At 41.8% G+C, this 72,089-nt stretch overlaps 3 protein-coding genes across 6 annotated transcripts in view; 1 reads left to right on the top strand and 2 right to left on the bottom strand.

Moving 5' to 3' along the window:
• The window catches only part of LOC118397341 (zinc finger and BTB domain-containing protein 44-like), a 19,375-nt gene extending 8,059 nt beyond the window's left edge, over nucleotides 1–11,316 (bottom strand). Inside the window, exons 1-4 of one of the 4 annotated variants that reach the window (XM_035791995.2) lie at nucleotides 10,406–11,316; nucleotides 4,404–5,475; nucleotides 3,526–3,610; nucleotides 3,079–3,230 (exon numbers count right to left, since the gene is read on the bottom strand). In XM_035791995.2, coding sequence (XP_035647888.2) covers nucleotides 3,079–3,230; nucleotides 3,526–3,610; nucleotides 4,404–5,475; nucleotides 10,406–10,408 — 1,312 coding nt within the window. In that variant the 5' untranslated portion in view covers nucleotides 10,409–11,316. The remainder of the gene's footprint in view (nucleotides 1–3,078; nucleotides 3,231–3,525; nucleotides 3,611–4,403; nucleotides 5,476–10,405) is intronic. The other 3 variants (XM_035791992.2, XM_035791993.2, XM_035791994.2) reach the window with 3 other exon arrangements.
• Nucleotides 11,317–17,849: 6,533 nt separating this feature from the next.
• Nucleotides 17,850–30,698, bottom strand: LOC118397340 (A disintegrin and metalloproteinase with thrombospondin motifs 8-like). The gene is made up of 9 exons (XM_035791991.2): nucleotides 29,583–30,698; nucleotides 28,242–28,481; nucleotides 25,786–25,918; nucleotides 25,219–25,386; nucleotides 21,691–21,983; nucleotides 20,983–21,169; nucleotides 20,651–20,823; nucleotides 20,344–20,519; nucleotides 17,850–20,168 (listed from the first exon to the last, which is right to left on the bottom strand). The coding sequence occupies exons 1-9, from the start codon at nucleotides 30,333–30,335 to the stop codon at nucleotides 19,436–19,438; spliced, it is 2,856 nt and encodes a 951-aa protein (XP_035647884.1). The 5' UTR covers nucleotides 30,336–30,698; the 3' UTR covers nucleotides 17,850–19,435.
• Nucleotides 30,699–31,687: 989 nt separating this feature from the next.
• LOC118397339 (A disintegrin and metalloproteinase with thrombospondin motifs 15-like) lies at nucleotides 31,688–57,203 on the top strand. Its single transcript, XM_035791990.2, has 8 exons — nucleotides 31,688–33,045; nucleotides 37,745–37,877; nucleotides 46,539–46,706; nucleotides 47,298–47,581; nucleotides 47,820–47,997; nucleotides 48,507–48,682; nucleotides 53,512–53,687; nucleotides 54,282–57,203. The coding sequence occupies exons 1-8, from the start codon at nucleotides 32,068–32,070 to the stop codon at nucleotides 55,057–55,059; spliced, it is 2,871 nt and encodes a 956-aa protein (XP_035647883.1). The 5' UTR covers nucleotides 31,688–32,067; the 3' UTR covers nucleotides 55,060–57,203.
• The last annotated feature ends 14,886 nt before the right edge of the window (nucleotides 57,204–72,089 follow it).

The raw sequence follows: 72,089 nt of genomic DNA, 5'->3' as shown, positions 1-72,089 counted from the left end.
CAAACCCACTGGCTCCAGGTCATCTACAAGACCCTGCTAGGTAAAGTCCCCCCTTACCTCAGCTCGCTGGTCACCATAGCAGCACCCACCTGTAGCACACGCTCCAGCAGGTATATCTCTCTGGTCACCCCCAAAGCCTATTCCTCGTTTGGCCGCCTCTCCTTCCAGTTCTTTGCTGCCAATGACTGGAACGGACTACAAAAATCTCTGGAACTGGAAACACTTATCTCCCTCACTAGCTTTAAGCACCAGCTGTCAGAGCAGCTCACAGATTACTGCACCTGTACATCGCCCATCTATAATTTAGCCCAAACAACTACCTCTTCCTCTACTGTATTTATTACATTTTTTTTCCTTTGCACCCCATTATTTCTATTTCTACTTTGCACATTCTTCCACTGCAAATCTACCATTTCAGTGTTTTACTTGCTATATTGTATTTACTTCACCACCATGGCCTTTTTTTGCCCTTACCTCCCTTACCTCGCCTCATTTGCTCACATTGTATGTAGACTTATTTTTCTACAGTATTATTGACTGTATGCTTGTTTTACTCCATGTGTAACTCTGTGTTGTTGTATGTGTTGAACTGCTTTGCTTTATCTTGGCTAGGTCGCAATTGTAAATGAGAACTTATTCTCAACTTGCCTACCTGGTTAAATAAAGGTGAAATAAAATAAATCAAATATTTTGCTGATTTTATATAACAACATTCCAACCTCGTTTAGCATGATCTATTCAATTATGGCATAATTCTACTATTTATATTAATTTGCATCACTGTCAATGACATACTTTTATTTTGAAGGCTAACCGCAAAGTCCACTATTGTGGCTAATCCTTATTGTGTGCTTCACATAGATGGATGGGTCTGACCACCACTAATCAAATAAGAACGGTCTAATAAATTAGGGTTATTTTTAGATGACACCTAGGTATATAGTTACCTAGCTAACTATAGCTACTGAAACAGATTGTCGTTTTGCTATGTTTTTGGGGAAGAACATAGCTAGCTAGCTCATGGATGCAAACTTTTTTATGACCAGCACTGTAGGTACGCAAGACAACTTTACCAACATCATAGCATATGTATCGATGAATCGTTGTGACATATGAAATACGAGTGATAGTGTAATCAATGAGTTATAACTACGTAAAATATGTATGAGCACTTTAAATTATTATGTGACGTGCAGTCATATTCAGGTCCTGATTGGTCAACAAGCTTACAAATGGGGTTACTTGTATTTTTTTTGACACACAAAGAACCAAACGGCGTTCCATAGAAATCCTGGTTGAGAATGAAACGACTGAACAAATGAACAACGAAACAGCACAGCAAGTAAGTGAAAGAAATAGGTTTTGATTATGTTTAACTGGTAATGGGGACATACGTAAATGCCAACAAAATAACTTTTTGGTCAGTGTGGTGTGTTTGTGTGTGTGTGTAACCTTTATTTACCTAGGCAAGTCAGTTAAGAACAAATTCTTATTTACAATGACGGCCTACCCCGGCCAAACCCGGACGACGCTGGGCCAACAGATGCGATACAGCTAGGATTCGAGCCAGGGACTGTAGTGACGCCTCTTGCACTGAGATGCAGTGCCTTAGACCGCTGCGTCCATGTGTGTATTTAACTGTACTAGAATGCTTAAAAGGCCGCTAAAGTTTTTTATATCGGTATCGGGTTTTTTGGTAAGGAAAATATCGGTATTGGCAAAAAATGTCATATAGGTGCATTACTAGTTGCAACAAGCATTTCTGAGCCGATCGGACCAGGGGAACAATACGAAGGGCAAAAAGGGCTTCTGTTGATTCAGTTATTTATGGCCCTCATAAACATGCCCCGACTTTAAGATTAAGACAGACTTTTTTCAATGAGAAATATAAAAATACATTGACAGCTCTATGAGGCATAAGTTGACGTGAACTTCCAATGAAGCTCCTTTCGCAGAGCAAGTATATTTAAGCAGACGTAAACTGCATTACTTTTAACTGCATACAATACAACACTATGGGTCGAGCTTAAATGACCCTGAAGAAAAAGACTTGAGCCCCATGAAGTATTTTCAACCAGAGAGTCAGCCCTACTCTATGGTATACTTAACTGACCAGTTCAGAATAATAATAATACCACACAGGAGCCCCCCCTCTTGCTTTGATGGATTACTCCATTATACCAATTTCATAATTGGGTCTTGTGGATGTGTGCATTGGCAGGGGGATAGAACCCCAATGAATACAATGGTGGTTTTCTTGATGAATGTGAGCAGTGTGTCTGAAGTTTGGAGTAGCAAAGACCATTATCCCATTATATGTTGGGACACAATGTGGAGTCATTGCCTGCAGCCTATAGTTAGCTACCTTCCACATGCTGTAACCGTACATGGCTACACAAATGGGACTGTCCACATGCAAGCCTGATTACTGTTGGACAACTACTAACTGGCTTTATAGACAACTTAAAAGTAGGCATTCTCTATCACTGAGAACATCATGCTTCAAGCTTATAGCAGATATTAATGGGACATTACACTCCAAAATAAAACGTGTTGTATCAAGGGCTGGAAAAGGTGAAACAGCACCACACGATCTCCTTGAACTTAGCACTGCTTGTTTGTCATGGTTAAGACTCAAGTTGAGATTTGTGTCGATATTTGGCTGACATCATTTCCTGTTATAATGTTCCACTGTCATTGGAGTTTGGGTATGTGTGCACTTGATGAGTGTGTTTTTCCGATGTCAGCCGAGGCGGGAGACACTAAGCCCCAAGTGTTTCCAAAATCAATGTTCCCTGGAATGCCCTTCATTCTTCTCCACAGTGTGCCATGAGTCAAACCATTAACGAGCCATTCATACCATTAATCTCCGGCTCCTATCATCGGGTGAATAGAGGACGCATGGAACTACTGTAGAGGGCAACGTAAATACAGTACAAATCACATGAGCTACTTTCCAGATGGGTACCTATGACATAAACAGATACGACATAACAGATAGCTGCTAGAGGTCGCAGAGCAGTAGTTAGTCTACACAGCCCTGTTCAACTGCATAGTGGATGTGTGGAAATTACCTACCAGAGTGGATGAGCATATGTTGCTTCAAGTTCTGTATGCGGGTGAATCGGACGCCACACGTGGGGCACTGGAAAGGTCTGTCAGGCCCGTTAGTGCCAGGGCGGGTTGAAGGGCTTATGTATAAGTGGTAAGGGTACTGGAGGCTTTCTAATCTGAAACAAGAAAGAGGATGTGGTGCTCCAGTGAGGGTAGACACAAATGTGGTAGACCTTGGGGTGTCAGATGAAAACCTTCCTTTAGCTTCATCATAATAACCAAGACCTCAAGGGTTCCATACCAGTTGGAAGGCAAAATGGAACATCTTACATAAATGCAAGATTAGCTTGAACAAAAGAAAATCAAGGTTATCAAACCTTCTAAATGAATGGAGTTGAAAACCAGGGAAGGTGATCATGATATTTCCACTTACATTTAAAGAATATAAGTATTTTCCAATCATATTGTTACCTTTCATCATCCTCAGCATGACCTCCAGCATTGGATGTACTTTGCATTGAGGGCAACCCTTCTGTGACTCCCTCATCTATCGAACCTATGCCAAAACAAAAAACAAATATAATTTCCACCAGTTACTAGTTCTTTCTCAGTCTGATTTCCATAAGACATGGTTCGGGATAGAACCCATACACAGATCCAATGCAAAGACTGAATAGCTTTAAAGTGGCAATCCGCAGTTGAAACAATAAAGCGTCCTCCCCGCCACTGTTTGGGAAAACAGCTGAGGAATGGGGCCGGAGAAACATAGCCACTCAAATTCATAGACAGAACTATCGATGCAAGGACTGACCATCCATGATATCAAAATTATAGTTTTAAACATGTTTGTTTATATTTAGGCCTACTTTGTTACTTTGAGTAAAACAACATTATATGTCAGGTTCTGATGGGGTACGACAGTTGAACAAAGTTCATAAGGCAATATTAGGTTTTATTTTTCAAGAATCAATGGGTAGGCCTAAATATCATTAATTTATAAGCAAAAAAAGAATGTAGCAACTGCAGATTAGCCCTTTAAATCTAGAGGGAAATTGCACTCCCAAAAAGTGTAGAGAAAAAAAGTTGGTGGTCTTGTATTGAGATAAGTCCACATCCTAGGTCATCTGTATTGTAGACCCAGCTACATGACGCAATCCAAAACTAACGGAAAAGATATGCACACCCAAGTATGTACTTAGGCCTGGCTCTTCCATTATTTTGGGGTCAGGCATATAGCTATATCTACACAACCGTTGGCATGTGTAGCAGACTCAGCTTGACACAAGACATCTGACAACATCTGGCAGACTGACTTTGGAGTGTTTTGTCCACTCACGTGACACCCATACCTATGGAGGAGGACTGTGGGCTGATGAGGAGGTCCTCCTGGACCTGTTCACTGCAGGGCACTGTCTGCTGGTCGCTCAAAGAACTCTGGGAAGCGCTGACGGGCTGCGACAACGTCTCCTGGACCTCCTCGTCACTCAGCCTCTCCACCTTCACGTGTATGTCCTCCTCGGGGCCCGCCAGCGACAGTGGCGCCTTAATGGAGCTTTCACAGGCCAGGAAGTCACTCAGCCGGCGGCTCACCTCCGAGGGCCCTGCCTGGTCCAGACGACGTGGGCTCTCGGGAAGCTTGGGCTGCTTATCCGGGTGGAACCTCCGGTCGATACCGAAAGGGAAGGTCCACGGGAAGGCCAGGGAAGAGTCCACTGGCTGGGTGGTGGTCTCCGAGAAGGAGGAGGGCGATGGGTTGGGCATCTGCGGCGAGGTGATCTGCGAGGTGCATTTGAGTGGGCTCTCTGGGGACATCATGATAAAGCTCTTACGTTTGCGGCGCGACTCGCGACACACAGGGATGTTCCTCTCCATCACGCTGCAGTCAGAGGATACAGGCGACAGGCTGCTGTCCAACGGCGTCAAAGCGCAGTGGGAGGAAGCGCTCTCGCCAAGAGCCGACTCCTGCGGTTTCTCCTGCCCCATATTCCCGGCGCTCCAGAGGATGCTGGACTTCATGAATTCTGAGCATGTGCTCGCCACGGCGAACATCTGCATGTAACTGGCGGCGGCTAAAACGTCGATGATGTTCTCCGTGCTGATGGAGAGGGTGGAGGTGTAGGCGTACTCCAGCAGAGGGGTGAAGCCGCTCACCGTGACGTGGTGCAAGTCCAACACAAACTTGTCCTCCTCCTCAGGCCTGCCCACTAGTTTGGAGCGGAAGAACTCGCTGCAGCAGGCCAGCACCACCTTGTGCGCCAGAAACAACTTGTCCTGCACCCGGATAGTGACATCGCAGAGGTGGCCCTCGTTGCGCAGGGCATTTAGCTTTTCCAGCATCTCTTGACTGTGCGTGGGGGAACTGTGGGTAAAGGTTTTGACCCCCATCTTTGTCTTAGCGTACTTGCTCTGGAGGGCGTTCACCTACAGGAAGAATGGAAAATTAGTCTACAAATGTTGGCCTACATTGGGCCTTTGCTATAAAGTCAATGTAATGTTTGTAATTCATTATCCTTATGGATGTTAAACAGCGGCTATACTAAAATAAAAACCTGAATATAAATCCAGTGATGGTATTGAAAAAAACTGCCACCGTGTAGTAAACCTACACTGTCAGATGATAGGATTAGAGGAGTTCAGTTTAGCCTAAGTAACCACACAGACAGACAACTTAACAAACAAAGTGTTAACAGACAACAGTCAGTATTGTCTGGGGGGACTTTCATTTGGCCTCACATGGACTTAACAGAGTGGCAAAAGAAATGCACAAACAAAAACAGCGATGAAGGAGTGCAGAGCCAAGAGAAACATCCCTCTTGACATTTGGAAACCCACTGAACCTCAGATTGATTTCAGGTCTGTCAACCTCAAGATGCATCCAAAAAAATGGAATATACAAATGTGCTACTAGCATAAACTAATGTGGATATTCAAAGCCAGAGACCATGTATTTACAGCTCTTGCAATGTTTTAGAGAGAAGATCTCTAAACAAACTTAACCTAACAAATCTCGAAATAAAAATTAACCTAACACCAAACAATCTGCATTTTCCATTGATGGTTGAGGACAACTGAAGTGCTGCTTACATTATTCTACACTCTAACGAAAACCTAAAGCCAAAATGGTTCAAACAAATAATGTCATTGTGTAAAAGCATATCATTTTAACCTAAAGGGTCCAGTTTGGTTTCATCCAAAAAATTACTAGGAAAGAGAGCAGGCGGCGAGGGAGGTGGTGAGAGGGTGAGGGAAGTAGACAGCGTGAAGGATAAAATGACTAGGAAAGAGAGCAGGCGGCGAGGGAGGTGGTGAGAGGGTGAGGGAAGTAGACAGCGTGAAGGATAAAATGACTAGGAAAGAGAGCAGGCGGCAAGGGAGGTGGTGAGAGGGTGAGGGAAGTAGACAGCGTGAAGGATAAAATGACTAGGAAAGAGAGCAGGCGGCGAGGGAGGTGGTGAGAGGGTGAGGGAAGTAGACAGCGTGAAGGATAAAATGACTAGGAAAGAGAGCAGGCGGCGAGGGAGGTGGTGAGAGGGTGAGGGAAGTAGACAGCGTGAAGGATAAAATGGCACGTTATGTAACAATAACGAAAGCAAATGCATCATGATGAAAGACAAGTTCGTGTGGAGTCCACTACAGCAGGTATTCCCAACCTGGGCAATGTCGTCGGGGGTACGCCAAAGAAAAATGTGATTCACATTTTATTCATTTTTTAAAAAGAAAAATAGAAAAATGTCAAAAATGGGGGGAAATAAATCACATTTTCAAACCGTACATTTATATTTTCCAACCGAGCTATAAATTTGGGTAAAGTCTTTTTCTCGCCCGAGTAGCCTCGTTTCACTGCCAAAAATCAAATTCAACCATGTAGTGTTCAGCGAAATAACAACACAATGTCAAATACAGGTAGCCTTGTCAAATAATTAACATCCAATCACATTAACCGTTACTCTAGCGGGAAACCTTCACTCTTGCGCAGACATTTAGAAACTAAACATGACAATTTGAAAAATAAGCCACGGGAGTTTTTTGAGCGAGAATAAAAATGACATTTGAGTAGTAAGACATGTATAAAAGCAACAGATACCATTAATAAGAAGGGGCTAGAAGCATCTTATATGATAAGCTACTGAGTGGATAGGACAGGGAAGCCCTACACTATCGTGGAGGACTTAATTCTTCCTGCTGCTGCAGATGTACCAGGGACAATGCTGGGGGGAAAGGACAAAACAACTATACAGACAATGTCTTCATCAAACAACACTGTTTCACGACACATCCGTGACATGGCAGGAGATGTTTTGAAACAATTACTGCTTTGCATACAAGCCAGTGAATTCTATGGGTTACAGCTGGATGAGTCAACAGACGTGGCGGGCCTGGCACAGCTCCTGGTATATGTCTGTTACGTTTATGGGGGGTCAATTAAGGAAAACATCCTCTTCTGCAAACAACTGGAAACCAGGACAACCTGAGAGGACATTTTTAAAGTAATGAACAGCTTTGTGACATCAAATGGACTTTGGTGGTCAAGATGTGTTGGTATCTGTACTGATGGCGCAAAAGCCATGACAGGGAGACATAGTGGAGTGGCAACGCGCTTGCATGCAGTTGCTCCCGACATCACTTGGGCAAACTGCAGCATCCACCAAGAGGCTCTTGCTGCCAAGGGAATGCCTGACAGTTTGAAAGACGTTTAGGACACTACAGTAAAAATGGTTAACTTTATTAAAGCAAGGCCCCTGAACTCTTGTGTATTTTCTGCATTATGCAATGATATGGGCAGCGACCGTGTAACGCTTTTACAACATACAGAAGTGCGCTGGTTATCAAGGGGCAAAGTATTGATACTTTTTTCAAATTGAGAGTTGAGCTTAAAGTTTTCCTGACTGACCATAATCTCCACATCTGACCACTTGCATGGTGACGAGTTTCTAACACAACTGGCCTATATGGTTGATGTTTTTTTTTGCCTGAATGATCTGAATCTAGGATTACAGGGACTCTCCGCAACTATATTCAATGTGTGGGACAAAATTGAGGCTATGATTAAGAAGTGGGAGCTCTTTTCTGTCTGCATTAACAAGGACAACACACAGGTATTTCCACCATTGTATGATTTTTTTGTGTGCAAATGAACTCAAGTTTACGGACGATGTCAAATGTGATATAACGAAGCACCTGAATGAGCTGGGTGCACAATTACGCATGTACCTTCTTGACACGGATGACACAGACAACTAGACAACTGGATTCATTTTCCTTTTCATGCCCTGCCTCCAGTTCACTTACCGATGTTTGAACAAGAGAGCCTCGTCAAAATTGCAACAAGTGGTTCTGTGAAAATGTAATTTAATCAGAAGCCACTGCCAGATTTCTAGATAGGGAGGCGCTCAAGAGTTTCTTGCCTTGGCAAATCGCGCTGTTTAGACACTGATACCCTTTGCTACCACGTCCCTATGTGTCATCACATTGGCCTGAGGTGGGGAGGTTTATGACCCCCATAAATACCTTTCCCCTTTTTCCTCTCTCTACTCTACCAAAGTGACTATTGAAAATGCCTTTGTTAACATAGAGTGACATCAAAAGATGGGAAACGGAACCATATTTTGGTAATCCAACCAGTTGAAAATATGCGTTGGTTAATGAGGGTTCGTTAGCCAGGGTTCGTGAGGATAACCAATAATTTCCAACTTTCAGATGAGTCTAAATAAAGTGACGATTAGATATTGACTCCTATTGAGGTAAACGTTTACCAGGTCTTTAAGAGTTTATTCAGAAGATAACAGCTCTATAAACATTATTTTGTGGTGCCCTGACATGGTTAATTACATTAACCTGATTAGCTTAATCAGGTAATATTAATTACAGATAAATTATTTTATAGAATAGCACGTCATATCACTTAATCCGGCATAGCCAAATACACGACATATGTGAGAGTGGATGCTCGGCCCTCACTAGCATGAAAACTAAATAGAAGCACAGACGGTGTGTGGAAAATGATTTAAGACGCTCCAATACAACCCAACATTGCAGAGTTATGTGCATCCTTTCAAGCACACCCTTCTCATTAACCTGTGGTGAGTTATTCACAATTTTTTATTAAGAAATAAGGTTTCATATGTAAAATGGCTAAATAAAGAGCAAAAGTATTGATTATTATTTGTGCCCTGGTCCTATAAGAGCTCTTTGTCACTTCCCAGGAGCCAGGTTATGACAAAAACTCAATCAATCTTATGTTTAATAAATGCATTGTACAGTGTGTGGCAGACTTACAATGATGCCAAAAAACAACATTTGAGAGTGCGCTGACCCTGGTGCTAGAGGGGGTATGCAGCTGGAGGTTGAATGTTTGAAGGGGTAGGAGACTATAACACGTTTGGGAACCACTGCACTCCCTTTCTCAGACATGTGGCTGCTCTGAGGCATGAGATTTTCCATCAAACAAAACTCTCTCCTGAAGGGGCTCTCTTTGGGAGAGCTTGCTGCCCTCACTAAGAAAAAAAGAGGAAATACTCCCCGGCTGTTGGCCCAATAAAGGCAACGCAAATTTGGCTTGAACCACTGATTTTAGCTGCAGTGGAGGAGAGGAGTGGGGGTTGTTGTCTACCTTTCAAAATCATATTATCTTGATTCTAAGTTTGGGCTAACCTAATTCAAAACCCGACTCGAACATTGACAGGTTTGAACTTTCAACAACTAGCCTAACGTTTTTCCAGGTGAAGGGTCCATAAATAGCCCAACATAATGCACTGTTGAAACAGAACAAAATCGAAGTCTCAAGCGAAACAAACACAATAGCTAGGCCTAGTAGCCTGCATGAAGAAATACATTTTTAGAACGTTATTCCTACTTGAACTGTCTCCACTAACTTTGAGATTTCATCATCATACCGATGAAAGTAGCTAACTACGTTGTTAGCTGCTGCAATTAACTTCTTAGTTCTTACAAATCAAATCAGGTGTAAATGCAACATCAAACAGCTAGCTAACAGAGGTCGTCCAAAATTGGGACAGGCATTATGTTTACAGGCAAAGTGGGCGGGGACTAAACTGAACCCAGTATTTTCGCTTGTAAACATTAACATGCTGCAAGTAACAACACGTTGCGAGCTAGCTAGTTGGCTAACAAAGAAAGCTATGTAAAGTCAAAACAAAGAGCAACTACAGTTAGCTGTCTATAAACATTAACAAAGGCTTCGACAGGCAACCAGGTAGTTAAGTGAACTAGCTTGCTAGATAATGTAACGTTAATGAAAACGTTTCACTTGACCGGCTAGCAAACTACACATACACCAATCTTCAACACTTCAACACGCTAACTACCAGTATTCAGAGGTCGAGTTACTGACCATGCAACGAAATATACCTTCAGTAGATAGAACAGTGTACGATTCGGTCTGTTGTTCGACTTGATCGGCCTCGGGTTGTGGAGTCAAATGAGGCCGATGTAAACACACCACAGCTGTGCGTGCAACAGCACAAAGCAGCCTAGCTTGCAAGCAGTTTGTTATCGGTGTCGATTTAGCCCGTTCTTTGGAATTTCTTGTGTTTGGGAAACATTCGTTGGCCAAACACAGATAAATTTGAGATTTTCATTAATACTTGGAGCGGTCGATAGCTCAAATTGTTGTTAAAAGGTTTACAAAACGTACATTTGTGTACCGTTTCGTTGAGGTTCTTTAGCTAGCCTCCCTGTGCTAATCCTTTTTGCACTTTGTGTCCCATAATGCAACGCGCAGTAGGCAAATGTCTGATTTGGTATAGATAATGTCTGACGGAGCTCAATTTTTTTATTTGACTAGTCAAGTCAGTTAAGAACAAATTGTTATTTACAATGGCAGCCTATGAGGGTTACCTGCCTTGTTCAGGGGCAGAACGACAGATTTGTACCTTGTCAGCTCAGGGATTCCTCAGGTTACTGGCCCAACGCTCTAACCACTAGGCTACCTGCCGCACCTCTAAAGCAATTAATGCAGCTAAATTTGCTTGCTGTAATCACGGGGTAGAATAGAGTCAGGTTCTTTTCGAGCAGGTTTGAGTAGACAGTAGAGACCAAACCCGCAACTTTACAACATAAGGCTAGGTTCAATTTTAGTTCTCATTTCAGTTACAGTGGTCTTTCTATGGCTTAGGAGCACGTTTGAAACCAATACAAGTAAAACATTTAAACGAGAAACAAAAAGGGGACTCAGGAGGTGATGCAGCTTGGAAGGCAGGTGTACATTTTCTGTAAAAAAAATAATAATAATAATTAAAAGTTCATTTCACAAGCCTCAGTAGCCATGCATCCGGACTGCATCCTTTCCTGTATGCTGCCTCCTAGAAGCCCCAAATAAAAGGGGTTTAAATACACAATTTAGATCACATGATTAGTTAACTATCCTATGGGAGCTCTTGTTGGTTTGTTTTAACCACGTTCACCCAATGCCTGTGCTTTTGTGCGGCTGGCTCAGGATTAGTGCTCTCACTTCTGCACCACATGGATCGTTCCCATATTAGGCCTACACCTCTCTATCTGACTAGTGACGTTGCTGGGCTGCGGTGGGATGGTATAATGTTGGAGCTTGGCTATTAGCATTTGGAGTTTGGTGTGAATGCGAGAACACTCAGAGTGAGGGCAATGGTGTAAGTACTACTTAATTCATTTTCATCATTACTACACAATTTCTACACAAAACCTAATGGTTTTACTACTTGCTATTGAGATGTGTAGTAAACCAGTAGTGATTTGTGTAGTAATGAGTGATAAATTGGGATGTTCATTTCGTACTCATCACAAAATAATTATTACTACTGTGGAACCACTGAGGGGGATCTACTACTTAAAACCCACACATTCCTATACATGTTCTATTGAATCACTACGCAATGCTTACAGATGACTGCTGAATGCCTACTCAATCCTGATTTAATTACTACTGCTATCAATGTGTGTAGTGACATGTAACTGCTGATCACTACTGAGTTGCTTCTGCTCCTTTTAAAAATTTCTACATGAACCCTTTTGAAAACTGCCATTGAAAACTGACACATTTACTGTTTTCCTATTCAAAATTCACATCTTATTTCACTACAAGACTAGTGCACATGTTATTTCCTCAAGTTTCTAACTGTAGTTATATAATCAAACAAATAATAATACGCTTTTATAAACTTAATTGCATTTTTTTTTAAATCAAATTAATTACATATAAAATTAGGTATTTTTGATCAGGAATCAAGGTGAGACCCAAGTGCAGACCGTGTGAAGTAACAATGTTTATTGTAACACCAGAGTCAGGCAAATGACAGGTCAAGGTAGGCAGGCTAGGGGTCAGGCAGAGTTCAGTAATCCAGAGGGGGAGCAAAGGTACAGGACAGCAAGCAGGGTCTGGGACGGGCAGAGTGGTCAGGTGGGCGGGTACAAGTGCAGGACAGGCAAGGGTCAAAAACCAGGAGGAAGAGAAAAGAGAGGCAGGGAAAAAGACAGGAGCTGACAGGACGAACGCTGGTAAGCTTGACAAGCAAGACGACGTGGCAAAAGACAAACAAAACACAGGTATAAGTACACAGGATAATGGGGAAGATCAGGGCGTGACAATTTCTACTTTTTTATTAATCCCTTTGATGCCTTGTCTTCATTCAGCTTTGACTTAATGACTTAACTACAGTGCATCAGTAAAGTATTCAGACCCCTTGACTTTTTCCACATTGTTATGTTGCAGCCTTAAATTGTTTTTTCCCCATCAATCTACACACTGTACCCCATAATGACAAAGTGAAAATAGCTTTTTAGATTTAAAAAAAATAAACAAATACCTGATTTACATAAGTATTCAGACACTTTGCTATGAGACTCTAAATTGAGCTCAGGTGCATCCTGTTTCCATTTATTTTCCTTGATGTTTCTACAACTTTATTGGAGTCCACCTGTGGTAAATTCAATTGATTGGAAATTATTTGGAAAGGCACACCTGTCTATATAAGGTCCCACAGTTGACAGTGCATGTCAGAGCAAAAACCAAGCCATGAGGTCGAAGGAATTGTCCGTAGAGCTTTGAGACAGGATTGTGTCGAAGCACAGATCTGGGGAAGGGTACCAAAACATTTCTGCAGCATTGAAGTTCCCCAAGAATACAGTGGCCTCCATCATTCTTAAATGGAAGAAGTTTGGAACCACCAAGACTCTTCCTAGAGCTGGCCGCCCAGCCAAACTGAGCAAACGGGGGAGAAGGGCCTTGGTCAGAGAGGTGACCAAGAACCCGATGATCACTCTGACAGAGCTCCAGAGTTCCTCTGTAGAGACGGGAGAACCTTTCAGAAGGACAACCACCTCTGCAGCACTCAACCAATCAGGTATTTATGGTAGAGTGGCCAGACGGAAGGCACACAACAGCTCGCTCTGAGTTTGCCAAAGGCACCTGAAGGACTCTAACCATAAGAAACAAGATTCTCTGGTCTGACGAAACCAAGATTGAACTCTTTGGCCTGAATGCCAAGCATTACGTCTGGAGGAAACCTGGAACCCTCCCTACGGTGAAGCATGGTGGTGGCAGAATCATGCTGTGGGAATGGTTTTCAGTGGCAGGGACTGGGAGACTAGTCAGGATTAAGGGAAAAAATGAACAGAGCAATGTACAGAGAGATCCTTGATGAAAACCTGCTCCAGAGTGCTCAGGACCTCAAACTGGGGCGAAGGTTCACCTTTCAGCAGGACAACGACCCTAAGCAAACAGCCAATACAATGCAGGAGTGGCTTCAGGACAAATCTCTGAATGTCCTTGAGTGGCCCAGCCAGAGCCCAGACTTGAACCTGATCAAACATCTCTGGAAAGACCTGAAAATAGCTGTGCAGCGATGCTCCCCATCCGACCTGATAGAGCTTGATAGGATCTGCAGAGAAGAATGGGAGAAACTCTCCAAATACCAGTTTGCCAAGCTTGTAGTGTCATACCCAAGAAGACTTGAGGCTGTAATCGCTGGCAAAAGTGCTTCAACAAAGTACTGAGTAAAGGGTCTGAATGCTTATGTAAATGTGATCAGTTTTTAATTTTTAATACATTTGTAAAAAGTTCTATAAACCTGTTTTTGCTTTGTCATTATGGGGTATTGTGTGTAGATTGATGAAGGAAAACAAACAATTTAATTAATTTTAGAATAAAGCTGTAAAGTAACAAAATGTGGAAAAAGTCAAAGGGTCTGAATATTTTCCGAATGCACTGTATCTTCAGATACTCTTTTTTGTTTCTGTACCCCATAACCTTTTAGAAAATAAAGACAAGCACAAGAGACAGCCAATTCTAAGCCATTATTAATCATCTGCTAACGGGTCACATAAGACAAAACACAAAAACATTTGATAAACAATGTTAATCTTACCAACAATGGCGAGGGCCTCCTTGGCAAGAGGTCAAAATAAGTAGAAAAGGTAAGTATACTAATATGAATATACTGTACATTTGCTTACAAACACTCATATTTATTTGCTAGCATAACAATAACAGGCTACATAGCTAAATTTCAATGGGGCTAGCAAACCGCTAGACTAAACACAATACATCTCTATGACAATGGCTAACGGCTAAGATAGTTTTGGCTAGCAATCTATTTGATGTAGTAAAACTTGGATTGTGATAACATACAGAAACTCAAGTCCTTTTGTTCACCTGACTTAATACCTCACAATCAAATGTCAACCGTATTACCCCTCTAGAGTACTCTCTTTGGTTATAGTCGCAGTATTCTAGGTAAGGTGAACAAAAGGACTTGAGTTTCTGTATGTTATCACAATCACACCATGAGTAGTTCATCATGAAACATATACCCCTGCCTTATTCCCAGAGAGTTCTTTATTTCTGTCTGCGCAATGCTGTATGGACTGGGACAGTATATCCAGAGAGAGTCAAGATTTCGTGAAACAGAGTATATTACAGTCCCTGATGTCTCCCTGGAAGGAGATCCTCACCCTGAGCTTGTCTGCTTTATTGTCCAGAGACTGAACATTAGCAAGTAATATACTCTGAAGTGGTAGCTGGTGTGCCCACCTCCTGAGTCGGACTAGAAGTCCACTCCGGTTACCTGTTCTCCGCCGCCGGTGACATGGAGCAGCCTCTGGGATAAGTTCAATTGCCCTGGCTCTCGTTCTCCGTGGCCAACGTGGGTAAGACATTTAAGCAAGTTAACCATCGCAAGGCTGCCGGTCCAGACGGCCTCAGAGCATGCGCAGACCAGCTGGCTGGAGTGTTTACAGACATATTCAATCTCTCCTTATCCTAGTCTGCTGTCCCCACTTGCTTCAAGATGTCAACCATTGCTTTCTTGTGTACAGGAACAAAGCTAACTGAACTAATGACTATCGCCCCATAGCACTCACTTCTGTGATCATGAAGTGCATTGAGGCTAGTTAAGGATCATATCACCTCTGCCTTACCTGACACCCTAGACCCACTTCAATTTTCTTACCGCCGCAATAGATCCACAGATGATGCAATCGCCACCACACTGCACTCTGTCTTATCCCATCTGGACAAGATGAATACCTACATCAGAATGCTGTTCATTGACTATAGCTCAGCCTTCAACACCATAGTACCCTCCAAGCTCATCAATAAGCTTGGGGCCCTGGGTTTGAACCCCGCCCTGTGCAACTGGGTCCTGGACTTACTGACGGGCCGCCCCCAGGTTGTGAAAGTAGGAAACACAGAGCGAGAAACCTGAAAAACAACTTCTATCTCAAGGCCTTCAAGACTGTTTGGTAGCCATCACTAGCCAGCTACCACCCGGCTACTCAAACCCTGCACCTTACAGGCTGAGGCCCTATATTCATAGACATGGAGTCACTGGCCACTTTAATAAATGGGAAAACTAGTCACTTTAATAACATTTACATATTTTGCATTAATCATCTCATGTATATACTGTATTCTATTCTACTGTATCTTAGTCTATGCCGCTCTGACATTGCTCCATATATTTATACATTCTTAATTCCATTATTTTACGTTTAGATGTGTGTACTGTTGTGAAATTGTTAGATATTACTTATTTGATATTACTGCACTGTTAGATCTAGAAACACAAGCATTTCACTATATCCACAATAACATCTGCTAAACATGTATGTGACAATACAACTTGATTTGAACAGCCAACTACTTCTGGTTTTGTCTTCTGTGGTCATGTGCACAGGAATCCACGAGCTCTACTGATCACTATTTAAAAGCCTGTGTGGTGAAGCTGTAGTGTTTTGGCTACTTATTTACTACCAACACCAAGTAGTAAAAATCTATACCTGATTACTACTGGAAACACTACTGTTTTCCTACTGAACACTACTTTTGTATCTTGAGTAGTGCATAAATTACACATTTACTACACAATTCCTCCAAGTTGTTACATAGACACTACTGCACAAATAGGTTGTAGTAATTCAGTAGTACTTTTTCATGAGGGGAGGCCCAGGCTTTTGTGGCGCAGGGAGTAGTGTTGGCACCTCTGCATCGCAGGATCAAGCCCCTGTTACAGCTCACTCTCCCTCTCCACATTGTCCTGTTACAGTTTAAGATTTTTCATAAACTGTAGGTGGCTTTGACCGGGTTTGCAGCTCCCTGCGTGTAAGGCCCTTAACCAGTAGCCCAACTGGGACTTGAACACGGGTCTCCGTCAGTCCAACACCTTAACACCAAGAGGTCCAAACCCGTTGAAGAGGTTGCTTTGTAGCCTACTAGGCCACTAGAAACACTTATTTTCTTACCCCATCGTATTATGTAGTCAACCCACTGGGCACAAGCATCAATTCAACCTCTATTTCATGTTGGTTCAACGTAATTTCATTGAAATTACATGGAAACAGCGTTGATTGTGCCCAGTGGGAAGCCTATTAGCATCCCATTGAATTACCCTAAGAATACATGAGCAGAATCCATCAGCTGTGCCCAAAAAACATTGTGTGGAAATGACAATGGAATTTATTTAGCATTTGATTTGTCATGTATCCAAAGCAATTAGCTATAATTTCTTCAGGCACAGCTGCAGGTTAATCTCTGAATATATTATTGTTATACTTTGGTCAAGAGTCTGCAGACAATTCTGGACCATTCTAGTGGATGATACTAGAGATAGTCTATTAGCCTCTGAATTCTTCTGTTTGGATGAGGATCATGCTGTCATAGCTCCTTTCATATTGACTACGGTACCTCAAAGCTAACTGATCAAGATGTTTTCATGTAATACAATAAACCCATAAATGCTAGCCAGATGAACAGAAATTATGGACCGAGGACAATTTAAAACATACTTTCATTGGCTGATGTCTGTCATATTGTATAAAGGATTGGAGACAGGCGCAGGAATACGTAATAGGGTGTTTTAATACTCCACCCAAAAATACAACATGCCATGAAAGGCACAGGGACGAAGCCCAAAACAAACATGTATACAAAAACACAGGGATGTATAACCCAAACAAGAGCAAGGTAAAACCTCTAATAGATACACGGGACGAGACCCGCAATACACTACACAGGACAAGACCCGTAATAACAAGTGCTCAATACACGCAGCACGAAAGCCGAAATAAAGCACAGGTACTCACAGACCAACGGCCATGGGAACAATAACTGACAAGACAACGGTAAAGAGGGCACATATATACAATTACTAATCAGGGAAAATGGAATCAGGTGTGCGTAATGAGACAGTTCAGTGACGCCTAGAGGCCGGTGGCGTAGATCTCCGGAACTGGTGCACAGAAAGAGCAGCAGTACCGGGTAAATCCGTGACAATGCCCATCTAATGAGAAGATTGAACAATGTGTGTAGTTTGCACATGTTTTTATTCTCTGTGTTTAACCAGCAGACTACAGTGGAAGGAGAAGCGGGCCTGATGTAGGCCAAACATAGCTAAAGTCGGTCATTAACTTTACAAACGGGTAAAAACAAGACACTCAATGCTTACAGCATATAGTAAAATGATGTATTTTACCATTTTATTGTAGACATAAATCTCAAAGACAGCAGCATCTGAAAATGTTATAATTTCATGTCCAAGGTAAAAACTTTACAAAAATAAATAGCTTTAAAAAAGATAGCTAAAATAATAATAATAATATAGTATGGTCCTTCACTGAAGGTATATCATATTTATGACATACAAAACTGGAATGAGAAATCAAACATATACATCTGACAAACAATAGAGCATTCTTTGCATTATGAATAATAACATTTTAAAACACAACTATGAAATTATTACAAAGGAGTTGTTCTTTATGCAAATAGATCATATTTTACACATGTTTATAATGCATTTGGGTGTACTTCCAATTCTCTGTAGCCATAAAATTTCTTTAAAAAACTACATAAAAAAAAGGTGCAGAACAGAGAAAGTCCCCTGTTACACTTTTGCCTCAGATCAGATTCTTGACCATTGTCTATGCTAAACAACATTTTACACAAAGAAAGTGTAAACTCAAACTAAAGTGTTTTTTAATGAACACTAAAATGTCTGGTTCATTCTTACTACTAACTATGCTGGTTGCTTTTGTTAAAGTACATTCTTCTATTTAGTGTCTGTCAACGTCTAATCTCGGAAGCCCAGAACTAAAATCGTAATTGCGTCAGATTATGTTACGTAGTCTGTCCATGAGAGATTAGTTAATAGAAGACCTAATCACCTGTATGATTTGAATGATAAATGGGAGAACGATCATTTATCTGTAAGCATATCAGTACCACATATCATTAAATCAATAAGATAGCAGATTTGAGCTTTTTTTTTTTTTTTTTACAGGCACTAACACAATCTCACATTTAGAAAATCTTTTTTTCAAAGGAAATGAAACAAAAGAGCAAACCACAAATAAAGTAGGTATTTTAAAGTTTTCCATATTGTGTACCTAAACAAATGCGTACACAAACCCCTTTTACTCTAAATAATAAGCACTGAGTAGTTGTCTTGCAATGATAATGTCACATGTTATGGTACAAATAGTATGCCTTTAGACTAACTTTATTTGCCCAGGTCATTTATTGGCTCGGAGTCTGACTGTATAGTTCTGGGTTATATGCTGGAAAATTGAGGTATATTTAACCGCAATGGTGTTTGTCAGTAGGTTTTCTGCAAAGTAATAGCTTTTCGGAGAGAATAATAAGTTGCACACAGTACCTTTGTCTATTTGATCAAAACATGTACATCCTGAGGTAGATCTCTATTGGTTGAAACATCTCTAGTGGTTGTAAAACAAAGTCACAGGCCAGTGCCCTGAACCTGTCCGGGTTAGTTAGTGCACTCTTAATTTCCTAACTAGGGTTTCCCTGCTTTTCTCTAAAGCACGGTCGGGTCGGAGTGGTTAAGGGTCCACTACACTACCCCTACCAAAGTTCTCTCTCCATGGCTCCTCGCTAGCACATTTGGTAAACACACTCTCCCGACACTGGCGCGGGTTGCTTATTGGTGTCGCACTTCTCCGACTCGACAGTCTTGCCGGTGTAGTCTATACAGACAACACTGCGTCGGCGTTCCCCCTGGCCACAAGTTTGTGAACAGGACGACCAAGGCCCCATTTGCCAGATGGGGCACGGCAAATCAGCACAGGGTCTGATATCTGTGGGTTTCAGGTCCTTATCGCAGGTATTGGAATGGAAACCAGCGTTGTCTCTGCATTCGACGTTCCTTCGGGACCACCCAGAGCCGCAACTCTTGGAGCACTCTGACCATTCGCCCAAACGCCACTGGGGCACACCGAAAGCCTGGATCATATGCAGCGAAGCCTTTCTCTCTTTGGATTTAGTGAAAGACACATCTTTGGGGATAAAGAATGTGTATTTGACCTTGGGTGGAGATGCCTCCCCAGCAGTGGCCAGTAACTGGATGGTGATGGCCTCCCTCAGTTGTCTGAAGCTCTGGATTCTCTCTAAGGTGGTGGACGAGCCACTGTACTTCAGCACAGCCCCGAGAACAGGGATATCCTGCTCCACCGTGGACACAGAGAAGTTACCATTCAGTATGTAGCCACCGCTCTCTCGCTTGACCGCCAGGTAGTTTCCATCGTGTTTGATGTTTCTATGGCTACGCTGTTTGATGTCAATATTGGTAGCCCCGACAGGAATGGTCACAATGTCGCTGTATCCGAAACTGAAAGAAAGAAGCTACATGTCTCATTACAGCTGTAATCACATCAGCAGCACAGAAGACTATCAACCAATAATACTTTCTAAATATGACTATTATTTAGTCTGGATCATAATAGCTATTAGGGTCATGCATGCTTGTTACCAGAAATGTAATTGGAATATTTAGGTGTACTCACGTGGCTTTGTTGTATGAACCAGTGATCTTCCTGCAACTGAGGCCATCCCCACCACACAAGCCACACTTGTCAAGCCTCTTGTTGGAGCCAATCTCTTTGTCACAGCCCGCCTTGACACATTGGCCTTGTACACAGACAGACGTAGTGTCGGGACCACATGTGGTGCCGTCGACAACCTATGGACCACAAATGCAAAGTTGACGTCTCAATTGACTTAACACTGTGATTCACCAAACAGTGAAGGTGAGCTGTAAAATTATTTATTTACAGTGGCTAACTTTCTACAGATGACTTTTAGTCAACATACCTTGGCTTGAAAGACTTTGAATTCACTGCTGCCTTTGGCCCGGCAGAAGAGTTTACATCTGTCCCGGGGCGACACACCAGCGTACTTTGGAATCCATTGCTTCATGTTCCCCAGAATGTCCAGATAGTTGAAGGTGTTGTACTTCTCACACTGCTCCTCTCTAAAACTCTTCGCTATAATGTTGGAGAAAATGACAAAGCAAAAAAAAAAAAAAAATCCATCAAACTAATGTCAAAGCAGAGACATTTATTGAAAAACCTAGGTTACAAACGTCACTATAGCTCACCACTATATAAAAAAAAGTTAAATGCTATAGTGCAAGTATGGCTTACCATCATTATCCTCACACGCCTGAGTGTTGCAAGACTGGTACTGAACTCTCTGGCCCTCGCAGTATTTTCCGCCGTTCTGGGGCACGGGATCTGTGCACTCCCTGTAGGAGAACTCCACACCCCCCCCACATGTCCTGGAGCACTGTTGCCATGGCCCCCAAGCGCCCCAGCCACCATCCACAGCCACCTGTGGTAAAGCCAAAACGTAACAGATTGAGTACTGAGTGCCATGAAAACATGAGCCGTCCAACTCAACCACACTCTAGGCTGAGACATCAGCGTCTCTTGGCATGCCATGACCTGGGTAAATCTGTCAGTCAGTGTGGCACGCTTCTGCTGTCTACCACATTCCTGCCCTGTGTGTCACCACTTGCAGAACCCGTTGCGCCCTTGGCAATACTAAACTGTGTGTGTTCATGTGTGTGTTTTCACAAGCTTTTATTAGTGGGTGAGAAAAAAAAGTATATTTACTGCCAGCATGTCAGTTTATAAATCAAATTTATTGACATGCTAAAGAGCTTGTACTCTCAAAAGTATGGTCTTCCTTACAATGCAGGAAGGAAATACTCTATCACAGATCAATTAATACACATACAGTAACTAACAAGGCATTCTGAGCCAGAGTTGGTATCACAAAATGCAATACTACAAGACCAAATATGGGGGATTATTTTTCTCCCCCCTTTTCTGAGAAAAACTAGGGCTTACCTTTGGCTGTGTGACCTCGTGGGCTGCCATGCATGCACCGTGCAGACAGCTCTTGTTGGTGGCGCACGTGGTGCCATCCGCCCAGTGGAGGCTGCCGTTTCTGGTGGTGCAGTGGGGCTTGCCCTCCTCCCGACACCACAGCTGGCTGCAGACGTCACTGTCAGAGGTGTTGGGGCAGTGCACAAACTCCTCCCCAAACATCTGCTGGCACTGGCGGTCGAGGCCGTATGTGGTGCCTGGAAGTACACTGGGTAACGGTAAGATGCTCTCCGGTGGATCCAAGAGGCAGTCGCCTGTGATTCAACACACAAGAGTTCTGTTTTTAAAAATCTGAAGGTTGTATAATGTGGAGATTTGACAGTGACAGAAGCTGACTTTGTTGGAGTCTTCTCACAGAGACATTCTGAACAGTTGAAACTTCTCAAACCCATAATTACCTAAACTCAGCAAGAAAAGTAACATCCTCTCACTGTCAACCGTGTTTATTTTCAGCAAACTTTAACATGTGTAAATATTTTAATGAACAGAACAACATTCAACAACCGAGACAAACTGAACAAGTACCAAAGACATGTGACTAACAGAAATGGATGAATGTGTCCCTGAACAAAAGGAGGGCCAAAATCAAAAGTAACAGTCTGTATCTGGTGTGGCCACCAGCTGCATTATGTACTGCAGTGCATCTCCTCCTCATGGACTGCACCAGATTTGCTGTGAGATGTTACCCCTCTCTTCCACATAGGCACCTGCAAGTTCCCAGACATTTCTGGGGGGAATGGCCCTAGCCCTCACCCTCCAATCCAACAGGTCCCAGATGTGCTCAATGGGATTGAGATCCAGGCTCTTCGCTGGCCATGGCAGAACACTGACATTACAGTCTTGCAGGAAATCACGCACAGAACGAGCAGTATGGCTGGTGGCATTGTCATGCTGGAGAGTCATGTCAGGATGAGCCTGCAGGAAGGGTACCACATGAGGGAGGAGGATGTCTACCTGTAACGCACAGTGTTGAGATTCCCTGCAATGACAATAAGCTCAGTCCGATGATGCTGTGACACACCGCCCAAGACCATGATGGACCCTCCACCTCCAAATCGATCTCACTCCAGAGTACAGGCCTCAGTGTAACGCTCAATCATTCGACAATAAACGCGAATCCGACCATCACCCCTGGTGAGACAAAACCGCGACTCGTCAGTGAAGAGCACTTTTTGCCAGTCCTGTCTGGTCCAGCGACGATAGGTTTGTGCCCATAGGAGACATTGTTGCCAGTGAGGTCTGGTGAGGACCTGCCTTACTACAACAGGCCTACAAGCCCTCAGTTCAGCCTATTGCGGACGGTCTCAGCACTGATGGAGGGATTGTGCATTCTTGGTGTAACTCGGGCAGTTGTTGCGGCAGTTGTTGCCATCCTGTAACTGTCCCATAGGTGTGATGTTAGGATCTACCAATCCTGTGCAGGTGTTGTTACACGTGGTCTGTCACTGCGAGGATGATCAGCTGTCTGTCCTGGCTCTGTGTAGTGCTGTCTTAGGCATCTCACAGTACGGACATTGCAATTTATTGCCCTGGCCACATCTGCAGTCCTCATGTCTCCTGCAGCATGCCTAAAGCACATTCACACAGATGAGCAGGGACCCTGGGCATTTTTCTTTTGGTGTTTTTCAGAGTCAGTAGAAAGGCCTCTTTAGTGTCCTAAGTGTTCATAACTGTGATCTTAATTGCCTACCGTCTGTAAGCTGTTAGTGTCTTAACGACCATTCCACAGGTGCATGTTCATTAATTGTTTATGGTTAATTGAAGCATGGGAAACGGTGTTTAAACCCTTTACAATGAAGATCTGTGAAGTTATTTGGATTTTTACAAATTATCTTTGAAAGACAGGGTCTTGAAAAAGGGACATTTCTTTTTTTGCTGAGTTTATTTGTAGAAATGTTCAATGAGCTTTAGTGTGATGGTGTTCTTGACCCAGTGATCAGACCACATTCTTAGCCACATACGCTCTCTTTGGAATCACTGACTAACTGATAAAGAACATTTTCTTGTAACAGCTGTTACTTTTGGCTAGTGAGAAACAAAACCTTCTCTGTATGTATGACTCAGAGGAAAGGAAGGGCTTGATTAAATGTTACAAGTATTTCTTTTTTTCAAATAACAAACACATTGCCATTCACTCCCAATTTCAAGTAGTAACCACAAACAACCTGGCAGCCAATCTCTAATTTCCTTATGACGTCTCCAATGTACAGTGCATTCGGTATTCCGACCCCTTGACTTTTCACATTTTGTTACATTACAGCCTTATTCTAAAATTGATTAAAATGGTTGTTTTTCCTTCTCAAATCTATGCACAGTACTCCATAATGACAAAGCAAGACATTTCTAAAAAGGCCATACCATAAAGAACTGATTAGTGGAGTGCTGCAGAGATGGTTGTCCTTCTGGAAGGTTCTCCCATATCCACAGAGGAACTCTATAGCTCTGTCAGTGTGTCACCTCCCTGACCAAGGCCCTTCTCCTGCGATTGCTCAGTTTGGCCAGGCGGCCAGCTCTAGGAAGAGTATTGGTGGTTTCAAACTTCTTCCATTTAAGAATGATGGAGGCTACTGTGTTCTTGGGGAACTTCAATTCTGCAGAAATGTTTTGGTACCCTTCCCCAGATCTGTGCCTCGACAAAATCCTGTCTCGGAGCTCTATGGGCAATTCCTTCAACCTCATGGTTTGGTTTTTGCTTGGACTTGCACTGTCAACTGTGGGACCTTATATAGACAGGTGTGCCTTTCCAAATCATGTCTAATCAATTGAATTTACCACAGGTGGACTCCAATCAAGATGTAGAAACATCAAGGATGATCAATGGAAACAGGATGGACCTGAGCTCAATTTCGAGTCTCAAAGCAAAGGGTCTGAATACTTATGTAAATGTTGTATTTTATGTAAATTGTATATTTCATAACTTTGCAAACATTTCTACATACCTGTTTTCGTTTTGTCATTATGGGGTATTAGGTGTAGATTTGAGGATTTTTTTTAATAAGGCTGTAACGTAACAAAATGTGGAAAAATCAAGGGGTCTGAATACTTTCCGAATGCACCGCATCTCCATATTGAGATTTTTTTTGCAACTGCAGAGAGTCTTTTGCATATAAGCAAACCTGAGGTGAGAAATTAGGTAACATTGTGAACACTTGTGAAGCCCGCAGGTATAATGCTTTTAAACTTGTTATAAGCCTACTGGAAGAGTATTTTCAGTGGCCATATTTAGTTTAATTGGGTAGATATTGTAAAAGAAAATAGAGAAGTGAAAACTGGGCCCTCATACGAGTGGTTTAACCTAGACGGCTCTAGTAAAAACAGAAGGCTCTAGTATAAAAAATAAATATTTAAAAAATATACTTTTTAAATCGGTCTTTAAAATGTATATCGGATTTCATTCACGTCCAGCCTTCTGACGTCACTTCCTCCTAGGAATATAAGTTTTATTTGCCTACATCAGAGTTGTCAGTGTTGTTTGTCAGCATGACATACCGTGTCCGTTGTCAAAGAACTCTGTGACGTAGAGAGCGCTGCAAGGGGACCAGGGGAAAGTCTTGTTGAGGTGAACGAACAGAGGGGCCATCATGTGATGGCCGCCTAGATTCCCAAACATCCTCTCGCAATTCTTGGAGTCGTCGTGAGGCATACTCAGCACATGGCCTAAAGGAGAACAATACTGTATCAGTATTCAGTACCGATCATGGGACGAGAGGCACCCTGAAAACCCATTCAAATTAAATGTGAACTATTTAAGGTATGCCATGGAAGTAAAGTTACTAATAGTTTACATCTACATTAGGCTTGGGGGTTGACTATCTTATCAAGTTCTTATCTCCTTAAACCACAATTATTAGTTGTAGGCTAACAAACTTTTGCATAATCTTTCGGCTCATGGGTGTGCCCCTTTCTGTCCAAATTAAGTTATTTGTAGACAATATGTCTGTGCATATAGAGGAACATTTTTGACAAGAGGCAAAATGTATGTAGACCTATAGTATCTTTATATATGGTCGCTATTGAAGTTTGAGAAAGTCTCATTTTTTAATGCCCAAGTCATACCAAGTTCATGGGCAGCAGTGAAGGCTGCTTGAAGTCCATTGTCCTCAATGACAGAGCAACTCCTTTTTGGATCGCACATGGTTCCCACATCAGCAACTCCTAGGGTGTCACAACTCTGATGTCCACAAATATCCTGGAAGACAGACAGCAGCAGTTTCAAACAGTGAATCTTTAGACAGAATTTGTATTTGTCACTGGTTGTTTTTTCTCTCCCCCTTTCCATTATAAAATGAAGCAAATATTCCTGGCAGACAGAAGCAGATCTATGATGTGGGGAAAGTAAAGGTGTGGTATCAGAGATATACACTGCTCAAAAAAATAAAGGGAACACTAAAATAACACATCCTAGATCTGAATGAATGAAATATTCTTATTAAATACTTTTTTTCTTTACATAGTTGAATGTGCTGACAACAAAAATCACACAAAAATGAGCAATGGAAATCAAATTTATCAACCCATGGAGGTCTGGATTTGGAGTCACACTCAAAATTAAAGTGGAAAACCACACTACAGGCTGATCCTTTGAACTAAAACAAGTTGATGTAATGTATTTTTTTATATTTTTTTCCTTTATTTAAACAAGTTAAGAACATTCTTAAAACGGCCTTAGGCTGTTCAGGGGCAGAATATTTGTACCTTGTCAGCTGTTTGGCCTTCCACTAGTGCCTGTATGACCTCCCTACAACGCCTGGGCATGCTCCTGATGAGGTGGCGGATGGTCTCCTGAGGGATCTCCTCCCAGACCTGGTCTAAAGCATCCGCCAACTCCTGGACAGTCTGTGGTGCAACGTGGCGTTGGTGGATGGAGCGAGACATGATGTCCCAGATGTGCTCAATTGGATTCAGGTCTGGGGAACGGGCGGGCCAGTCCATAGCATCAATGCCTTCCTCTTGCAGGAACTGCTGACACACTCCAGCCACATGAGGTCTAGCATCGTCTTGCATTAGGGGGGACCCAGGGCCAACCGCACCAGCATATGGTCTCACAAGGGGTCTGAGGATCTCATCTCGGTACCTAATGGCAGTCAGGCTACCTCTGGTGAGCACATGGAGGGCTGTGCGGCCCCCCAAAGAAATGCCACCCCACACCATGACTGACCCGCCAAACCGGTCATGCTGGAGGATGTTGCAGGCAGCAGAACGTTCTCCACGGCATCTCCAGACTCTGTCACGTCTGTCACGTGCTCAGTGTGAACCTGCTTTCATCTGTGAAGAGCACAGGGCGCCAGTGGCGAATTTGCCAATCTTGGTGTTCTCTGGCAAATGCAAAATGTCCTGCACGGTGTTGGGCTGTAAGCACAACCCCCACCTGTGCACGTCGGGCCCTCATACCACCCTCATGGAGTCTGCTCAAATGGTCAGAAACAGACGCATGCACATTTGTGGCCTGCTGGAGGTCATTTTGCAGGGCTCTGGCAGTGCTCCTCCTGCTCCTCCTTGCACAAAGGCGGAGGTAGCGGTCCTGCTGCTGGGTTGTTGCCCTCCTACGGCCTCCTCCACGTCTCCTGATGTACTGGCCTGTCTCCTGGTAGCACCTCCATGCTCTGGACACTACGCTGACAGACACAGTAAACCTTCTTGCCACAGCTCGCATTGATGTGCCATCCTGGATGAGCTGCACTACCTGAGCCACTTGTGGGTGTTGTAGACTCCGTCTCATGCTACCACTAGAATGAAAGCACCGACAGCATTCAAAAGTGACCAAAACATCAGCCAGGAAGCATAGGAACTGAGAAGTGGCCTGGTCACCACCTGCAGAACCACTCCTTTATTGGGGGTGTCTTGCTATCATATCCACCTGTTGTCTATTCCATTTGCACAACAGCATGTGACATTTATTGTCAATCAGTGTTGCTTCCTAAGTGGACAGTTTGATTTCACAGAAGTGTGATTGACATGGAGTTACATTGCGTTGTTTAAGTGTTCCCTTTATTTTTTCCAGCAGTGTATGTTTCCTGGGGAATATGACCCAAACCACAAGACACAACCATACATGATTCAAAGGACATCTGGACTTAGAGCGACATGCTGAATTCAACTAAGCATGTGTACACCTTGTTTTGCAGAAGCATCACTCACTGGAGACCGCATGTACAAACTACTTCCAATTTAGGTCTAGAGTTTTTGGTTTATCTTATGACAAGACATGTGGCACACATTCTTTGGCAGGTCAAATTCAGTGCAGCAACATCACACCCATAAGGATATCATCGTCACTCAAGGCTGATTTGTAACCATTCTAAAAATAGCTCATAGGAGAGCCTTCAGCCCTATTTGTTTCAAAGCTCATCCGATCTGATTCATTGACACAGGCAATTGTGTTTCATTAGAGATCACATAATAAAATATGACATTATTTAATTAACTCTCCAAACCATATGGTAAGATGTTTATGGAATAAGTGGTTGGGGAAAACCTGTGACATTGATGCAGGCAGTGCAGGCAGTGCTCACCTCTCGGGTAAAAAGCAGAGCAGTGTCGTAGTGCTCAGGATGCCTCTGGCTGGCCGGGTTGAACTGTTGTTGCCAGGCACAGAAATTACGCAGAGCGACTCCCCCGTTATTGGAGAGTGACGGTCCAACCTCCTCGTCTTCCACCACCACCATTTTCACCACCACCATGTGGACAGGGTTCTTGATACTGGGATGTTTGTAAAGCTGGGCTGCCACAGAGACCAAGGTCAGGATATAGTGCTGGATCAAGGGAGGACAACAGGCAGTTAGATATTAGAGAGGATTACAAGGCAACACTGTTGGTGATGATTTAAGATAAAATCCTAAAACTAAGTGAGTGAAATAACAGCGAGACTGGAATTAAACACATACAGTACCAGTCAAATGTTTGGACACACCTACTCATTCCAGGTTCTTTATTTTTACTATTATTTTACAATGTAGAAAATAGTAAAAAAATTAAGAAAAACCCTTGAATGGGTAGGTGTCCAAACTTTTGATTGGTACTGTATACAAAAAAAGGAAGTATCCTTAAAAATGCGAAATGCTTTTTATCATTTACATGACCCCAACATTGTTTAAATGGTGATGCTCACAGCTAAGTCATAAAGAATGCGGAACGAAATTACTGCCAAAGCATAATTCACCTGCCTGACTTAATCAGATGTTTCCCAATCCCATCATTAATCTATATGAACTCATGTTTTTTAATGATCTCATTACTCCAACTTAGTTTACACCATGCATATCAGATAAATAGCAAGTGTGGAGAGCCTAGTCTTGCATAACAGAGCAGAAACATTGTTTCTGCATCCAAAATATAGCCTAGCATTATTTCAATTGAAACAGAAATTAGTTTTTCTTTTTTAAAGCATTTGATTGTGGGTGTTTCCGCATTGGGAGTTGGATTGATTTTAAAACTTCAACTAGCCTGTTAAGAAAACTTCCCACTGGGTACAGATGTCGTTTCAACGTCTAGTTTTGATTTACATTTGGTTGAGTTGTCAACTGACAAGTGAATTAAACGTGAAATCAACAGCAAATGTCACCATGTCATTGGATTTAGGTTAAAAGTCGGGTGGAAAAAATAGGAAATGCCCTTGCATTGACTTTGTGTTAATTCACTCAGTTTTCCACGTTAATTCAGTCATCACATTGATTTTTTTTTTTTTTTTTTTTGGGGGTTAAATGTGGAAACAACTTTGATTCAACCAGTTTTTGTGTGCAAGAAAGTGTCATTGCAATTATAATGTAGTAAATTATCAATATAGATATAGATTTTTGTTAAATGCAATCAAATGAGTGAATCAGCATGGGCTATATTACTCGAATATATCCTACCTTTATCTCATCTCCATAGAAATGTGTCATCGACGTGTCTGCAACCACCAGCGTCTCAATAAATCGTGGTGCTGATACAAAGCGTTTCCCTCGTAATTGTCTCTCAGGATCTTTTTTCTCATGCAGAAAACGTTCGTTGTCTGCTTTCACATTACTCTCCTCCCTCAGTTGATCAAAGACAGTTTTAGTGTGATTTGGTGCTTCTGTGGGCGTCCTTCTTTTGATAAAATGTAACTGTTCAGTGGACCTCTCCCTTTTCCCTGAGCCGAGCACTTTGGGCTCAATTAAATACTCATCCCCGTCTGTAACAAACGATCCAAGGATGCCATAACAGATACTGACCGCAACAACAGAATCTTGGTTGGAGTCCACAGTCCCCGAGTAAAAACAGCTTCTCAAATCTCTTTCTATCTGCTCAGTCTTGTTTATCAAGTTGTGAAAGTCAGTTTCAGTTTCAGAGTGTCTCCCCTGGGCACCTGAGGCGCTGCGTAAAGCGTGGATATCTTTAGCTTTGATGCGTTGAATTGTCAGTGTAGGAGATAAGAAACTGTTATCCGGGCTTAAATTCAAAGTGAAATCGCGGCCAAAGGCACTGAGTCTAAACCTCGGCTGTTCTTCACTTCGTTTCCAAAAACGACCGCTGCTTCTTCCATTTATCCGGACAGGTACAATTTCCTCGGATTCAAACAATTTCGAAAGTGATTTGTCTATTACGCACAAAACTAGTAAAACGAAACACCGTTTTGAACACATCTTCTGCAACGTAAATTGCACTCAAAAAGCTATTAAAACAAAGACAAGCGTTCAACCGAAATTCCGGACCAACCCCATACGCAGCTGGACTCGTCAATTGATAGTGTCTGTAGTCGGTAGAAAATCTTTAGTCACTGCTATTTTTAGTCTTGGCGACCTCTTAACTAAAATATTTTTTCATCAATATAATGTAACAAAAATCCAATGTTGTATAGTCAGTCTGTATCGAGAATGTCTGTTATTTTTAGCTTAATTGTGTGATCTTCATTGCTATTATAGCGGAGCTAAAATACTGTTCTACCACTCGGCAGCACCACTGAATACTAGGAGTAGCAGCGGTATTTATACTTTCTTGTCTTCCCTGGACAGAAGAGGATTGTTTTTTATATCACTCGTTGCCTCAAATTCTCCTCCCACTCGTACCTCATGAGAAACTCTTGGAATCAACGGATCCAATGAGAATAGACCAACCCCCCCGTCTGAAATAGCTGCAGTTCGACAACCCTGCAACTAATATTAACTCGGCATAGGCCTGGAGCACATGACGCTTCAACCTGGACACCCATACTATAATTTAAGGGCTCGGTCAGTTATTTATGAACTTTGAGTGACTGCCAGTGCAGTGACCCCCAAGTGACTCCCATATGTAGGCCATAGCATATCCATCACGACCATGGTCCTCATCAGTCGAATAAACCAATGATAAAGGGATATCATGGAATACATTAGAGAATGATCTTTAAGAGATAGTCAAAACTGTAATATAACGTAACAAATGAACGCTGATATTACGTTGCGCTCATAAGCTTCGAGGTGGCATTGGCAAAGAGACGTTAGCGCTACATAAAAAGTAGGTTATTTTAGGTAAGGTTATGAGGAAGCATTTCAACCACAAGGTGGTAGTATTTGATTACTAAATAATGACATGCCTTTTACGCGAGGGAATGACCAGAGATGCGCACTCTACTGCAGGCGCAACAGGTGTCGCTCTTTTTTAAGCTATAGCCTATGTACTGCACACTGGAACAGGTTAGAGAAACATAAGTGATTTAAAAAAAAATATTATTAGACTATTTCTCAATCAATCTAGGGTGTACTTGCATTACGCATGGAGTTTGAACTGTTAGGCCATTAAGACTAGTTACCCTGTACGATAATTATATTGTAAAATATTATAGTTTAATTAATCGATTAGTTATGCCAGATTAAGTCATATTAGTTTCACCTGAATCTATAACTCACACTGTACAATTGGTCTGAACAATGTTTTTTGTACCAAAACTGTACTTTTGTGGTAGGTGATGAGTGTTCAACCTATCGCGTCAGAGACGCACTTTTGGTTCCGATAGTGGGACGAGACAGTTCAGCTCTTGCCACATGTGATAATAATATTTAGAGCGCTACAAGTGGCTGCGGTTTAAAGGATAAACCAAGGGGGTAGACTATGTCCAACTAGCTTTTCTCAGCACCTCCCCGAATTTCCGTTGACAGTTCTCAATGTTTATGAACATGACTCCAGAGAGTCAAACTCACAAAGTCCAAAGAGCAGTCTGGGCTCAATAGTCTGGTTCAAGATGGGAATCGATCACATCTTTTGGTCTTTCATCCTTTGAGGACGCCCAACTGCGGTTCTGTGACACAGCGCACTGGATTGTCAACCTCACATGCAGACGTGGTACCACCAAGGACAGTGGCGGATTTATCGATAAATAATAGTTTTTGTATTACAAAGATGTCTATGTTTATTGGCTTTCTGTTTATTTTTATGGATGTCCTATTATATGCTAAATTGAATTATTGCATGGAAATAGATTTTTGCGTACCTGTTCGATTAGATCATCAACATTTAGAAAGACATACTATTCGACAGACGGAGAGGAGAATGAATGACCAGCTAGTTGTTTTTAAAATTACTGCTTTCAGGCAAGAATGTTATCTAAACCTTTCACCGGATTCTACATTTATTGCGCCCAACATCACTCCTCACAGCGGCTCCTTAGCATCAAACTCCTCTGCAACCACAGACCTGAACCACTGCTTCTACTCCGGTGATGTCAATGCAGACCAGGAATCGTATGCTGCGCTGAGCCTGTGCAAAGGCTTACAAGGCGCCTTTTCTTACCAGGGCATGGAATATTTCATCAATCCACTTGGGAACGAAAGGACCGGAGGAGGATATACAGTGAATACTGAGAGAAGAACCCATGTCATACGTCGCCGGGGACGCGACAGGGACTCCAGCGGCAATACCACCACGAACAGGTGTGGAGTAGAACCTGGTTTGACCCAAAACCTTCCAGGGTCTTTTGAGAAATATAAACACATGAAAGGACTGGAGATGGACAGCCTGACTGAAACTGTATTGAAGAGCCTGGGTAGATCCAAAAGGTTTGCCTCCATCCCTAGGTTTGTGGAGGTTCTTGTCGTGGCTGATGAGTCTATGGCCAAATTCCACGGGGACGACTTGAAACATTACCTGTTGACCCTGATGTCTGTTGCTTCAAGGCTTTACAAGCACCCCAGCATCATGAATTCCATAAACATAGTGGTAGTGGGCTTCATGGTGATCAACGAAACAGAGAAAGGACCCAAGGTTTCCACCAATGCTGCCCTCACTCTGCGCAGTTTCTGTTCTTGGCAGAAACATTTAAACAAATACGATGACAAGCACCCTGAATACTGGGACACTGCAATCCTATTCACCAAACAGGTAAGGAGTGGTGAGTTGCAGCCAGGTGTCAATGTTTACTTGCAGATGCAATCATCAATTATTTACATTTTGAATTATTATCTCATTGTCACCCAATACATTATCTCCAAATACAATACTAAGTGCTCTTTTATAGACACATCCCTGTGTGTTACATGCAGCCTGATAATGCTGAGACAAGGTGGGTTTGGGTGTCAATTCCTTTTCAGTTAATTAAGGAAGTAAATTAAAATTACACTTCCAATTCCAATTTTTACTCTATGCATCTCTACGAGGAAAAAAAGGAAAACATTGCTGACAACTAACTGCACAGCTGAAAAGCAACTCACCTGTCATCACATCTTAAAAGTGCACCTACCTTTTTCCTATCATGAATCACATTGCAAAACATTTAGCATAAAGGCCCCCACAATCGTGATCACTGAGCCAAAAACATGCTCATGGAACAAGATGAACCATGTGAACAACGACTGTTGCACATCTTTCAGAATGTGTCTAGCCAGTCACCTATTTTTCCATCCCAATCATAGAGATAGATAGCGGACTCAGCTTTATATCTGTGCCATTATAGTGTCTGTGACAGCATGGGCAGCGACATTGAGGCTATAACCCATAGGAATCCCCACCCATTTGACTACTTTGACTACTTTAAATTGGCGGAAGCAGTGGCGATTTTAGCATGTACATTTTGGTGGGGCAAAGTGAAAAAAATGTATGCATGCCAGCAAAGCCACTACACAACACAACACTAAACATACATTAATTGCACTATAACAGTGACAAACGGTGCCCACAAACTGTTAGGGCCTACATAAAGCTGTCCCAACAGCAGAGTCCCAACACCTTACCACTGCTACACCTGGCTATCAGCGGAGCCTTTTCTGGCAGCGAAACAGTTTATTCAGCCTCATTTAATGCCTTAAAAAATATACACAGTACCAGTCAAAAGTTTGGACACCTTTGAAGGTTTTTCTTTATTTTTACTATTTTCTATAATAGTGAAGCCATCACAACTATGAAATAACACATATGGAATCATGTAGTAAGTAGCCACGCTTTGCCTTGATGACAACTTTGCACACTCTTGGCATTCTCTCAGGACAGTGTCACCAGCAAAGCAACTCCACACCATCATAACTCCTCCTTCATGCTTCACATTTACATTACATTTAAGTCATTTAGCAGACGCTCTTATCCAGAGCGACTTACAAATTGGTGCATTCACCTTAGGACATCCAGTAGAACAGTCACTTTACAATAGTGCATCTAAATCTTAAAGGGGGGGGGTGAGAAGGATTACTTATCCTATCCTAGGTATTCCTTAAAGAGGTGGGGTTTCAGGTGTGAACCACAGATGCAGAGATCATCCGTTCACCTACTCTGCATCTCACAAAGACACAGCAGTTGGAACCAAAAATCTCAAATTTGGAATTATCAAACCAAAGGACAGATTTCCACCGGTCTAATGTCCAATGCTCATGTTTCTTGGCCCAAGCAAGTGTCTTCTTATTAATGGCGTCCTTTAGTAGTGGTTTCTTTGCAGCAATTCAACCATGAAGGCCTGATTCACGTAGTCTCCTCTGAACAGCTGATGTTGAGATGTGAGCCAGTTTCATCATAGCGCTTGATGGTTTTTGTGACTGCTTTTGAAGAAACTTTAAAAGTTCTTGACATTTTCCAGATTGACTGACCTTCATGTCTTAATAAAGTAATTATGGATTGTCATTTCTCTTTGCTTATTTGAGCTGTTCTTGCCATAATATGGACTTGGTCTTTTACCAAATAGGCTATCTTCTGTATGCCACCCCTACCTTGTCACAACACAACTGATTGGCTCAAACGCATTAAAAAGGAAAGAAATTCCACAAATGGACTTTTAACAAGGTACCCCTGTTAATTCAGAACATGGGCCGTTCTTACATTATTCTCCCTGTACACCAAGTCAGAACCATATGATAAATAAAGGGGTCATATAAGCAGACAATGAAAGCTTTTACAATATTCAATGATGAAATTTCTCTGAAACAGGCTATAGGCTAGATGTGCACCACCAACAGCTAACAGCTTACTACACAACATACATTTAGTATTACTTTCGTAGCTACAGTAGACATATCTCTCTGGTATATTACATATTTAATGCAGCAGCATACAATACATTTTCGGACAAACCTTGTTGTGTTGTGCTCACTTGAACAGGAAGGTGGCGCGGCAGTTGTATTTGGGCAAATTTTGTCATCAAACTTTGTCATAAAAGTCTGGCATTCTCTGGATTGATGGTGCTTTCAAGACAATGAGAAGTCGTGGAAAAAACAAGGTTGAATCATGATGACGTCGGTGATCTTCAGGTCGGAGCTCTAGAAAGAATCCTGAGTTCCCGAGTTACAATTCCGAGTTGGATGACCGTTCAAAACGTATTTTCCCAGTTGGAGCTCGTTTTATTTCAAGTTCCTAGTTGTCTTCAACGCACTAAAGTAAGATTTCCCAGTTCTGAGTTTCCTGTTGTTTTGAGCGTGGCAGAAGTCATGCTGGATTAACAGCATAGCCAATGTTGAATGTTTATCCTTTTAAACTTGGAAAAGAGACTTAAACCCAGACTTGAGACCACACACCCATTTCACTGAATAGCAGGCTAGTGATTGCTTTGCAATGCTTGCAGTTATCCACTGATTCCTTCCAAACCACTCATTGTTGAATTTGCTATTTCCAAACCTGTTGTGTAATGTTTATGTCTAATGGCCGATGAGCACCTATACATTTTATCTATAATTTCTCTTCATTATTTCTCTACATATGACAAGGATTGAAAAGGATTTGCCTGTAGATTGTCGACTTGATTCATGATGATGACTGCTAGCTAGGATTTTTAAAGTATGATGTTGACATGATCAGTCCAATCAAAGCTACTGTAGATATAACATTATTTGATGTCAAACTGATATGTGACAGGTACTAATGCCAAAATAACATGCAAAACAGGTGGGGCTCGAAACAAATTACGGTCGCCACTGGGCAGAAGCACGTTGGAAGCCCTCAATTGCGCTGCTCATGCTAAAACTGCCTTTTGGCCACTAGAGGCCTCTATCATACGTTATACAACGGGTGGGTCTAATCCGGAATGCTGATTGGTTAAAACAGCATTCAGCTGTGTATAAAAAAGCATATAGACATTATCTCACATTTATTTTCGACTAACGTTTCGTTTTCAACAGCAGAGATTTGTATAAACCTTGCTGTTTGTCTCTCCAACATTTGCAACATTGTTTCAATATTAAAGTTTGATCTCCTGCTGTCCCATAGTAATGAAAGTGTCGGGACGGCACAGACAGGCATGCAGTGTTTTTTAGCTAGTCGAAATCATGAATCAACTGGCATCATTTTTATGGATATATACAAAAAAAATCTATAGAAAAAAGGCAAAACTAAATGCAGCTAATTTGCAGTCTTTCCAGCTTCCGTTTGAAGTGATTGTGTTACTGTAGCGGTGTTGTTGGCTAGCTCCTCTGAACAACAGTGTCCTGAATAGAGAGCACATTTTCTATGCCAGGTGAAAATTTGTGTCGGAACTATATCTTGTGGAAGGATTAAATGGTATGAATAAATGAATCCAAACAACGTTTTTAATCAAAGTATGTAAATGATTTTAATATGTTGGTAAGCCAGTGTTTGGAGGATATATTGGCATGGTTTCCCGGCGTTCGACTTTCGACTCGGGCCTAACAACACAATATATTCTCCAAACATCGGATTCTCAGGGCATTATCACTCAACGATGATCCCAACCCATGTTATCACCATGCCACTGAGTTTTGAAATGGCACAGGTAGAACAGGCCAGGCAGGGGTTTCACTAGCTCTGGTCCAGGAATTCAGCACAGCTTGCTAATGGCAGGCTCAGCATTAGCACTAACGCCTGGACCAGAGCTAGGATTTGACACACTCAGATGGTGGAATGGGAAGTATCCATTTCTCTGTGATGATCCACTCACTTCCAGCTGTGAGCCTTTAGTCCTGCCTCTCCGCCTGGATTCAGCCAGTCTGTCTGTTTTCCATTAAGCCTAGCTTGGCTGGGACCAATCTAATGCATTGGTTCTCTTTGAGTGCATAACACTTCATTCTGAGGCTGAATCTGTCCAACTATGATCAAAGTGGTGTAAAATGATCCCACTTATATGGTGAAGATGCCTTGACCTATACAATTACCTTAAAGTGTGTTTATTTACTTTATTGGGATAGGGGGTTATTGACTTAAATATTGTAGGCTAGAGGTATGGTGTTAATGTGCTTGTATGAACAATGCAGTTATATCAGATAATAATTCTCAGACTCAAATCAAATAAGCTTGTGTTTAAAAGCATTGTACAATGGTGAAGTACAATACATTTTTAACAGTTCCATTGTCAGACAGACCTCTTGGCAAGTGGCAGTGTAATTGTTCTTCTCTGACAGCTGTAACATTCCATAAGCATCTTGTGGATTAAAGGGTTAGTTCACTGGGCCAGATTGAGAGAGGGAGAGATATATTTAAAAAATGGGTCTAACCAGAACCATGGACCGGATTGTTAGTGTTTTCTGTTTAAATATCTACCAAAAGATGGTGGATATGCAATGAAATAACAACACATACATGCAAGACAAATGACATTACACACCTACACACATTGTCCAGATGATCACGTGTCATTTGTTTCCTGCAACAGGACTTGTGTGGAGCCACTACCTGTGACACCTTAGGCATGGCAGACGTGGGCACTATGTGTGATCCCAAGAGAAGCTGCTCTGTCATCGAGGATGATGGTCTCCCCTCGGCCTTCACCACTGCTCATGAATTGGGTGAGTGAAGATCACTCTACCTTGTGTATTATCAGTATCTACCAGGGTTCCAAAAGGGTTCTTCGGCTATCCCCATAGGAGAGCCATTTTGGGTTCCAGGTAGAACCCTCTGTGGAAAGGGACCTACATGGATCCCAAAAGTGATCTACCTGGCACAAAAAGTTTTTTTTACCAAGAACCAAAAGTGGTTCTTTAAAGGGTTCTCCTATAGACCAAATCAGAATGTGTATGAACAAAGCTTTTCTGTTAGTTCCAGGTTGTGAGCGTCGTAAAGCTAGACTGAATAACGCATAGGAAACCATATGCAGACCATTGGAGACTAGCTAGAGTATCTAATGAATAATGGAAATACTCAATTTTCTAAAATGTTTCTAAAATCATCAACACTACTCTCTTGTTATTAACCCATTCATGTCCATAACAGAAATAACAGAAATGTAACATTTAATTTGGTACACTTGCTATCTGAGCTTACTGATCAACAAAATCTAATTTCCGCCAAAGCTTTTGTCTACAATGTCAGGTTTTATTGTACTATGACAGACTGACCAGGTGAAAGCTAAGATCCCTTATTGATGTCACTTGTTGAATCCACTTCAATCAGTGTAGATGAAGGGGAGGAAATCGGTTAAAGAATCATTTTAAAGCCTTGAGACAATTTAGATATGGATTGTGTATGTGTGTCATTCAGAGGGTGAATGGGCAAGACAAAATATTGAAGTACCATTGAACGGAGTATGGTAGTAGGTGTAAGGAACACTGGTTTGAGTTAAGAACTGCAACGCTGCTGTGTTTCACATGCTCAACAGTTTACCGTGTGTATTAAGAATGGTCCACCACCCAAAGGACATCCAGCCAACTTGACACAACTATGGGCAGCCTTGAACGTTTTTGACACCTTGTAAAGTCCATGCCTTGACGAAATGAGGATGTTCTGAGGGCAAAAGGGGGTGCAACTTAATATTAGGAAGGTGTGTATATATACAGTGCATTCAGAAAGTATTCAGACACCTTGACTTTTTACACAATTTGTTACGTTACAGCCTTTTTCTAAAATGTATTAAATTAATGTTTTTCCTCATCAATCTAAACACAATACCCCATAATGACAAAATAAAAACAGGTTTTTGGAAATGTTTGCAAATGTATAAATATGTCAAAATGGAAATATCACATTTACAAAAGTATTCAAACCCTACTTCGTTGAAGCACAATTACAGCCTCTAGTCTTCTTGGGTATGACGGTTCAAGCTTGGCACACCTGTATTTGGGGACATTCTCCCATTTTTCTCTGCAGATCCTCTCAAGCTCTGTCAGGTTGGATGGGGAGCGTTGCTGCACAGCTATTTTCAGGTCTCTCCAGAGATGTTCGATCGAGTTCAAGTCTGGGCTCTGGCTGGGCCACTCAAGCACATTTCAAAACTTGTCCCGAAGCCACTCCTGCATTGTCTTGGCTGTGTGCTTATGGTTGTTGTTCTGTTGGAAAGTGAACCTTTGCACCAGTCTGAGGTCCTGAGTGCTGTGGAGCAGGTTTTCATCAAGGATCTCTATGTACTTTGCTCTGTTCATCTTTCGCTGAATCCTGACTAGACTCCCAGTCCCTGCGGCTGAAAACATCCCCACAGCAAGATGCTACCACCGCCATGCTTCACCGTAGGGATAGTGCACAGTTTCTCCAGACGTGACACCTGGCATTCAGGCCATAAAGTTCAATCTTGGTTTCATCAGACCATGTTTCTCATGGTCTGAGAGTCTTTAGGTGCCTTTTGGCAAACTTCAAGAGGGCTGTCATGTGCCTTTTACTGAGGAATGGCTTCCGTCTGACCAGTCTACCATAAAAGCCTGATTGGTGGAGAGCTGCAGAGATGGTTGTCCTTCTGGAAGGTTCTCCCATCTCCACAGAGGAAATCTGGAGCTCTCTCAGAGTGACCATTGGGTTCTTGGTCACCTCCCTGACCAAGGCACTTCTTCCCCGATTGCTCAGTTTGGTCGGGCGACCAGCTTTAGGAAGAGTCTTGATGGTTCCAAACTTCTTCCATTTTTAGAATGATGTAGGCCACTGTGATCTTGGGGACCTCAATGCTGCAGACATTTTTTAGTGTCCCTACTCAGATCTGTGCCTCAAGACAATTCCTTTGACCTCATGGCTTTTTCTCTGACATGCACAGTCAACTGTGGGACCTTATATAGACAGGTGTGTGCATTTCCAAATCATGTCCAATTAATGGAATTTACCACAGGTGGACTCCAATCAAGTTGTAGAAACTTCTCACGGATGATCAATGGAAACAGGATGCACCTGAGCTCAATGTGGAAAAGGTCAAGGTTTCTGAATACTTTCCGAAGGCACTGTATCTACTGTATAAACAATATCTAAAGTAATCCTCACACACTCACACACACTTCCAGAGTACATTATACAGTATAAGCAAATCCAATGTAAGACAATGGAGAGTGAGACCTGATACATTATTCTCCCTCTTTCTCTCCCTCTCTCACAAACACACATGTGACATACAAACACGCTTGTACACCCATGTGTGCACACAGACACACACACACCAACAAATAACACCGGGTGGGAAAGCCAAACCATTCTGAATGTATGTACAAATACAGATCTTTGAAGCTAATCTTATTTAGTCTGATGTCCTAACTGGTTTCATTCATTTGTGGAAACTGTAGAATTGATATTCCTACCCTTTTGCTGTAGAATAAGTGTGGGTCGTTCATGTTATAAATGTAATCACTTTTTGACTGCACCCTTTTTGAATGACACCTTCCATATATGTCTGCGCATTGTAGAAGTGGTCAGAACGTGCACAAAGATGACCCATTTGGCATACCCCACCCTCCCATGAGACCTGCATGCATACCCGTGTGTGTGTGTAGATCTGTGGTATTTGTGTACACGTGGGCTTTTGAAAGAGGGAGAGAAAGAGGTAGGCCTCATTCTCTATTGACTTACAATGGAAATGCTTATACTGTATACTATACTCTAGGAGTGTGTGTGAGAGACAGTGTTTGGATTTATTTTATATTGTTTTATATAAGGTCCAGACCATCTATATACCAACAATTATTAAGATTAGAACATGTTTAAAATCTGAGAAAGAGGAAAAACACTGTAAAATGACTCACTCTACAGTGGATCTGCTTATAATACTGCATATACTCAAATAGGGGTGCTTACATTTGTCCTGTTTTACTGCATGTACAAGAGGGTAGCTTGTACACATGTGTTTTTTGTACATTCCAACTCCCCCTGAGACACCTTCGGAGAGTGAGGTCACGGCCAGGGATCAGCCATTTTTGACCACGTTTCATTGCCTTGCTGAAGGGCAGATCGACAGATCTTTCACCTTGTTGGCTTGGGGATTCGAACTAGTAACTTTTTGGTTATTGACCCAACACTAAGCGCTAGGCTACCTGCCCCTCTTTTTTTTTGGTCCAGACAATGTAATACCAAAGAGTATTAAGATCTGATCATTTGAACATGTTCCATTTGTGAAAATAGCGACAATTTTACTGGCCCCCTACCATACTGTCAATTACATTGTACAATACTGCTCCAGTTATGACCCAGTTCTGCTCTCCTGCGCCTGACTTCACTGCAGCCAGTTACGCACCTCTTACACATCGTGGTGATTTGATCTTTGGGGACAGCCAAAGAAACTTTATTGGTTCTAGATAGCGTGTGAAGACTAAATAATAAAAAAAAATAATAATAATAAAATATTTATTTTATATAGCGCTTTTCAATACAAGTAGAATCAAAGTCGCTTAAAAAACAAAACAAACAAAAACATTTACAAAACAAATGTAGGGATCTGGCCGTTCTTGGGTGTTGGTCTTCCACAGCTTTAGATGATAGGAGGTTAATAATGTAGTAGCTTGAGAGGAGGGAGCATAGATGGAACAGCCAGGCAGGGAGGTAGAGACATCTGACAAACAGGCCAAGGAGCTCTTCATCAGGCACCTCATCGTCTTCGATGTTCACAGGTAATAAATAACATGGCAATGCCCAAATAGACTTGTATGTTGAATATTGTTAATGCCAGAGTGAACTTGTAGGCATTATGCATGTCTTGAACAAAAGATGATAGGTGTTGATGATGTCATTTGGTGTTAACTAATTCAGTTCTAGTCTGCTGTGGATGTACTGTACAGTTCATCAATCTCCGTACAAATTAGATGTTGTAAGTCGGACCAAAGAGCACACAATCTCTCCATGTGTGAACTGCCCTGGGCGTCCTTGACTCCCCACATGCATCATTTGATTACCATTTCTAATTTGTCAGACATGGAATGGGGGAAAAAGGACTAAGGCCCATTGAGCACTCTTGAACTTTTCTCGCCTTCTTCCTTTGATCCAATGAAATGGGTGTCATTCTGTCCAATGGTCTCGTTACCACTGAAGCCATTTTTGTCAAGGCTGGTATTATTAATGAGACAAGTGATAGTTGCGATCAAGTGTTTTCAGTCATCCATGTGGGGCTGTGAAGGAAGTAAAGCCTGAAAACAGATGGGGAAGTACTAGCAGATGTGAGGCCCCATTGAGAGGCACTGGTTTAAGGTGCACACGTATATTAACTAATTATACAATTTCCTTTCAAAACGGACCCTGTCATATTTTACATCCATTTGTGAAGTCGTCATTTCCGTGTGGGATGTGATGACTTGGTACCGAGGACTTTGTTTCCAATAACATCAAACTGTTTTCTTTTTTTTCCCCATCAAAGAACATTGTTATTTTACTTCTACTGCCTGTGAGTAATTATACTTCATAATCTATGACAGCATTGGGAAAAGTGGTTGGTTTGATATTTGGAGTGGATTGGATGGAGTTCAAGTGAACACATGACATTTCACAACATAGTGTATAATATACATACTAGCCCTACAACATGTAGGCTATATGAGTTTGAATAGAAAAGTATGGGGATCAAACATTAGTCACAAGTGTCCTGCCATGAACAGTTGCAGTGAAGAATTCGTATTTATTATGGATCCCTATTAGCTGCTGAAGGCAGCAGCTGCTCTTCCTGGGGTCTGGCAAAATGAAGGCAGTTATACAATTTCAAAAACATTCTGAACAGATTTCACAACACACTAAGTGTGTGCCCCTCAGGCCTCCACTACCACATATCTACAACCCAAAATCCAGGTGTAAGTGTATGATTAGTGTGTATGTTATCATGTGTGTGTGTGTACATGTGTCTGTGCCTATGTTTGTGTTGCTTCCCAGTCCCCACTGTTCCATAAGGTGTGTTTCTATCTGTTTTTTAAATTTGATTCTACTGCTTACATCTGTTTCCTGGTGTGGAATAGAGTTCCATGTAGTCATGGCTCTATGTAGTACTCCCATGCGCCTCCCATAGTCTGCTATGGACTTAGGGACCGTGAAGAGACCTCTGGTGGCATGTCTTATGGGGTATGCATTAGAGGTCGATCGATTAATCGGAATGGCCGATTTAATTAGGGCCGATTTCAAGTTTTCGTAACAATGGACACCGATTTGGCCGAATTATTATTATCATTTTTTAATATTTTTTTTACACCTTTATTTCATCTTTATTTAACTAGGAAAGTCAGTTAAGAACAGATTCTTATTTTCAATGAATGCCTAGGAACGGTGGGTTAACTGCCTTCTTCGGGGGCATTACGACAGATTTTTACCTTGTCAGCTCTGGGATTCAATCTTGCAACCTTACAGTTAACTTGTCCAACGCCCTAACCACCTGTCTCTCATTGCACTCCACGAAGAGACTGCCTGTTACGCGAATGCAGTAAGCCAAGGTAAGTTGCTAGCTAGCATTAAACTTATCTTATAAAAAACAATCAATCAATCATAATCACTAGTTAACTACACATGGTTGATGATATTACTAGTTTATCTAGCTTGTCCTGCGTTGCATATAATCGATGCGATGCGTATTTGCGAAAAAGGACTGTCCTTGCTCCAATGTGTACCTAACCATAAACATCAATGCCTTTCTTAAAATCAATACACAGACGTATATATTTTAAAACCTGCATATTTAGCTTAAAGAAATCCAGGTTAGCAGGCAATATTAGCCATCAGTGCTGCCCTGTTCTGAGCCAATTGCAATTTTCCCAAGTTCCTCTTTGTGGCACCTGACCACACAACTGAACAGCAGTCCAGGTGTGACAAAACTAGAACCTGTAGGACCTGCCTTGTTGATAGTGCTGTTAAGAAGGTAGAGCAGCACTTTAGTATGGACAGACTTCTCCCCAGACTTCTGTTGTATCAATATATTTTGACCATTACAGTTACTCCAAGCAGTTTAGTCACTTCAACTTGCTCAATTTTCACATGATTTATTACAAGATGTAGTTGAGGTTTAGTGTTTAGTGAATGATTTGTCCCAAATACAATGTTTTTAGTTTTTGAAATATTTAGGAATAATTTGTTCCGTTCCACCCATTCTGAAGCTGACTGCAGCTGTTTGTTAAGTGTTGCAGTCATTTCAATTGCTGTAGTAGCTGACGTGTATAGTGTTGAGTCATCCGCATACAAAGACACACTGGCTTTACCCAAAACATTTCTAAGGACTGTTAACTGGCTGATTGGTTGGCTATTTGAGCCAGTAAAGGGGGCTTTACTATTCTTAGGTAGCGGAATGACTTTTGCTTCCCTCCAGGTCTGAGGGAACACACTTTCTAGTAGGCTAACATTTAAAATATGGCAAAAAGGAGTGGCAATGTCGTCCGCTGTTCTCCTAAGTAATTTTCCATCCAAGTTGTCAGACCCTTGCTTGTTGCTTGTCATTGTTGATACACAACAATGATTTTTTACTTCTTCCACATTCACTTTACAGAATAAAAAATGACAATGTGTGTCTTTCATTATTTGGTCAAAATAACTTGGATGTGTAGTGTCAGCGTTTGTTGCTGGCTTGTCATGCATACATTTGCTAAACTTGCCAATGAAAAATTCATTAAAGTAGTAGGCAATATCAATTGGTTTTAGGATATGAATGAGCCATCTGATTCGATGAATGATGGAGCCTAGTTGACTTTTCTTTTTAAATGTCATTGAATGTGCTCAAGTTTTTTAGTGTCATTCTTTACGTCATTTATCTTTGTTTCATAGTGTAGTTTGATCTTCTTTTTATTCAATTTAGTCACGTGATTTCTCAATTTGCAGTACATTTGCCAATCGGTTGTGCAGCCAGACTTATTTGCCATTCATTTTTCCTCATCCCTCTCAACCATACAATTGCTCAATTCCTCATCAATCTACATGGATTTAACAGTTTTTACTTTTTACAGTCATTTATTAATCGCTACAAAACTTATTTTATGACCTCTTATACACTCTATATTAGTCCCAGCCTTTGGAACTTTGGTTCTCCTAGATATGGCTACTATATTGAGATCACTACATCCGATGGATCTGGATACTGCTTTCAAGCACATTTCTCCAGCATTAGTAATGATGTGATCAATACATGTTGGTTTAAATATTTACTTGCTTTCATCAAGCTGCCCACTCAAGAAAAAGCTTCAAACTGTAACCAGTGCCTGCAACCTGGTTCAAGGTTATCAGTCAACCTTACAGTTTGAAGCTTTTTCTTGAGTGGGCAGCTTGATGAAAGCAAGTAAATATTTAAATCACACAGAAAATATCCCTCTCTGTTGATATCACATACATTATCAAGAATTTCACACATGTTAACAATATACTGACTGTTAGCACTTGGTGGTCTATAGCAACTTCCCACAAGAATGGACTTTACACCATTGGCATTTCTGTCTTTTCTTAAATGTTATAACCTTGTATTGCTTCCACTGTATCATCGAATGTATCATCTAAGTGAGTTTCAGAGATCAGAATATGAATGTAATCGGTTTCTAGCAAGTTATTCATTTCATGAACCTTGTTTCTTAAGCTACAAATGTTAACGTGGGCTATTTTGAGCACTTTTGTAGCTTTTGTAGCTCAGCAGAAGTAGATATTGTCATGTTATTTATGTTAGTGCAGGGTGAGCTGCACACAGTGGAACTCCTACTAGGGCACACCGCCTCAATGATAACACTAGAAGACTAGTGAACCTCCTTGAGTGTCCTTGTTCTCGTCCCAATGAATCTGTGATTATGTTCCACTGTCAGCGGTCTTCATTACAAACATAAGCAAATGGTACTAAGCCAGGCTAGCACCATGAGCTACAGCAGGCTGAGCAAAACAAATGGACATTGCAAACTTAATAAAAGGGGGAAATATCTGCAAACAAACCACTGCTCAACAGTAGCAAGGTCTCAATGGCTTGTTGAGCAGAGAGGTAATTTTTCCTCTTATTTAAATCATCCTCTAATTAATACATGGGTGTCATGTCATTCCATGGAGGGCCTAGTGTCTGCGGGTTTTTGTTTTTTCCTTTCAATGAAGACATAAACAACCAGGTGAGGGGAGTTCCTTTCTAATTAGTGTCCATATTTAATCGATCAAGTACAATGGAGGAGCAATTGACACGTGAATTAGAACATTATTGGATTTTGTTGATGATGATTGATACTGATTCAAATTATGATGATGAAATGAACCTATTACCCCAATAACCTATATTCAATTTTTTTTTTGATTTTATAGTCGTCCTGGTCATATTTCCTCCTTGTGCTATTTTTTCTGTCCTCCAGGCCATGTTTTCAACATGCCCCATGACAATGTGAATGCCTGCAAGGAGGTGTTTGGGAAGCTCAAGGACAACCACATGATGTCCCCCACGCTGATCCAGATCGACCGTGCCAACCCCTGGTCTGTGTGCAGCGCAGCCATCATTACAGACTTCCTGGACAGAGGCCATGGTCAGTCAGCCACTCAGCTCGGTCTCTGTCAATTGCAGCTGTTGTGCATGTGCGTGTGTGTGTGTGTGTGAGTTCTGCCTGTGTAAATTGTAGCTGTCATACGAATGTATATACTCTATGCCCCCCCACACTTTGAAAAGGATTAGACTTTGTTCTCACCCTTGCAACAAATCTAAACAGTTTGAACTATTGGAGTTCTTAAACGAGGTCATGCAATTAGCAGTAATAGCACTGGAGTTCATGGGCCGCTCATTCCCAATACTGTCCCTGTTCAACGTCTGCATTAGCTGACTGACGTATAAAGAGTTCCAATGCTTGTTTAATGTTGCACAGGTTTTTTTGCACAGGTATTTGTACTTATTTGGGCTGGAAAATATGATTATGTAATGGTTTACAAATCTTGAAAAACTCTGATTAAGAGGAGTGAAGACTGCTTTGTTCAACTGCAAGGGAATTTTGAATAACAGTGCAGAGATATTGCTTCCTACGACAACACCTGTCACTCTCAGATATAAACCATAACAATTGTCTTCAACCTGGCTGGCTTTGCACGGCTGATATCTTGACACTGTGGTTGTTTTTCTTAAAAAGGGGACTGTCTTCTGGATCAGCCCCAAAAGCTGCTGGCTCTGCCCGAGAGCCTCCCAGGCACCAACTACAGCCTCCACCGCCAATGTGAGCTGGCCTTCGGTACGGGCTCCAAGCCCTGTCCCTACATGCAGCACTGCTCCAAGCTGTGGTGCACGGGCAAGGCCAGAGGCCAACTGGTCTGCCAGACACGTCATTTCCCCTGGGCCGATGGCACCAGCTGTGGCAACAGTAAGCTCTGTTTCCGAGGGGTGTGCACCGACAAGAACAACACCACTAAGACCAAGGTGAGCACACTCACTGTCAGTGTTCTGATCTGCTTAGTTACTGCTATTGATGTAGATGTTGGTAGAGACTGATCTCACAATGAATACAATGATTTCACAATCTAACAACAACGAAACATCTATATCTTAATAATAATATGTACTGGAACCTCTATTTCTAAAGGTATACTATAATGTAACTATAGGCTGTACATGTCATTTAGACTGCAGGTTCTAAATGTGTGTGGTTCTCCTACAGGTGGACGGTGGATGGGGGACGTGGGGTGTGTATGGGTCATGTTCCAGAACCTGTGGAGGAGGAGTTCAGCTTGCCAAAAGAGACTGTAACAACCCTGTTCCAGAATATGGGGGGAAATACTGCAAAGGACTCCGTGTGAAGTATCGCTCCTGCAATTTGGACGTCTGCCCAGAATCAGGTAGAACTCATTGTGAAGTTTTAAATAATCCTTAATTACATGATTTTGAAAACTGGAAGCATTTAGCTTCTTTACCACAAGAAATAAGATTTGCTGACATGCTAATATGTAAAAATATGCTAAATGAAACCTGAGTGTGAAACCTGAATGTCCCACTTTAAAATGACAATTTGACATGTTAAAGAAAGACACAAGTCCTTGATAAAGCTCATAGAAAAGCTTCAGAAATCATTCATCAGCAAATGTTATGTTATATGAACAGTCGCAAAAGGTAATGTCACATTTGGCAAAGTACCAGATGTAATCAACATGTTTCAGTGCACCTGTCCGACAATAAAACATCTTATTCTTTTACTTTTCATGTCAAGCGTGTATGTAGTGCTCATGAAGACTTTATTCATGTCCTATAATGCCTTTATACGTTGCTTCATTAAAGGATGACCCACATTTTTTTTTTAGAGATGTGTACTCGTATGGATCCCCGTTACTAATAAGCATACAATCCATAGGCAAAAGCTTCCGCGAGGAGCAGTGTGAGGCGTTCAACGGATTCAGCCTCAACACCAACAGGCTCTCAGCATCTGTGGTGTGGGTCCCCAAATATTCTGGAGTGTCACCCAAGGACAAGTGCAAGCTCATCTGCAGAGCCAATGGAACAGGCTACTTCTATGTCCTTGCTCCAAAGGTGAGTACCTGCAGACTGCAGTAGCAACCTGCTGAAGAATGCTGAGAAAGGCTGCTGAGAAATTAACTTCTCCTGGCCTGCGGTAACAGATTGCACCAACAAACAACAAAACGATAACACTTTACTTGACACCCAGTGTCATAATACGTTATGACGCGGTCATAACCATGTCATAATATGTCATAACAGCTGACATAACTTGTCATTAACCTGTCATAATATGGTCATAACACTGTCATGACAGATATATTTACACCTGTTGTGACATATATTTAGTTATTTCATGGCTGGTTATGACACTTACATAAGAGTGTCAAAACCCACATTTAATGAAATTAGTTTGTTCCCCTGCCAAGAAGTTTCCTTTCGTTTAAAGTTTGTTTCTTAAAATCCTTTGTTGTAGTGAATTCTTAACAGTCATGTTTTTTCATCATATAGAAAAGACAATGTCATGAAGCATTATGACCTGTGTCACTTTACTTGGACTAAGAAAATGTTCTTTATGACACTGTCAAGAAGCATTATGACCGTCATAATCATATAAGCCAGATAGGCCTATCACGTACATGCCCTTATGTCAGTCATCAGTCACAAAGAGGGTGTCTTGTCCTGCTCCTGCAATCTGCTCCTGCATTCATCCCAGTCATCACCAACAGAGCATTGGGGTCGGTGCATGTCTGACAATTATATTTTTAAAATGATATTATATAAGCATAAGCATATTGTTGACACATAGGCTATGGTGTAAGGTTTTGTGGGTTTTGACACTCTTATGTAAGTGTCATAACCAGACATAAAATAACACAATATATGGTCACAACAGGTGTAAATATATGTCATGACAGTGTTATGACCATATTATGACAGGTTAGGACAAGTTATGTCAGCTGTTATGACATGGTTATGATTGTGTCATAACTTGTTATGACGCTGGGTGTCAAGTGAAGTGTTACCCAACAAACACTGTCTCACATTTAGTGATCTAATGACAGGTGGCACTGTCAATTAAGAGTTAAGCGCGATGTTGTAGGCTACAACCATCGTAACCAAACTAAGGCATAAGTCATGTTTTCTCTGAAGAGTGTGAAGAAGAATGCCAGTCAGGAGAGAGAGAGAGAGAGAGAGAGAGAGAGAGAGAGAGAGAGAGAGAGAGAGAGAGAGAGAGAGAGAGAGAGAGAGAGAGAGAGAGAGAGAGAGAGAGAGAGAGAGAGAGAGAGAGAGAGAGAGAGAGCTGGTTTACAGCTGGTTTACGTCGGCAAGTATTTACACAGCCAACCGGTGAAACAAGCTTTTATATCAAACAATCTTTTATATCAATACATACCAGACCTCCCTTTCTCTTTGAGCACTCTGATATTTGTATTGCTTGTTTGCTGTTCTGTCCTTAGATGGTCCAGATAGTTGCTGGATAGAAAGTGTGGATCCATTTGTGGTCTTTTAGAATGGAATCTCTCTCTGTTTCCTCTCTCTCTCTACTCTATCTCTCTCACACGTGCGCACGCATATACACATGCACACACACACACCAACATTAATGCTTTTCTATTTGCCAAAAAAGTTGGGCAATAATAATATAGATTTGAGTCCGTTCAAAAATCACAACATCTAACAATTACTCCAATCAGAATTGGATAAGAATTGGTTCATTGTCCTCTGGATGCGAAGTATTGTTGTTCTCCCAATTTCTGCAGAGCGCATCAAGTAGGATTGTAATTGCATTGACAGGAGCGGTCTTTCAAACATTCCCGGTTGCAAGCTTTTGAGATCAAGTCGCAGAGCCGAGTGTAGCTGCGTTTGCACATATTGATATTCCTTACTAATTAGTGAGTTATTTGCACAGTTATGACACATTTCTGGTCAGCAACAGAGTTTGTACCGTCATGGAAGTCCTGGAAAAGTTATGGTGTATGCTTGTGCATGTGTGCCAGTGAGAGGCCCTACCCTATAAAAAATGATAGACTACAGGCTAATTAGATAGCTAATTCAACACATATTGTGTAGCCTGGCTAGTTATATCAATAGTTAACTATTTAGCTATTAGCATGTGTTAATGTCATTGGCAAGTCCGATGTCCCTTAAAACCTTCTACTGGCACACTGCAAATGGCCGACATGCAGTTGATGAATGGGTGCCTTAATAAACCAATGCTTCGTACTCCGGTTGTAAAACTGTCTCTCCAGTGCTGAGTATTGGGAGCTGAAAAGAGAAATCTGACACTGTTGGAAAGCTGGGATTCCCCTCTATTCCACATTGGCTTTAAAATATATTCTTGGAATTGACAATCTCCCATGCTGTCAATAGATATCCCCTGAATCCTGAATGTGAACATGTCTTAGTTAGTTACCTTGCTTTGAAGTAGCCTACTTTAGCAATTTGCCACCTGATTCTTTGAATTAGAAAATTATTTTATAAAGACATGGAAAGTAGTTTGTTGTAATTGTAACCCTAATGTTGCAATCATCCTTGAGAAGAGACTTAAAGGCCCAGTGCAGTCAACATTATTTTTTTACATTGTTTTATATCAGCTGATAAAACACTGTAAAAGTGTGAAAATAATTGCTCAGTGTTATTTCCTGATAGTTGCTGGTTGAAAATACAATCTAATCAGCAGGTTTGCATTGGCGGGAGTTTTGGCTTTCCATGGTGACATCACCATGCAATAAATTGGTTAATAGACCAATAACATAGAGAGTTCCAAACCTCCCTGCCAATTACAGCTGGTATTCAGTTTCCCCATCCCGACTCAGACCGCTCCCAAACAGTCCTAGCAAATTGCTAAAAAGATACTTTTGTAAAGTTACAGTAAGGTCCTTAATTGTTACGCAGAAATGATTTGATATTGCTATGAAAGGGCTGCATTGGGCCTTTAAAGGGGCAATGTCGTATTTTGAGACAGTCTTGAATCTGCAAAGAAGCCAGTAGGCAGAGGTTAGCGTACATTTTTGTCTGATTTTCTCTGTGCTAATAGGCATAATAATGATAATGCTACATTTTATTTTGTAAAATGGTTCCATGCACCATACAACACTATTTCCAGTTACCTTTTTGGCGCATTGTGTTACAGACCATTTTTTGACATGAGCTTTCGGACAAGTAAAAAATATTTTCCAAAGGACAAGTTCATGTCAAGCCCTGCACGCACACCCTCACACATCACACCCTCACACATCACACCCTCACACATCACACCCTCACACATCACACCCTCACACACGCACGCACGCACACCCTCACACATCACACCCTCACACGCACGCACGCACGCACACCCTCACACATCACACCCTCACACACGCACGCACGCACACCCTCACACATCACACCCTCACACACGCACGCACGCACACCCTCACATCACACCCTCACACACGCACGCACACCCTCACACATCACACCCTCACACACGCACGCACACCCTCACACACGCACGCACACCCTCACACACGCACGCACACCCTCACACATCACACCCTCACACACGCACGCACACCCTCACACATCACACCCTCACACACGCACGCACACCCTCACACATCACACCCTCACACACGCACGCACACCCTCACACATCACACCCTCACACACGCACGCACACCCTCACACATCACACCCTCACACACGCACGCACACCCTCACACATAACACCCTCACACACGCACGCACACCCTCACACATCACACCCTCACACACGCACGCACACCCTCACACATCACACCCTCACACACGCACGCACACCCTCACACATCACACCCTCACACACGCACGCACACCCTCACACATCACACCCTCACACACGCACACCCTCACACATCACACCCTCACGCACGCACACCCTCACACATCACACCCTCACACACGCACGCACACCCTCACACATCACACCCTCACGCACGCACACCCTCACACATCACACCCTCACACACACACGCACACCCTCACACATCACACCCTCACACACGCACGCACACCCTCACACATCACACCCTCACACACGCACGCACACCCTCACACATCACACCCTCACACACGCACGCACACCCTCACACATCACACCCTCACACACGCACGCACACCCTCACACATCACACCCTCACACACGCACGCACACTCTCACACATCACACCCTCACACACGCACGCACACGCACACCCTCACACATCACACCCTCACACACGCACGCACGCACACCCTCACACATCACACCCTCACACATCACACCCTCACACACACATGCACACCCTCACACATCACACCCTCACACACGCACGCACACCCTCACACATCACACCCTCACACATCACACCCTCACACACGCATGCACACCCTCACACATCACACCCTCACACACGCACGCACACCCTCACACATCACACCCTCACACACGCACGCACACGCTCACACATCACACCCTCACACACGCACGCACACCCTCACACATCACACCCTCACACACGCACGCACACCCTCACACATCACACCCTCACACACACACGCACACCCTCACACATCACACCCTCACACACGCACACACACACACACGCACAACCTCACACATCACACCCTCACACACGCACAACCTCACACTCGCACGCAAGCACGCACGCACACACACACACGCACAACCTCACACTCGCACGCAAGCACGCACACACGTACGCACACACACACACACACACACACACACACACACACACACACACACACACACACACACACACACACACACACACACACACACACACACACACACACACACACACACACACACACACACAGCCCGCTTCCTCTCACTCTCACTAATATATTTCTCAATCTACTCACACCTACAGGTTGTTGATGGAACACCCTGTTCTCCTGACACCTCTGCAGTGTGTGTCCAAGGGAAATGTATCAAGGCGGGCTGTGACGGCAAGCTCAGCTCCAATAAGAAGTATGACAAGTGTGGTGTGTGTGGAGGGGACAACCAAAGGTGCAAGAAAGTGTCCGGATTATTCACCAAACCCATGTAAGTGACCAGCACACAGTATGCTGCTCTCAATGTATACAAGAATCTTCTACTTAATGTCATCATACTTTATGCCACCATACTTTATTCCACCATACTTTGTCACCATTCTTTGTCACCATACTTTATGTCATCATACTTTATGTTATCATACTTTATGTCATCATGCTTTATGTCACCATACTTTATGTTATCATACTTTATGTCATCATACTTTGTCATCATACTTTATGTTATCATACTTTATGTCATCATACTTTATGTTATCATACTTTATGTCATCATACTTTGTCATCATACTTTATGTTATCATACTTTATGTCATCATACTTTATGTTATCATACTTTATGTCATCATACTTTATGTTATCATACTTTATGTCATCATACTTTATGTTATCATACTTTATGTCATCATACTTTATGTCATCATACTTTATGTTATCATACTTTATGTCATCATACTTTATGTCATCATACTTTATGTTATCATACTTTATGTCATCATACTTTATGTCATCATACTTTATGTTATCATACTTTATGTCATCATGCTTTATGTCACCATACTTTATGTCACCATACTTTTTTCAGGCATGGCTACAACTTTGTGGTGATGTTGCCTGTGGGAGCGTCCAACATTGACATCCGACAGCGTGGCTACAGGGCCCTGGTTAACGACGACAACTACCTAGCGGTGAAGAACCGACACGGCAAATACCTTCTGAATGGGAACTACGTGGTGTCAGCGGTGGAGCGGGACATCATTGTGAAGGGCAGCCTGCTGCGCTACAGCGGCACCACTAGTGCTGTGGAGATCCTCCAGGCCACCAGGCCTCTCCAGGAAGCCCTGACCGTGGAGGTCCTCTCGGTGGGGAAGATGACCCCGCCCCGGGTCCGATACTCCTTCTACCTGGCTCGGGAGCACCACAAGGAGGAGAAGATCTTGAAGAAAGTGGGGAGGAGCCACTCGCAGAACAGCATCCTGATGGACAGCAACAAGGTGGAGCTGAAGGGGCCGTCGCACAAGTCCATTCCCCCGAACATGTGGTCGACGGGGGTATGGGAAGAGTGCACCGTGACCTGTGGGAATGGGCTCCAGAGTAGACGGGTTCAGTGTATGGACCCAGAGGGCAAAATAGCCACGGACTGTGACAGCTTACAGAGGCCAGCTGCCACCAGGGTATGTGGGGACCCCTGTCCCCTGTGGGACATAGGCCAGTGGTCGTCGTGCTCCAAGACATGCGGGAGGGGCTTCAAACGGCGGCCGCTGCGTTGCTCTACTCAGACTGGCTTGCACCTACCCAGAGAGCACTGTGCTGGTATGAAGAAGCCACAGGAACTAGATTTCTGCACAGTGCAGCCGTGTTAGAGAAGTTCTATGTCTGCTGACTCTTTGTGTTGTTCCAGTGATGCTCTTGAAAAGAAAACCCATTCGCTGTCCTATAAGGTTCTGACGGACTCCCATAGTGCATGGCATTGTTGTGGAGGACTGTGATGACAAAATGGTATTTTAAACAGCTAAGGGAAAGAAAGTGGTAGAGGTACAAACTGTGGGACCATTTCAGTTGAGTTGGAGTTGGCTGTGTCCAACTACTCGTACTTGTGTCCTAAGTAGTAGGGTCTTTGTGTATGCAAAAATATAACGTTTTATTGTATGTGAAATTTCAAATATTGAGTGTTTTTAATGCCAGGATCCCATACTTCTTTCGGCTTTTGATATAATATGAATTCGCTGCACACTATTGAAGAAGATTCTCGTGTTTATTAGATCCATGTGAGTTTGACAACAGCTGATAATCAGAAAAGGGGAACTGCTGTACCAAAATAAACGAAAGGCGGGGGACAACCCAGCTATGCATTAGATGACACCCTCTCGGTATGGATGAGCCTAGTATGTTGATATTTGTTCATTACTGCATACATTTTTACTAAACAGTATGTTCTAAATAGTATGCAGTACGGTTATTACATAGTATTATTTTAGTTGGGAGTACGCAACAACGATTTTTGACATAGCCACAGCCAGTCTACCTCTAGTGAGACAAAGAGTAAAACACACATGCACACACACACACAGTGCTGGTCTAGGTACAGTCTATATGGGTCATATGGGTCTATAGACTATTTACTGTATATGACACAAGAGACTCAATCAACTTCAAATCAGTCACTGGATTATCATTGGAGCAGGATGTTTGTTATCTTGATTTACCTACATCTGAAGTTCACCATCCCCATTTTTTAATCTTAATGAAATGTGAAGTGCAGTACTGTGTCTGCAAAATATAAGACCTGTTTCGTCCATGCACTAGTTTCAAATTATATTTTTGTATTTACAATGGAATTGTACTATTAGTATTGTTAATTGTTAATGTATTAGGTACATTGACATAAGTTCGATATAAAAATACATTTAAAACATTGTCAAAAATTACTACTCTGATCTAAAACCATTTGAAAAAGTCTTGTTAAAAACCCTACAATATAACTTTATCAGTTTTCATGATTAAACAGTAAGTAATATTTCTCATGTGATGATAATGAAAACTTGTTAATGAAATATCCTATACACTTGAAAAGATTACCAGCAATAGGCAATTATCAAACCAATTAGGAATCGATTTTAATCAATTCAGTGATACAATAAAGCTTTAATTTGACCAAACAATTAAATATTTTGAGAGAAACAAAGCTTATATATAAACATCAAAGGTACTGTATGTACTGTATAACTAATGATTAATTTCAAAAAACAAAGTACTTGTATTGTGCAATGCATCATTTTCCTCTTAATGTTGTGTCTTGAACAGTGCAAATTTCACAAAGCTCAGATTTTATTCATGTTTTTGCCAAAGAGATGAGGATACTGAATTAGAGGAAACCCTTAGTACTGCAAGAGACAAATCTCAGATTCACTACATGAACTTGACATAGCATTGCTTCCTTACCTCCAGCAGTGGAGCGGATACTACTATTCTTCCTTTTCCCCTTTTGCATGGTCATTTGAGAATTTGAGTTTCCATTAAATAATATTAGTTACAGTGTGTTCAGTTCAGCTATTTCAGTATAATGCTGGTAAATTATAATAGGAACTTTACAAGACCATGTCACATCATTAGTGATGCAATTTATGATACTTTGTCCTCTCTACTGACTTTTCTAATAAAGCCTGTGTTATTGATATTAATATGTAATAATAATTGTTTTATTGCAATGCATAGGAAAGTGACAAAAGGCATTTTGTTTTGCTCTACATTCCATTCAGACCCACTGTAAATAAGGGCACCTACCTAGAAGAGAGAATCCACTCCCATGATACAATTCTGTTATCTATTTTGACAGTCTTGGTTCAGTCTTGTCTCCATCTTTTAGATGGTTCCTGTATTCTTTGGAATTGTAGCTATTTCATTTTCTTTTGCATCATGTACAGCAAAAGACTTGTTCTTTCGTCAGCTGCATTTGTATACCATGTATACATTCATCTGCGCACAAATAAATAACACGTGAATATTGTGTTCTTTGTGTTTTGGTCACATGTGTTTAATGTCAGTGATGTGGAGACAAGTAGTCAGATGATTCCCCCATACAGTAGGGAGCAGTAGCAACCAATGACCAACTCAAAAGTTGTCCAATTTGGTCGTTATAAAGTAGTAATGGAATGTTGAGGCCCGCAACTTTGAATCAGCATTGAAACAATGTTGTGTGTTTGCTGGCTAGCTACTGTATGTAGGCCTGCAACCTATCTTAGATTTGCCAAAAAGTTGACAGATGTGTGGAAGTCGTTGGCTAGGCTCTTTAACACATACTCATAAGACCACAATCTGTAAGTGATAGTTCAGTAATTTTACAGATGTAGATATATGTTTCCCTACCTTGAAAGCAGTCTGTGGACAAGGAAAAACATATATTTTTTAGTTTTTTATTATTTATTATGTTTCTTTCCCCCAATTTTGTGGTATCCGATTGGTAGTTACATTCTTGTCTCTTTGCTGCAACTCCCGTACGGACTCAGGAGAGGCGACTGTCAAGAGTCGTGCGCCCTCCAAAACACAACCCAACCACTGCTTCTTGACACAATGCCCACTTAACCCAGAAGCCAGTCGCACCAATGTGTTGGAGGAAACACCTTGCACCTGGTGACCGTGTCAGCATGCACTGCACCCAGCCCACCACAGGAGTCGCTAGTGCACGATGGGACAAGGACATCCCTTCCGGCCAAACCCTCCCCTAACCCAAACGACACTGAGCCAATTGTGCACGGCCGCATGGGTCTCCCAGTCGCGGCCGACTGCTACAGAGCCTGAACTCGAACCCAGAATCTCTAGTGGCACAGCTAGCACTGCATTGCAGTGCCTTACACCATTGCGCCACTAAGGAAACACATATCTAAATACATAAAATCACTGAACTATCCCTTTAACTAAACTGTTTAGAATGCCAAAGATAAACATGATGAGGCGCAAACTGTTTGCTTTTCAGTCTAGATCCCCAAGTGATGATGCAGCCAAAGAGGCACATCACCAGAGCCTATCTCCAACACATCCACCTCATTCAGTCACTGGAATTTGCTGATTCAAGTGTTCTGGCTTCCCTGGAACAACAGTCACAGACCCACTACATCATGCCGGGTAATCCACGTCTATTGTTGGGGAGAGCTAGGCAGTCTCCCACATTCATTGGGTATTTTGAGAGCACTTCCGACGACGGGTCCTGACCACACTCCTTACCCAAAAACACTGACCTAGTAACTTTCACAATGACATGTTATCATATGCATTTGGTTGTCATTATACAATGGATAGTTCTGGTCTTGGCTAACACATCAACACTTACAACTCCCCCTAGCCTTGACAATACAGAAACCCTATCCACGGCTTCACTTGATTATGTGGTTTTTAAAAAAATAGACTTTATTTGCCATTTTACAAAACACATACACATACATATCTTTTAAAAATGTGACAGGGATATCACAAAAAAAGGCAGGTATTGTGCAAAAACAAAAAGTTTTGGGTGGAGATGGAAAAGTCTCTAGTAGTTGGTTCCAGATGATGGAAAGGGAGCTGAAGCCGTGGGATGGAAAGGCAGTGTAGCTTGAGTGGACAGGGCATTGATGGTGTGTTGATGGCTGGGGAGAAACAAAGAGTCTGACAGACAGGCTTGGAACGCTTCTTCAGTGCACCGCACCTGCTTGTCCGACGTTCAAATGTTATTACATTTATTTTTTTAAATGATGTTATACTTACTCTACCTTACTATTAAAGTCATAGTTAAGCAATTTTGCATATTTAGATATTTGTTTCTTTACATTGAATGCAGTCTATTGACAAGGAGTGACAGCAATCCATATTTGAATATGTAAAATCACTAAACTATTTGTTTAATTATTACTACCACATCACAGTTTGTTACTGAAAAACGGATAGAAAGGCTGGTTGTAGAATTACAAAAGGTCTTCTCGCCCGTACATGTGAAAAAGACACCAAATATGGTATAGTTTGCATGTATTTCCATCTCTTTTGGTAAGAGGGTAATTCCTATGAAGTATTGCCCTCTCGTTTCCATCACCCAAACTGGCCAGCTCTGTGATCTTTTATGACGTTATCAAAGTAGGAATTTGTGGAATACTTAAGCAGGTTCTATAGAGGAAAATGAGCCTGTAAGAAAAATATACACACTTTATATCACGCCACATACAAAATATACTGGTCTCAGATCTCTCCTGGCTCCTGTCCATTTTCCTCCTTCATGTGTGTTTAAATGTCAAGGTTTAGCCACGCTGGTCGACTAATTGTTTCCATTTCAATAAAAGTTGAACTAATAAATCTCCCCTACCCAGAATGACATGGTGGGTAGCAGACCACAGTCACCGAGCTATGCATAAACTGTTTCTTTGCTTTCAAATATTAATAGTAACTCAAAACAAGACAAGTGGCGCTCAAAGAAATGACCTTTTCCGTCCTCCACAGAAACCTGTTGAAGTAAGTTTGATGTATTGGGATGTTGTTGGTGCTTGTTGCACAGATTGAGAAAAAGGAAAGACTTATCTAAACATGCCACCAGTTTAGTTTTTTTATTTATAATTTAATTCAGTCCACACAAATCTGTCTTTTGAGTTCAGCTGAAAAGGAACCCCAGTACTAGCGCATAATGTGTGAGGATCATTTCTGTCTGGAAGTCCCATTATGTCCTTGACATAACGGTGCAACGGATGACACACGGACACAACAACCCCCACTCTTTTCCCCCTTTTCTCTACGTGGATGGCTGTGTGCCCCTTCACTCTTTTCCCCCTTTTCTCTACGTGGATGGCTGTGTGCCCCTTCACTCTTTCCCCCCTTTTCTCTACGTGGATGGCTGTGTGCCCCTTCACTCTTTCCCCCCTTTTCTCTACGTGGATGGCTGTGTGCCCCTTCACTCTTTTCTGATGGGGCAAACAACCTCCTAAAGGGTTCATATTTTCCAGTCCTTTGGAACCATTGAGCCCTTACTAAGTTGGCCTTTACAATGGCTGAGCCACTTAGATAACCTTGGAAATCAATATGACCAGCGTTGCAGAATTAAATGCATTTAGAAGGCCATGCACAACAGACAGATTAACAAATCTAAGAATGTATTTTAGTTTCAAGAGAGGTCATTTCAGCTCATAGATGTAGTGTTTTTTTTTACATTGGATAAAACTAAAGACTCAGAGCTAGAAAACGGTATATCATACACTACAGTTGATGAACAATGGGAAAGTGATTTTGCTTTGAAAGTTGATCAACTTGTAACCTCACTTTTGAGAAAATACCCTTGAATGTTTTGATAAATCTACTGGAGAGCTCTTCTTTGTTTTCACCCATTCAGCATTGTTCACACCCTCTTAAGCCGTAGCCCCACCCATCTCTTTAAGGATTCACATTTGAGGCTATGTACTAAACAACTAAATGTTTCAAGACTAAAGGCTGGTTTATACTACGTCTATCGACAGTTGTTGCAGTGACATCATGAACATTCTATTGTTGTCCGACATCAAACTTGTCATTGTCGTTATGAAAAAGTATAAACACAAAAACTACAGGCTGCATGACATCAGCAGCCTGGTGGTCCAAAATAGCATAACTAGTGTATTTTAACACCAACAAGCCCACCCGTTTAAAAATGAATTTAGTGTATGTCAAACCTAGCAAACCAGGCAACTAAAAGCAACTTTCTAAACAACATTTTGGTTAGTTTCTAGCTTGTTATCTAGCTAGCTAGCTAGCTAATGTTAAGTTAGCTGGCTAGCCTGTTCAAATAATGACCGTATCATATAGCTGACAACGTCTTCACTTTAGCTAATTTGTTTTCATTATTATAGGAACATAAACTCACAACACAGTCATTATTTACAAGGTAATGGCGAGCCAATTTCAGATAAAAGCAGGGCATTCTACAGCAGAATTTTGGCCTAATGTTATATCCTAATTTGACTTTGCTGCAGGTCATGTTCTTCACATTACCGTCTCTAGTTAACACATACTATATCAAATAAAATCTAAGTGTATTTGTCACATGAACAGGATACAGAAGGTGTAGTGAAATGGTTACTTGAATAGTGGAGTCTTTTTTGTTTAGACATGTAGCCAGCTAGCTAGCTAGCTAAACAATGAACCATGATCCCAACTCACAATGTTACTACCTTGCATGGATGCCATGATTGCCCTTAGTTTGAAGATGTAATCCGGAGACAGGTGTTTTATACAACAGCCTTCTTTCTATGTGTTCTCTTTTCAACTCCTTCTGCATATTTGCAATCAAACGGCAGAATTTTCTGAATCTCCTTAGCTATCATACTGTAATTCCATCAGGCATTCCACTGATTTCAAAACTCGGTCCTCAAGAAAGTGCAGTTCTACTACATGATACATTTAAAAAGAAATCTGCATTAAAAAGGATTACCTACACATACTGAGTAGCTCATGTTATAGACAGAAACATGCTACATGGCAGACCAATCCGAACTCATCTCTCGGCCTGTCCATTATCTCAGCCGATCATGGCTAGCGGGAAGGTTCCTGTATTTTTCCGTAGCTAAACCAACTAGGCTCGTAATTTAACAATTTTATTTATATTTACAGATGGCATACAAGTTTGTTACTAAGGCACATGAAAGTTCATATGTTCCAAAAGGCATTTCTGCTCAAAACCGTGTTTTGAGCTTTGACATTTCTTACGTTAAAATGCCTCTCCTGTGAAGTAGTGACGCACGACATATGCCTAGTTTCCTAAAACAAGTCACAATTACACATCCACTGAAGGTTATTCCATATGTGTAATTACTGATGTTATTTCACATGTTTTTCTTCCACTGTGTAGCTATTGTCTTGTAATTTCACGTTTGAAAGTAACCGGTGAATTACCATGTTAATAACTCAAACCAAAATCTGACCTTGTTACATGTTAACTACAAGGTGCCACTCCCATCCAATCCACATGTAATACCAGGGTGGATAAATAGGCTACGACCTGGTAAGAACAATTGTAAGAAGGCACTCCCTGTCATTAACTACCAGTCATTTTCAATTTCTTTATTTCTATGTTATGACCAGGCTCAAATGTTATGCTGAATCAAGTGTAAGAACAATGTGGTTACATAGGATATACTTGTAATCATCATGTACCTACCAAGAAGCAAGCAACTTAATGAAACATGAAACCTAGCAGGGTATAACCCTTATAATCACTTTGTAACAACCATTGCAGACAATAGGCTAACCAGGATGAATTAGGAGACAGGAGAGCAATGGTATAACCCTTATAATCACTTTGTAACAACCATTGCAGACAATAGGCTAACCAGGATGAATTAGGAGACAGGAGAGCAATGGTATAACCCTTTTAGTTACATTTTACTCACAATTTAACAATCTTGAACAATCAGCTCTGTAATTACAATGTTACAAGTTATATACATGGATTCATAATGTACTTTCCCAGGAGCAAGCAACTAACTGTAAAGTGAAGTGCCATTTTTATTACTTTGCAGTTCCAATGTAACAACGTTTGCAGACAACAGGCTAACCAGGAAAAACAAGGAGACAGGAGAACATTTTTCAGTTGGACTTTTCTTTAATGGATTTGACAAAGATTCACATGAACTGAGAGCGCTACAACCTTATTACCACGTAATTACATGGTAATACCTATTTAACTACTCTGTTGCTACTACAGTTATGAATGTGTAGTTGCATGGTAATATGGGCAACTTTAATGTAAAGTGTTACCCCATTTTCTAAATTTGTCCTTGCACTAGAGCTCACAAGTCAACTATAGCCTCCGACCTAAACCGAAAACCAATGGAATTCCAACGACCACTGTGTCGTTCGAAAGCAGAGCATGAAAAACAGCCCCAGAGGTCTTAGAAATGGCATCTGTGTGAAAAATGACTGTGTGCATTCTGTGTACACATGCAGCTTCTGTTGGTGCTCCTTTGTATGGACGCCATGCCTAGATCACGGGCACGTGGGATTCAAACGGATTCATTCTGTTTGGGTAAGGAGACTAGCGAAGGCAATAAGCTAAAACACAGTGGTAGAAATCCCAGGCTAAAAGAAACACATAAAGGAAGGATTACCCCTTAACAGTGTGAGATGTTTTCCGTACTGTAGGCCCCCGTTTGTCAGGGGCTCCAGACAAGTTGTTACTCGTGACAAATGGAGGTTGGGATGGACCACAGGCCACAGTCATGAGAAAATACTCCATGGACTCCATTGGGAAAAAAAAGAGAGAGAGAGAGAGAGAGAGAGAGAGAGATAGGGAAAGAGTGAGACAGAGAGAGAAAGAGAGAGAGAGAACTCGTGTTTACATCTTCACTGACATGCAGATAAGCCAAGTGTGCTATGCTCCACGCATCTAAAATGGGATCACTTGTGGTGCAAAGATCCCATTTCTGGAGATTATGTGGCGATCAAGAGTTGCCAGAGTCGGTGGTGGTGGTGAGGTCAATGTGTTCAGTGATTTATTTATTTGTTTACTTTAATACCATAAGCCCCTGGACGAGATACAGAATGTGCCGAGTTGAAAAGAAACATAAACAACTGCAGCTCATCTCACTGGCGCCTGTGTCATCAGCTCCACATCTTGACTTGGGTCAACGTGGAGCCAAAATGGAGGACCGCTTTGTATGAATCAAAGACTGTGTGGTTAAAACATTCAGAGAATCAATAACTCTTTGGATGACACACTTGAGTATGCAGAACTGAGTGTGCGTACTTGAGCCGTCTCTCAGCAGTTTATTTGTGCTGCCTTACCCCTGCAGTGATCTTGTTTTCAAGTTCATTATCTAATTGATGGTGTACCATGAGAAACAATGACATTGTGTCATTCCAAACATTACCACAACGTTATATTCCATTTTGTGTGATTCAAGCGTTTTCCCCTGCTGCGCTGCTTCTCCATGTAGCCCGCTCATGCGCACACAGAAAAGTATCTTGAGCTGCACAGAGAAGTATAGCTAGAGTCACACAAAATGGAAAGGTCGGAATGACACAATTCTATGTGTACAACATCTAAAGACCTGCGTCACTATACTCAGAGAATTCTCATTTCCAAAAAGGATGTATTTGGGTGTTTTTGCAGCCTTTGTTCACGTTTTATCTCAAATATTAATAGTAACTCAAAACAATAACTAGAACTAGAACTAGAACTGATGAATGAGCGTGAGGAAGTATATAATTGGTGGGGTTTCTCAAAAACAAGTGAGATTGAAAAAAAAGTGTCTGGACACTGCTATAACCATGCCACTTACATCAAAATAGAGATTTGGTACAAATAAAGGTAACTTCTCCTTTAATGTGCTTGTACTTAATGCTACTGTAATAATGTACCCATGCAAACCAAAGCCTGACATTTGATTTGAAAAGCTCATGACAGGAGCGGAAATACAACTGGCAGGCATATTGCTGTGTTCATCAAATGTCCTGACAGGGCCCGTAAACAACACCCAGCTGGGCTAAATTAGCTCCCCAGAAATCTTGGGACTTTCCCAAAAAATATATAAATTGTGCAGCAAAGCTATAGCAGCTTTGCTCTCGTAATTACGGCACTACAGTCAAAATGACAGCCATCATTCAACATTGTCTCTGGCTAAATACGTCACGGAACCCGAAAGCCTGTCCTGAGTTGAACTGAGCTGAACATTTCTGCATTGTACGTTGAGCCAGCATCAGTGGGCATACATCCAAAAGACCTCTTCAAAGTTAAGAGGCTAGCTGTTATTCTGAAAATGTACTGTGTCTCTAATAAATTCCACAACTTTTCTGCTTAAAACAGCATTGTTCACTTGTCACATACATTTTTGGACTTTTAAATGAATGATATACTGTATAGCCATTCATCAGCTGTTTACCAAAACAAGTGGTGGGGGCAGCCAGTTTGTTGTTTTTTGAATCGCAGGAATGAGGAACCAGTCTAGCTCTTTTAACACTCACCCCCTCCACATACACATTCACTCCCCACTCTAAAAAACACCTGTTCAACTCCACTATTTACGTAGACACGTACATTCACAATTACAATACTCCTTTGCCTCTGTAAGTTCCCCTGGAGTAGTTTCAACACCACAGAGAAGACCTACAGCTCAGCATTAGGGAGAAAGAACAGTCTCACATTATTCCTCTGGATAATTTTTTTTAATGAGGACATAAATAGGGATTTTCCAGGGTTAAAGTAGATTTAGGTTGCTATGGTGAAAACGTATGGTGCACATCAAAATAAGGGCAGGGCTAACTGCAGTGTTGGGAACTCTAGAAGGCAAAGCAACACCAGGGCGTAATGAAAAGCAGTGGGCTACAAGTGGTGAGGTCACTGGCTCGCTCACATCTCCATGGCGACCTTCTCATCTGAATAATCGGACTATACCCTGAGGTAACATAAAAACGAAAAACCAATGTCCATATTTGTTTGATATTTAATTGAGTTGAAACATTGGTTTACTGTATTTTTGCCTGGTGACTATCTATCTGAAGGAGCTCTTATTCTCCTTTTCAGGTTGGTTGAAAGGTGACTGTTACTTTCACAAAGTCTACCAGAATGTGTATGATACCTTAAAAGTCTAAACCAATAGTAATTGAGGAGTAAATCAAATCAAATCAAATGTTATTCGTCACATGCTTGGTAGACAACAGGTGTAGACTAACAGCAACATGCTTACTTACAGGCCCTCCCCAACAATGCAGAGAGAAAATAAAATAAAATCAGGTGGAATAAATACACAATGAGTAACGATAACTTGACAAAATACTGTACATACTGTTGTTAGAAAAGACATGTCTGAGATTGCATAAGGGCTGAATACCTACCAAGGACCAGATGTTGCTTTGGAAAGGGTTTTAACATGCCACAGAGATCACTCACATGGCCTATAAGTGACATGATGAATACCTCTTTTTTGGTAGGCATTCTTTCCAAACGGGTAACAATAAAGAACATGGATCATTTCTGATTAGTCAAGAGCCATTGTGTGTGAAAGTAGCTTATTTCCCCAGTTTCCACTGTCCGCCTCCAAACCAATTTGAACGAAGAAGAAGAAGAAACAAGACATTGATCTTTCCCCCTGGGAGTGCCAAGGTCTGTGGTTATGTTGTGCAATATCTCCCCTTTATTGTTCCAACCGATCTGTCAGTAAAAGGTGTACTTGCTGATGATTCCCATGACGTGTATCTACAGTATCCATTCAAATCCACAACATCAAAGAAGCGAAGCAGAAGAAAAAAATTGTTATGCCAAAACTGTTGCAACTGATATGATTTAAACCAGATGGAACATTACGGTTTTATAAAGAGGGATCAGACAGCCTATGTGCACAGTTACATCACTGAGCATGCAAAGGCCTATACAAACAGGAAGACTTTTCACTCAACAGACTTTACTGTATTCTTATACAAGTTTGAACTGGTCATCACTGCTATGGACCTTTCCACTCCTTAGTTCAGAGATGATGACATGTAAAGAAGACACACCAGTAACGTATAATAAGTTGACTTCTAAGTAGTCATGTCACATGTCTCTGACACTTCCTATGCCTTTCATTTAGCTCTGAAAGAAACATTAGTTGCACATGGCCCCTAGAAAGACGTTGGTTGAATTCCGAATGGCACCCTGTTCCCTACACAGTAAAGTGCACTGCTTTTGACCAGAGCCCTACCGCATAAAAAAAAAAGTAGTGCACCACATATGGAATAGGGTGACATTTAGGATGCAGGTAATTTTGAGGATGGTCTTGATATAGATGAGTGTATTCTGATAAAATGAACTGGCAGTTATAGGAGTTGCTACAGAGAGTGTGTCCATTGGCTTTGCCTTTGGCTACAAAAGTTGAGGATAACTACAATCATGTGAGTACTTTTTTACTATTTGATGTGGCCATGCTGAAGGCGGGAACAATGAGAGTTTCACTTGCCTGCAAAACTTTGCCCAATTTCAACGGTTGCTTGCCTTCACATAACAAAGACCGCCTTTTGTTATCTTAAGGGGATGGAACCAATGAATGGCAGGAATCTACCAGCCATGCCAAAGGACTTTGATTTTTTTCAACTGCCCTCTGTGATGCTTCGCTGTAAGCATGTCCTCGTTTTAAAAAAAACAGACACACACACTAACACACTAAAAACAGAAACACACACTAACACACTAAAAACAGACACACACACTAACACACTAAAAACAGACACACACACTAACACACTAAAAACAGACACACACACTAACACACTAAAAACAGACACACACTAACACACTAAAACAGACACACACACTAACACACTAAAAACAGACACACACACTAACACACTAAAAACAGACACACACTAACAAACACACATCCTATTTTCAATAATGAGTACACACAAGGTATCTCAAACTGACTCTGGTTGATGGCTTTGTAAAACGTACAGAGTGAGAGAGAGGGGGAGGGAGAGAGAGAGAGAGAGAGAGACAGAGATATTTCAGCCCTATAAAGGCCTGTTGATGTGCTTGGTTATTATCGGTGAATCATAGCAGAGGTAGACAGTATGGGTTTAATCTTAATTTGCTGTGTTTGCTTAACGAGTTTACAGTAGAGTGATTTCTCTCCCCTCCTCCGCATTCACTGGGCCACTCAGAGGGAATCTCTGTTTGGGGGAGGATAGTTTTACAGACAGTCAGCCAGGCAGAATAGAAGCAATTTGCTAGGATGAAAGTAATGAGATCTTCGATGCTGTTTTCACTCTCGGAGTGATTTCAACAATGTATGGGCCTGTGGGGGCTTAATGAAGTAGGCTGAGGGATGTGCAGTGAACTGTCTCTGCCCACTGGTTCACCCCGTTCTCTCTGTCTCTCTGTCCACTGAATCATACTGAACACATATGGTGTTCTGCAGACCTGGGTCCAAATAGTATTTTAAATATTTCATATACTTTAGTTGTACTTGATTGGTGCTCCAGGTAGGCTCAGTCAAACACTCAAAGTATCTGAAGGAATATACTATTTGAAACCGAGTTCTGTGGTATAATGGTGAAATTCTAATGCTGCATTTGATCACTGTATGCAAAAACTAAGTATCACTTCTTATTTCTGTGTAAACGAATAAGAGGGATTTTTACATCACTGAATCTTTTTTATTTTACGGTATAAGGTTATGGTCATGCACTATGCATATAATAGTACTGCACTACGCTGTGAATGTCCTCTTAAATATGTCAACATTGTGGTTTTAAGTGGAGAAAATATGTGGTCAACCATTTTCCCAAGGGGCAGTAAAACAGTTTTGTAATGGGTGTTCTCATGCTATTCGTATGTTTGTTTTCAAAGTGACGACATTGGATAAAAGACTTTGAGTTCAAAATATATGAAACACTATACAGTCATACTGGCGACCTGATCTTATGTTTGACAAGGTATTGGATTTCACATGATGAGAGAACGATGATGTAATTCGCCAGCGGACTTCGAATACAGCCAAAACACCCCATCCATCATTGCCAGTCTTTAAAATATCCACGTGCCACACACTGTGCTATTTTTTTGATTTACTGAGGGTTCGAAAAGAACAGCTCCAAAGAAAGATCATAACAAAATGATGACTATTGGGATATATTATTTCCCAAGTTATAGATGCTTAGGGGATGATTACGTCTATGCATCAAACATGTAAAACCTTGTGAAATACCTGGTTCAATGGAAACAATCAAAGGAGTTCCTTTCATATAGCCTTTCCTTTGTTTGAGGGTCCTTAACTCTTGGTAACCTGCAGATTTAGATTAGTTGCATGTTCTCTCTCTCTGGACAGTATAACCAGATAGAGAGAGAACATCTGGTCTCTCCTACACACTTTGCTACAAATTGCTGATCAAAGACCCAAAACAGCAATGGGTGTGTTACGTCTGAGCATATCCTTATTCCCCTCAAGCCTGTAGGTTTAAACAGAATGGCCATTTTTCATTTAGTGTTTTCTACAAATAATGTGAAATGAAGGTTTGTTGTCACCTGTTTTATTAGAAGGTAGAGAAAGCAAGTGATAGATAAGCTAAAACTATGGCCCGTGGCTAAATATATGGGAGTGAGTTGTGTGCAGTATATCCCTGTCTTTCAACAGGTACTTAATACAAAATACCACAAGCGGTGCCAAGTTCCTCTCCAGAAGATATACGGCCCCTTCTCAGGTGTAGGGAACCTCTCATCAGTCGGTCAATAGTAAATGAGCTCAAGCTTCCTTTGCATGTCTTAAAGGAGTTATTCTCTTGCTTCCTGGTGCTAACATAATGCTGCGGCTGACATGGTTGTCAATATGCTCTACAAATGTTTATGTGGCAGGCTGGGCCACAGTGGGCCTGGTGAGGATGGTAATTCTAGCTTATTCAATCCCTGAGGTACTAAAACAGCAGAGAGGTTTAAACGCTGCATAAACATGGAGGCAGACAGTTTGAATTAGATGTGTATGTGGTGTCATGGCGGTGGTTCGGATTACCCATTCCCTCATCACTCCAAATGGATTCTGTAATATATCACTGTCACTTTAATCCATTGTATTTTAATCAGAGACAAACCACTTCATACAAGATAGTATTTGGCTTGAGGCTGCCTGGGGTGCAGATGGGGGTGGGGTCTGCACTTTTGGGACTATTCCATTGGTTCCATTGCGCCAGACAAGCTCAGTCAAGCACGGCAAACATACTTCTATGATTTGAAATACTGTTTGTACTCAGGTCTGGCAGTCGGTTCCTTTTCACTGTCACTACGAGGATGTACACAGGGAGGACATAAGTTGAGCTACTCAGGATTCAGTTGCTTTAGTGTGTTGTCAGCAATACCGTCCAGAGTCAGGTTGTCTTGATTCTGCTCAAGACTTCTAAATGCTAACATGATGGATTCCCATCTTCCATTATTTTCACTGCCTGCAAGAATTTGACAGTCTCTCATGTGGACGGTGGAAAGGGACTCCCGGAAACCAACACCTCGTTCCAAACACATTACATTTTCAGCTGTCAGGGACCATTATTCCATGATGATGATGATAGACGAATATCATCCAGAGAATCGCTTCCAAATAAATCACTCACCTAGTAGAGTTAATAAGGATAAATAATGAATAGGAAAAAAACTAATAATACACTTTGTTCTTCACATTGGGAAAAAGTTAAATGAATAAACGATCTAAAAAACATGCCATTAAATTGATTATGTTTGCTCATATGTATGTTTTTTTATTTAACTAGGCAGGTCAGTTTAGAACAAATCCTCATTTACAATGGCAGCCTGCCAGGGAACAGTGGTTTAACTGCCTTGATCAGGGGCAGAACGACAGATTTATACCTTGTCAACTTGGGGAGTCAATCCAGCAACCTTTCGGTCACTGGCCCAATGTTCTTACCACTAGGCTACCTGCCACCCCATGTAATTTGACCACACAGTGATTTCATAGACCTGACCTTGAGGCCCCACTAGTCAACTAGCTTTACAAAAACAAGAACTGCAGCAAACTGTTAACCTCTGACATATCATATTATTTGGGGAATACTACAATGTGAATGCAAACACATTTGTAGTGCATAACATGCTAGGGTAGGCCTACAGAGTTTCCACACTACACTGTACAGAGCATATCTGAAAACCATGCATGACAGCAGGGGTTAGTCTGACAAGGATACGTGTGGCTCGCCTTATCCATTCTTCTTTATAGGCATATGTTACAGTCGACTTCATCATCACCATCATCACTTCTTGGGGGGAGGGTAGAATTCTACAATTAAAAAAACACAAACCTAGAGGATAACACATCATCGTCATAATAATAATCCTCATTTTCAGTCTCACCCTCATCATGCAAATACGAGTCTGTTCTTAATGTATTTACCTGTAAAGACAAGGTAAACAAATATAGATAATCTGGAATGATGATATAGATCATTATGATACCAAACTACATGGTGTTATCTATTGAGTTGGAAACTGAAAACAATCCAAATATCCTAATCCAGTTACCAGTCAATGCAAAAGCAACAGGCCCCTAGCTCTGCCTTCAGTCCTTCACCTTGTATTGCTTCAACAAGGCCAGATGCTTCCTAGATGTCAGCAGATTAAAGCAGCTAGAGAGACAGGCTGTCAGTCCTCATCAGTGAGGAGCCCCACAAACCACAGAGTTCTGCTGCGTGTGAACACAGGTCAGACCTTCCCCTAGCACTCAGGGCCAGCCAGGGGACTGCAGTTAGACCAGGGAGAGGCTCAGGCCTTTCCCTAGCACTCAGGGCCAGCCAGGGGACTGCAGTTAGACCAGAGAGATGCTCAGGCCTTCCCCTAGCACTCAGGGCCAGCCAGGGGACTGCAGTTAGACCAGGGAGAGGCTCAGGCCTTCCCCTAGCACTCAGGGTCAGCCAGGAGACTGCAGTTAGACCAGGGAGAGGCTCAGACATGTAAACTCTCTCCTTATGGAGATGAGAAGAGATGTTGTGTCTAGGACAGTTAGCGGAGATGTTTTGTACTGCCATTGCCAACATCAGGCTGCGCCAAACGTCCAATGTATAGTGTAGCTGTAAGGGTGTAGAATGGGTTTTGTCAAACAGAGGGGTGGACCAATGACAATAGATATTGAGTGTTCAGGATGAGGTGAACAGGGGAGAAAGCCAACCCATTCTCACTTGGTATCTGCCTGATAAGAATGAAGTCATGCTAAGTCAAATAATCAGATAATAATAAATAAGGCAGACAAGTTGAACATCCGTCCACAGTTGAGTTGAATAATATGTTGAAAGGTTTGATGCAAACATGAGCTTGCCAAAGCATACAGTAATATAGTGTAAGAGGATAGCTTATTACACATGGGCTACCCCTGGGCTGACATGAGTCTCAGTTTATGTCTCAGTTTATATTAAAACTCATCGAACCAGATAAAGCAAGCCAAAG

Source organism: Oncorhynchus keta, chromosome 18, assembly GCF_023373465.1.
Source record: "Oncorhynchus keta strain PuntledgeMale-10-30-2019 chromosome 18, Oket_V2, whole genome shotgun sequence".
Taxonomy (NCBI): Eukaryota; Metazoa; Chordata; class Actinopteri; order Salmoniformes; family Salmonidae; genus Oncorhynchus; species Oncorhynchus keta.
This window is presented reverse-complemented; position numbering and strand designations above follow the sequence as displayed.

Excerpts from the sequence above, each read along its gene's own strand:
- LOC118397340 (XM_035791991.2), bottom strand. The coding sequence starts at position 30,335 with ATGTGTTCAAAACGGTGTTTCGTTTTACTAGTTTTGTGCGTAATAGAC. Across the intron at positions 20,824-20,982 it reads GGCGTGTGAGGATAATGATG|CGAAGAGTTTTAGAGAGGAG; the intron begins GTAAGCCATACT and ends CCAACATTATAG. Across the intron at positions 20,169-20,343 it reads GGTTCATACAACAAAGCCAC|TTTCGGATACAGCGACATTG; the intron begins GTGAGTACACCT and ends TCTTTCTTTCAG.
- LOC118397339 (XM_035791990.2), top strand. The coding sequence starts at position 32,068 with ATGTCTATGTTTATTGGCTTTCTGTTTATTTTTATGGATGTCCTATTA. Across the intron at positions 47,582-47,819 it reads ACAACACCACTAAGACCAAG|GTGGACGGTGGATGGGGGAC; the intron begins GTGAGCACACTC and ends GTTCTCCTACAG. Across the intron at positions 53,688-54,281 it reads GGATTATTCACCAAACCCAT|GCATGGCTACAACTTTGTGG; the intron begins GTAAGTGACCAG and ends TACTTTTTTCAG.